This window comes from Oncorhynchus nerka, linkage group LG21 (genome assembly GCF_034236695.1).
Source record: "Oncorhynchus nerka isolate Pitt River linkage group LG21, Oner_Uvic_2.0, whole genome shotgun sequence".
Classification (NCBI taxonomy): Eukaryota; Metazoa; Chordata; class Actinopteri; order Salmoniformes; family Salmonidae; genus Oncorhynchus; species Oncorhynchus nerka.
In genome coordinates this window covers 14649806-14721894 of record NC_088416.1, presented here as the reverse complement: position 1 = coordinate 14721894, position 72089 = coordinate 14649806, and the positions used below count along the sequence as shown (strand labels likewise).

The 72089-nt window shown below is 41.4% G+C and overlaps 1 protein-coding gene across 1 annotated transcript; it reads left to right on the top strand.

Annotated features, from left to right (window-relative positions):
- The first annotated feature begins 21948 nt into the window (after positions 1–21948).
- Positions 21949–60635, top strand: LOC135563552 (zinc finger protein 883-like). Its single transcript, XM_065006343.1, has 2 exons — positions 21949–22538; positions 55151–60635. The coding sequence occupies exons 1-2, from the start codon at positions 22181–22183 to the stop codon at positions 56707–56709; spliced, it is 1917 nt and encodes a 638-aa protein (XP_064862415.1). The 5' UTR covers positions 21949–22180; the 3' UTR covers positions 56710–60635.
- The last annotated feature ends 11454 nt before the right edge of the window (positions 60636–72089 follow it).

Sequence of the window (72089 nt, the reverse complement as noted above, 5' to 3'; positions counted from 1 at the left end):
TGAGATCTGGGCCTCCATCACGTCTCTAATGTCCTCTGGCAACCGCCGGGACAAGTGTTCTAAAAAACACGTTTCCCTGCTCTACATCTATTTCCCTTTCCTTAAATAAACCTTGGAAATGATCAGTTGTCACCCTGACCATTTCCTCTGGTTTACTTACTATACTACCATTTTCTTCCCTAACTCCATGCATTACCTTCCTACTCTGCCTGGCCCTAACAGACTTAAAGAACATAGCGGAACAAGTCTCATTATGTTCTAGAAAGCCACTATGCGCACGCTCCAGGAAAGCTCGAGCCTTCTGCTCCTGCAGCTCCCTGAGCTGCGCCTTTAGGGCTGCGAATCTCTCCCAGTCAATCGACCCGCCGAGGTTGCCTGCCTCGTACTCGAGTTCAATTAACCTTTGGATACGATCCACCTCCCTCCTTTCATCCCTTTTTTTCTTCCTACAATATCCTATTATAAAAGCCCTAATCCTCACCTTAACTAAATCCCACCACTCTAACACCCCCTCGCACATGGACCGGAGGCCGTCAAGCCTCCGAAAGAAACAAAAAAATGCGTCAACGAAAGCCTGCTCCTCCAGTATATCCCGATCTAACTTCCAGTACCCTCTACCGAAGAGGCAGACTGGCGACCCCACCTGCAGGAACACCCCGTCGTGATCCGTGAAGAAAACAGGCAACAGCCGCCCAGACAACTGACCCAAAGACCTGGATACAAAAATGTAGTCGAGCCTCCGCGCAACCCCCCTGGAGTTGCGCCATGTAGGACCGACCATTGCCGGAGTAGTGTGCAGGCCACCATCAACCAGACCATGGCAAGCCATTAGCCCAGAGATGGCACCTGCACTGCTATCATCGCCTACCCCTAAATCTATATTAAAGTCTCCTCCTATCACCAAGTGCCTGTTTGTAACACACAGGGGCGCCAGACAGTCCACCATCTCCCTCCTGTCTGCCGCCACCTGTGGCCCATACACCCCAATTAACCTATATCTAGCTTCTCTAAACTTAACATCTATCCCCAAAACTCTACCCTGCATTATTACAAAAGTGTTCTCTATTTTAACCGCTCTATGCCCACACAAAATCCCTACTCCTGTTGAGTGCACCCCTCCTATGCCCCAAAAAGATTCCCCCTTATCCCACTCCCTCTTAAATCTACACACATCCCCACCATCCCTCAGGTGAACCTCCTGTAAAAAACAGAAATCAAACCCCACACCCTCTAAATAACAAAAAACCGCCCTCCTTTTAACATTATTCCTTAACCCCCTAACATTTAGACTAAAAAAAGAAACAGAACTATTCATTTAATTATTAACAACAAATAAAACCCCAAAAACCAAAGAAAAAACAGGAGACTCACCCGATGCTCCCCTGGTCCATCTCCACCGGCGGGGACGTCCTCTCCTCTCCTGACGCCCCCCCGTCCTCCATCCCAACCCATGACCCAGGCAGTGTGTTGGGTCCTCCCTCCCCACCCACCATCCCCCCCTCCCTGTTTGCCTCGGGGCTGCATGTAAGGGGACCCCATCTCCCCATCAGGAGTTGGGATCCCTCTAGCAAACAGCCCACCGACCCCTCACTGGAGTCATCCACTAAAATGCAAGGGGCTGAGGCAAACAGGGCGGACAAATTACCCTCCCCTCCCCCGCCACTCTCTTAGCCCCCCTCCCCCTCCACACCCCCTCCCTCTCACTACCTGCCAAACTTCCCTCTTCTTCCCCTTCTTCTGTGGTGTAGGAGGTAGCGGGGAGATACAACGTCCCATCCCCGCTAACCCCCACCAATTCCCTTGTCTCGTCCTCGAGGAAGCTTGGCAGGCTGTCCCCCACTCCTTCCCCCCATCTCCCCCTCCCACCCCCTCCCCTCCCACCTCCACACCTCCCTCCGTCCCCGTCACTGTCACCGTTCCCTCTTCCACTCCTTCTCGCACCACTGTCCCCTTCTCCCTCTTCTCTGCTCCTTCCCGTTCTTCCGCCTTCTTTTTCTTCTCTCCTTCTTTTTCCTTCGGTCCATCTTCTCTCCTCTTTCTTTTCGCCTCTTCGTTCTTCCCTTCTTCGTCCTTCTCCGTCCTTTCCCCTGTGCCATCCGTACAATCCGCATCGTCCTCTCTTTCCTCCCCCATCCCCCGCTCCCCCCCCAGCTGCAGACGCGTATGACCTGTGACGAGCCGGGCAATCACGCCACAGGTGTGCTCTTGAGCCACACCCGTGGCAAGCCTTGGGCTCGTCACATTCCTTGGCCTCGTGCTCTTCCGACCCACAAAATCGACACCTCTTGGCGCTGCACGAGGCCAGGATATGGCCGTAGGCCATACAACGCCTGCAGAACGGGGCTGACGTGCGTAGTAGAGTGTTCCCCTGTCAGCCCCCAGGAGAACATCGCCGGAGGATGGAGGTAGCCATCCACACTCTTCGGGGACTCCTGAGTAACGCCTGGAAACCTCTCTTTCCGTTCCAGAAACCCAGGGAGTCCCTGAGGTACCTCGCTGAGGAGACATTGTCCATATATCTCCCCAGAAAGGCCCTCACCTCTTCATCCTTCACATGCGGATTGTACATGGTTACGGTGACCACCCTGAAGTTGTTCTTCGCCAGGCTGGTCACCGCATAATGGCACAGGGGTCCCGTTTTCTCCGCTTCCTTTGCCATCTTCATTACTTCGTCATGTTTTTCTTCTTTGTGAAACGTCACATCGAAAGCCTTCTCATTCAGGTTCCCTTGAAGGCAGAGCACTTCCTTCACCTCTATCCTGAGGCATCCCATCAAAATGGTCCTTCCAAATGTCTCTCTACTCCACGGCTCCATCTCCTTTTCAGTCCAGGCAAATCGTAAGGTATTTGCCATACCAATCCCCGGAACCGATCTTGTTTGCTTGTATTGATTCATTTAAAAAAATAGGCTCTCTTCAGAAAGAAGCTTCAACCTGAAATGAAAACATCTTTATCCAAAAAGGTGGAGCCACTAAAGGTGTTGCCTCTCCACACCTATCAAGACAACTGGAGCACTGGGCCAGACACTCTTAAATAGAACCTGGACCAGCTCAGGTGAAACACCTTCCCACTAATGAGATTGACAAGCCAGCACAGGTGTTACACATACTGACTAATGAGGTGACACCAATCAGTGCGTCCTACGTGCTAAGGAGCTAGACGTGCTAAGGAGCTAGACGTGCTAAGGAGCTAGACGTGCTAAGGAGCTAGACGTGCTTAAGTCCAACCTCAGAGCATAAATGGAAAAATCAAAGACTAACTCCTTCCCCTAGGGCAACAAATATATTTATGACTGAATTTTTAGGATTGTTTATCAAATTGATTATAGACCAATTTATTATACTTCGTCCATGTGTATAAGCTGCAAGTACGTTGAAATTAAATAGTTTTATTTTCAACTTTCAACTAAAACCAAAAACTTATATTGTATGTCGGGCATAGTCTTATTTTTAACAACATTTTGCTTGGTGGGATATCCCCAATGTCACAGTTTAAACGTGTCCAAATCAATAGTCCAAATGCAGAAACAGTTTGTGTAAAATGTACTATCTACACAAACATCTGCCACAATAATCATATTACTTGTATTTATTTAAACAAGCTCCTTATAAACTGCACAAGCACCAGAAACACTTGTTTTGACAAATAGCAATTCATCACTGATATTGATTAGGGGGGAAATCAGATTGTACGTGCTGTTGAAACTAACACAACTAAAAAATACACATGGAAATGGGAGATATCTTTTACCTCACTGGTTAGAGGACAACCTGCAGAAGACAGTCAGCTACATTTTGGAGTGATGCATTTAAATGTAGGGGTCGCTAAACAAAGGAACATAACACTTATTTGTTATCACTCATCGATATCATGTTGAAATCAATTGTGCGAGAGGATGGATGAGGTTGCACGTCCTGTTAAAACTAACAGCTCAAAAACCACACAGAATCTGGGAATAATGTGTACATCACTGGTTAGAGGACAATTAGGAGAAAATGGCCAGAAACATTTTGAAGTGTTCCATTTTGATTCAAGTGGGTCACCAACATGGTAAGTGTAAGACAGCTGTTTTTGTGTGAGTTACTTTTGGTTAAATCTCATAAATAGTACTCTTTCAATTCAGAGCATGGATTTTTCCACTGAGGCTAATATCCATATCACGCTGAAATCAATTGAATGGGGCATTTGCATTGGCTTCTCCATTGTGAAATTCCTTAAAATCCCCCTACTACAATGTTAAAACATTCTACATTGTGACATAATTTCATTGATATCACGAAATAACTCCTTCATGTATGTATTTTCTGATGTTTGATCAGATATCTTTTATCAGAGTATCTCTTGTCACACTGAACACAGCTATAAGATTTCTCTCCTGTGTGTGTTCTTTGGTGTGATATCTGGATGGTTGACTGAGAAAAACTCTTCCCATATTGAAAACTCTTCCCACATTGAACACAGCTATAAGGTCTCTCTCCTGTGTGTATTCTCTGGTGTAATGTCAGCTGGCCAGGTTGACCAAAACTCTTCCCACATTGACCACAGCTATAAGGTTTCTCTCCTGTGTGGATTCTCTGATGAATTTGAATGCCTGCTGAGGAGGTGAATCTCTTCCCACAGTCAGAGCAGCAGTGAGTTCGCTTCCCCGTGGATCTCTGCAGGTGTTTATTGAGGTGTCGTGTCAGATTGCTAGACTTAGTAAAACTCTTCCCACATTGATCACAGCTATAAGGTTTCTCTCCTGTATGTATTCTCTGATGAAGTATAATGCCTGATGAGGTGAATCTCTTCCCACAGTCAGAGCAGCAGTGAGATTTCTTCCCTGTGGATCTCTGCGGGTGTTTCTTGAGGTGTTCTGATCTGGAGAGACTCTTCTCTGTCTCTTCAGCATCATGGGGTTGTTGAGGCTCCCCAGAGGATCCACGATAGTCCCGTATGTCTCCTGTGTGAACAACAAAGTCAGACAGATGATTAAAGGCCCACAACAGCAGTAATCAATCCAGTGTAAAAGGTGATGCCAAAAGCATAGCCATAATGTTGTACAACAATTGATGTCTGTAATGAATGTTAAAATTATTTGACAATAGTCTTAAAATGAGCAAGAAGTCATATTTTGTCTTGTTTTCACATTGGTAGTAACATCTAAGATTGTAGACTAGAAATACGTTATTCATGTTGTTGAAACTCTAAGCAGTGTGCCAGAAGACTTTTGGTCCCCAATACAGGCCCCTTTCTGTGTTTAATAAAATTGCGGCACGAGGGCAATTTGATTGCAGAAACTCCTCCATGCTAATGAAGAAACCACTAGTTATGGATGTAGTATATCTGGTAATGAGGAAACCACTAGTTATGGGTGTAGTATATCTGCTAATGAGGAAACCACTAGTTATGGATGTTGTATATCTGGTAACGAGGAAACCACTAGTTATGGATGTAGTATATCTGGTAATGAGGAAACCACTAGTTATGGATGTAGTATATCTGGTAATGATGTTCTTTCACACCTCCATCATTTGACATGTTTCTACAAACTTTTATCGTACTTAAAAAAAAAATTGTCTGATGTTGAGAGCGCGCATTGTGACTTTTGATTACTGAACTAAACGCACCAACAAAACTGAGGTTTTTGGACATAAAGAGGGACATTATCGAACAAAACAAACATTTGTCTAACATGAAGACCTGGGAGTGCCACCAGATGAAGATCATCAAAGGTAAGTGACTAATTTTAACGCCATTTCTGACACCTCTCCTTGGTTGTAAAATGGCTGTATGGTTCTCTGTGGCTAGGCGCTGCCCTAACATAATCGCATGGTGTGCTTTTGTCGTAAAGCCTTTTTGAAATCTGAGACAGCGGCTGGATTAACAAGACGTTTATCTTTAATCCTATGTATAAAACTTGTATTTTTCCTCAATGTTTATGATGAGTATTTCTGTAATTTGATTTGGCTCTCTGAAATTTCACAGGATGTTTGTTTTAAACAATGATTACTGTACATAACGCGCCAATTTACACTGGGGTTTTTCGACATAAAGAGGGACATTATCGAACAAAAAACACATTTATTTTGTAACATGAAGTCCTGTGAGTGCCATCTGATGAAGATCAAAGGTTAGTGATTAGTGCTATTTCTGACTTTTGTGAGCCCTCTCCTTGGCTGGAAAATGGCTGCATGGTATTCTGTGACAAGGCACTGACCCAACATAATCAGATGGTGTGCTTTCGCCGTAAAGCCTTTTTGAAATCGGACACTGTGGTTGGATTTACAAGAAGTTTATCTTTAAATGGTGTATAATACTTGTTTGAGGAATTTTATGGGATTTCTGTTGCTTTGAATTTGGCACCCTGCAATTTCACTTGCTGTTGTCGAGGTGGTACGCTACCGTCCCACTAGTGCCAGACAGGTTAAAGCATCAGACAAGTTCAGTACGTATATTTGATTTTATAAAAACACATGGGGCGATTGGTAGAAAGAACAGATAACTCTTAGTTGACCAAGATATATTTTAGTTGGGGACAACACTAGAACATGATTTTGGGGAACCCAGGTGGCGCAGCAGACACTGCATCTCAGGGCTTGGCCCAGAGTCGTCCGGGGTAGGCAGTCATTGTAAATAAGAATTTGTTCTCGACTGACTTGCCTAGTTAAATAAAAGTCACATTTAAAGACATTTTAAAAAATTGTGTTTCATGACAAACCATTTTGTACAAATCCGCCAAGGCACCAACTTTGAGAAGGGTTTAAAGCAAAGGTTTTAAACCAATTCATGAATGTAATTGAATCTAGGTATGTCTTGCCTTTAATGTAGGGCATGAAAAATATTATAGGGCATGAATATTATACAATGACTTATCAACAGCTCTAATAATTTGACCCCACAGGAATTCTACACGGGCAATTATAGAATATACTATATATCCTAGAAACCTGGTTAAACTTTCATTATGACATCATGGATGAATTCTAGAATATACTATATAGCTAGAAACCTGGTTAAACTATCATTATGATATCATGGATGGCCAGTCCTTGTATTCATAGTGTAGTGAATTCAGGGGGTAGCCCTGAGCTGAAGTCAACCTCTTATAACTGTTACGTCAAGATGTCTGAACTTCCTGATGAGGTCGCTAGGTGTTGGGTTATGGTTTCTACAATATCATTTTCTATGAATTTGAGAGTGGTTACACTACTCCTTCCCCCATCCCTCAGCTGTTTACCAAACCAAGTCTCTGGGCAGCCATTTTGTTGCTGTTTAACTCTTGGAACTCTAGGGGCAGTATTATCATTTTTGAAATAAAAAAAACGTTCCCGTTTTAAACAGGATATTTTGTCAGGAAAAGATGCTAGAATTGACAGCTTTGGATAGAAAACACTCTAACGTTTCCAAAACTGTAAAGATATTGTCTGTGAGTATAACAGAACTGATGTTGCAGGCGAAAGCCTGAGAAAAATCCTATCCGGAAGTGCCCCAGGTTTTGAAAGCGCTGCGTTCCAATGACTCCCTATTTGGCTGTGAATGTACCATCAACGAGCTTACGCTTTCTACGTATTCCCCAAGGTGTCTACAGCATTGTGACGTAGTTTTACGCATTTCTGTTGAAGAATAGCCGTAGGCGGCCACATTGCGTAAGTGGTCACATGGTGTCTCCGAGAGAGATTCTCGCGTAAAATACAGAGGTAGCCATTACTCCAATCGGTCTTAGAGAAAAAGGAATTGTCCCGACGGATATATTATTGAATAGATATTAGAAAAACACCTTGAGGATGGAATCTAAACAACGTTTGCCATGTTTCTGTTGATATTATGGAGCTAATTTGGAATATTTTTCGGCATTGTGGTGACCGCAATTTCCGGGCGATTTCTCAGCCAAACGTGAAGAACAAATGGAGCTGTTTCTCCTACAAAAATAATATTTTGGGAAAAAATTTACTTTGGCTATCTACCTGGGAGTCTCGTGAGTGAAAACATCCGAAATTCATCAAAGGTAAATGATTCAATTAGATTGCTTTTCTGATTTCCGTGACAAGGTTGCCTGCTGCTATCAAGGCATAATGCTATGCTAGGCTATCGATAAACTTACACAAATGCTTGTCTAGCGTTGGCTGTAAAGCATATTTTGAAAATCTGAGATGACAGGGTGATTAACAAAAGGCTAAGCTGTGTCTCAATATATTTCATTTGTGATTTTCATGAATAGGAATATTTTTTAGGGATATTTATGTCCGTTGCGTTATGCTAATTAGTTTCAGGCGATAATTACGCTCCCGCATGCGGGTTTGGGAGTCACAAAAGGTTAGCCTCTTAAGCCTATAGCTTACTTTTTCGAACATTCTGTTAAAAATCGTGCAACATTTCAACGTCCTGCTACTCATGCCAGGAATATAGTATATGCATATGATTAGTATGTGTGGATAGAAAACTCTGACGTTTCTAAAACTGGTTAAATCACGGCTGTGACTATAACAGAACGTGTGTTTCGTCGAAAAGCCCAAGGAAAACTGATCACCAAAAAGTGGAAAAAATATCAATGCGCCAGTTGCATGTATTGTCTATGGCACAGCAAAATAGATGGCTCCCAGCTTACAAGTCCTACAGCTTCCACACGATGTCGCCAGTCTTGGCAATTGCCTGGAGGTTGTTCCTTGGTCAAACGAAGAAGAGACACTTGATTTCATCCGGTCCATGACAGGAAGTTTTGGAAGAGAGATTTTCGGCCATGATTTGAAGACGTGGAGCTATTGAATACACATCGCCCCGTGATATATTTGATAGATTATTAACGTTTACTAATACCTAAAGTTGGATTACAAAAGTATTTTGAAGTGTTTTGTTAAAGTTTATAGCAACTTTTTTAATGAAAAAAAATGACGTTGCGTTTTGAAACAGTGTTTTTTTCTGGATCACAGTTTTCATAGATGGATATTTTGGGTATATATGGACCGATTTAATCGAAAAAAAAGACCCAATAGTGATGTTTATGGGACATATAGGAGTGCCAACAAAGAAGCTCGTCAAAGGTAATGAATGTTTTATATTTTATTTCTGCGTTTTGTGTAGCGCCGGCTACGCTAATTCTTTTGTTTACGTCCCCTTCAGGTATTTCGGGGTGTTGCATGCTATCAGATAATAGCTTCTCATGCTTTCGCCGAAAAGCATTTTAAAAATCTGACTTGTTGGCTAGATTCACAACGAGTGTAGCTTTAATTCAGTACCCTGCATGTGTGTTTTAATGAACGTTTGAGTTTTAACGAGTGCTATTAGCATTTGGCGTGGCGCATTTGCATTTCCTGATGGCTGGGTGGGACGCAGACGTCTCAGGTGGCGCTAAAAAAAACTCTAAAGTTTCCAAAACTGTCAAAATATTGTCTTTGAGTATAACAGAACTGATATTCCAGGCGAAAACCTGAGGAAAATCAAACCAGGAAGTGGCTTCTATTTTGAAAGCTCCATGTTCCATATCCCTTTAAATGGAGCGAAGGCAGGCTATCAACCAGATTCCTTTTCCTATCGCTTCCTCAAGGTGTCAACAGTCTTTAGACATAGTTTCAGGCTTTTATTTTGAAAAATTAGCGAGAAAGATAAATATCGCGTCAGTGGATAGCTGGGTGTTCGCATGAGTTTTACTTGCGCAACAGAGTGGAGCAGCCATCGTCTCTACCTCTCCTTCTGAAAAAGAGACAGTCGCGGTTGATATATTATCGATTATTTATTTTAAAAACAACCTGAGGATTGATTATAAAAAACGTTTGACATATTTCTGTGGACATTACGGATACTATTTGTCTGCGTTGTCGTGACCGCTCGAGCCTGTGGATTTCTGAACATAACGCGTCAAACAAATGGAGGTATTTTGGATATAAAAATAATCTTTATGGAACAAAAGGAACATTTGTGTAACTGGGAGTCTCGTGAGTGAAAACATCTGAAGATCATCAAAGGTAAGCGATTAATTTGATTGCTTTTCTGATTTTTGTGACCAAGCTACTTTGATGCTAGGTGTTCATAATGTTTTATCTAGTGATCGATAAACTCACAAACGCTTGGATTGCTTTCGCTATAAAGCATATTTTCAAAATCTGACATGACACGTGGATTAACAAAAAGCTAAGCTGTGTTTTGCTATATTGCACTTGTGATTTCATGAATATAAATAGTTTTAGTAATTTATTTTGAATGTGGCGCTCTGCAATTCAGCGGTTGTTGATGAAAATGATCCCGCTAACGGGATTGGTTGCGTCAAGAAGTTAACTTGGGTCAAACGTTTCGGGTAGCCTTCCACAAGCTTCCCACAATAAATTGGGTGAATTTGTGCCCATTCCTCCTGACAGAGCTGGTGTAACTGAGTCAAGTTTGTAGGCCTCCTTGCTCTCACACGCTTTTTCAGTTCTGCCCACAAATTTTCTATAGGATTGAGGTCAGGGCTTTGTGATGGCCACTCCAATACCTTGACTTTGTTGTCCTTAAACCCTTATGCTTGGGGTCATTGTCCATTTGGAAGACCCATTTGTGACCAAGCTTCAACTTCCTGACTGATGTCTTGAGATGTTGCTTCAATATATCCACAATTTCCCTCCTCGTGATGCCTTCTATTTTGTGAAGTGCACCAGTCCCTCCTGCAGCAAAGAACCCCTACAACATGATGCTGCCACTCCCGTGCTTCACCGTTGGGATGGTGCAATTCGGCTTGCAAGCCTACCCCTTTCCCCTCCAAACAAAACAATGGTCAATATGGCCAAACAGTTTTATTTTTGTTTCATCAGACCAGAGGACATTACCATTTTTGTCGCCATGTGCGGTTGCAAACCGTAGTCTGACTTTTTTTTGGCGGTTTTAGAGCAGTGGCTTCTTGCTTGCTGAGCGGCCTTTCTGGTTATGTCGATATAGGACTCATTTTACTGTGGATATCGATACTTTTGTGAAGATGCTGGAGGAAACAGGTACAAGGTCCTTTGCTGTTGTTCTGGGATTAATTTGCACATCTCTAAGAGACAGAACGCGTCTCCTTCCTGAGCGGTATGACGGCTGCATGGTCCCATGGTGTTTATACTTGCATGTTTGTACAGATGAACGTGGTACCTTCTGGCGTTTGGAAATTGCTCCCAAGGATGAACTAGACTTGTGGAGATCTACAATTTTCTATCTGAGGTCTTGGCTGATTTCTTTTGATTTTCCCCATAATGACAAGCAAAGAGACACTGAGTTTGAAGGTAGGCCTTGAAATACATCCACAGGTACACTTCCAATTGACTCAAATTATGTCAATTTGCCTATCAGAAGCTTCAAAAGCCATGACATAATTTTCTGGAAATTTCCAACCTGTTTAAAGGCACAGTCAAATTAGTGTAACTTCTGACCGTGAATTGTGTGTGAAGTGAAATAATCTGTCTGTAAACAATTGTTGGAAAAATGACTTGTGTCATGCACAAAGAACCTGTCCTAACCGATTTGCCAAAACTATAGTTTGTTAACAAGAAATTTGTGGAGTGGTTGAAAAACGAGTTTTAATGACTCCAATCTAAGTGTATGTAAACTTCCGACATGAACTGTATGAACCAGGGAAGCCGTTAGGTAGTCATTACTATGCTAGCCGGGAGGTGCACCTGACTCAAGGCTAACTGGTGCTAGCTTCGGGACAAGGGTGTCACCGACGTCCTGCAAAGGCCGGTTGAGGGCACATCAGACGGAATTACGTCGGCAGACCAGTCGCGATGGATCGGCGGGACTCCGTGTTGACAAAGGGTCCAGGCCATTTGGCAAAATAGGTATTGTAGCTGGAGTAATTTTGTTTGCTAGCCGGGAGGCGCACCTGACTCGAGGCTAACTGGTGCTAGCATCGGGACAAGGGCGTTAGCCACTATAGCCACTCCGGTGTATCCGGTGCAAAGGTCCAGAGCTTAAGGCAGAAATCCGGTGATGTCGTGGCTTCTAGACAAGTTAGTGAAGAGTCCGGGAAGCATCAGCTGTGTAGCCGAGTCCACTGAGCAGGCCGGGAGATGGGCCTGGCTCAAGGCTAGTTTCGGGGTTGGGCCACTCGGTAGCAGCTAGCTAGCTGCGATTATCTGGTGTAATGGTCAGGAGCTTGCGGCAGGAATACGGTGATGTAGTGGAGAAAAACAGACCGATATGTTCAGGGTTGATATCGCGCTGTGCAGACTGGCAGATATTATCGGGGCTAAAAGAAGCTGGTGTCTGAGCTAAAAAGGTAAAGGCTGCTAGCAGTGGCTAACAATGACTAATAGCTAGTAGCTAATTCGCTAGTTAGCTTCTGATGGAGGTTCTAGCTATAAGGTCTAAAAAATAGCAGATCCGTATCACATTGGGTGAGGCGTGTTGCCAGATGCTATATTTAATTTAAAAATGGATAAAGAGATTGAAATATATTGCAATATATACAAAAAAAGACAAAAAAATGTACAACAACAAACACGTCTTACTGCTACGCCATCTAGGATTACAAGATGACTCAGTTAAAAAACATTGAATGTAGCAAACTCTGAACTGATTTTGTATTTCTGTGCCCCAAAAAACTGTTTTCACAGCGTAATAATACATAGGCCGAGTACATTTCAGAATACAAAAAAAACTGTCCAACAGCAAGATCCAGTATTTAAGTTGAAGTTCATCATATGACAAGCGTAATGTTATGACTCTAACTACTGTTCCCTGAAGGAAGGATACTAGGTACAACATTGCTGTCCCCAGTCCACCTGGCTGTGCTGCTGCTCCAGTTTCAACTGTTCTGCCTGCGGCTATGGAATCCTGACCTGTTCACCGGACATGCTACCTGTCCCAGACCTGCTGTTTTCAACTCTCTAGAGACAGCAGGAGTGGTAGAGATACTCTTAATGATCGGCTATGAAAAGCCAACTGACATTTACTCCTGAGGTGCTGACTTTCTGCAGCCTTGAGAACTACAGTGATTTTTATTATTTGACCATGCTGGTCATTTAACATATGCACAGCCAGAAGAGGTCTGGCCACCCCTCATAGCCTGGTTCCTCTCTAGGTTTCTTCCTAGGTTTTGGCCTTTCCAGGGAGTTTTTCCTAGCCACCGTGCTTCTACACCTGCATTGCTTGCGGTTTGGGGTTTTACGCTGGGTTTCTGTACAGCACTTTGAGATATCAGCTGATGTACGAAGGGCTACAGTATATCACAAAAGTGAGTACACTCCTCACATTTGTGTAAATATTTGAGTATATCTTTTCATGTGACAACACTGAAAAAATGACACTTTGCTACAATGTAAAGTAGTGAGTGTACAGCTTGTATAACAGTGTAAATTTGCTGTCCCCTCAAAATAACTCAACACATAGCCATTAATGTCTAAACCGCTGGCAACAAAAGTGAGTACACCCCTAAGTGAAAATGTCCAAATTGGGTCCAATTAGCCATTTTCCCTCCCCGGTGTCATGTGACTCGTTAGTGTTACAAGGTCTCAGGTGTGAATGGGGAGCAGGTGTGTTAAATTTGGTGTCATCGCTCTCACATTCCTTCATACTGACTGGTCACTGGAAGTTCAACATGGCACCTCATGGCAAAGGACTCTGAGGATCCGAAAAAAAGACTTGTTGCTCTACATAAAGATGGCCTGGGCTATAAGAAGATTGCCAAGACCCTGAAACTGAGCTGCAGCACGGTGGCCAAGACTATACAGCGGTTTAACTGAACAGGGTCCACTCAGAACAGGCCTCGCCATGGTCGACCAAAGAAGTTGAGTGCACGTGCTCAGCGTCATATCCAGAGGTTGTCTTTGGGAAATAGACGTATGAGTGCTGCCAGCATTGCTGCAGAGGTTGAAGGGGTGGGGGGTCAGCCTGTCAGTGCTCAGACCATACGCCGTACACTGCATCAAATTGGTCTGCATGGCTGTCGTCCCAGAAGGAAGCCTCTTCTAAAGATGATGCACAAGAAAGCCCGCAAACAGTTTACTGAAGACAAGCAGACTAAGTTACTAAGTTATTACTGGAACCATGTCCTGTGGTCTGACGAGACCAAGATAAACTTATTTGGTTCAGATGGTGTCAAGCGTGTGTGGCGGCAACCAGGTGAGGAGTACAAAGACAAGTGTGTCTTGCCTACAGTCAAGCATGGTGGTGGGAGTGTCATGGTCTGGGGCTGCATGAGTGCTGCCGGCACTTGGAAGCTACAGTTCATTGAGGGAACCATGAATGCCAAAATGTACTGTGACATACTGAAGCAGAGCATGATCCCCTCCCTTCGGAGACTGGGCCGCAGGGCAGTATTCCAACATGATAACCACCCCAAATACACCTCCAAGACGACAACTGCCTTGCTAAATAAGCTGAGGGTAAAGGTGATGGATTGGCCAAGCATGTCTCCAGACCTAAACCCTATTGAGCATCTGTGGGGCATCCTCAAACGGAAGGTGGAGGAGTGCAAGGTCTCTAACATCCACCAGTGGAAGAGGACTCCAGTGGCAATCTGTGAAACTCTGGTGAACTCTATGCCCAAGAGGGTTAAGGCAGTGCTGGAAAATGATGGTGGCCACACAAAATATTGACACTAGGGGGGCAATTTGGACATTTTCACTTAGGGGTGTACTCACTTTTGTTGCCAGCGGTTTAGACATTAACGGCTGTGTGTCGAGTTATTTTGAGGGGACAGCAAATTTACACTGTTATACAAGCTGTATACTCACTACTTTACATTGTAGCTAAGTGTCATTTCTTCAGTGTTGTCACATGAAAAGATATACTCAAATATTTACAAAAATGTGAGGGGTGTACTCACTTTTGTGATATACTGTATATAAATAAATTTGATTTGAACATGATATTAAATTCACGCCTCGTGATGATCCACAGGTGATGAGCGTGAGGCTCGGGTTTCTTACTTAAATGTAATACCACTCTTCACCGACCCAGGAAGGAACTCTTATAACTCCCTTCAGGGGATCTGACCTGACCTCAACCCCTCCTTTGCCTAATCCACAGATGTCCATCCGCTTCCCCAATAGCAATCCTGTGATCTCCTCCCGTCCACCCAGCACATTCCACAGCCACTCTGTCTTTCTACAGATCTCACTCCTTTATATACTCTGCGTCTGACCTATCATGTCTTTAATATCTCAATGTTCAAAGTTTAGCCCGATTCCAACAATAGTCATAAAGTTACACTCCCTTTCAGTCGGTCAACTTCGGTAAAACATACTATGGGAAAATACAATCATTCCCCATGCCGACCTAAACGAATACTAAATGAAACGGCCCCTGGCAGACCACCCAGACCTGACCCCGCAAGATGCGTCAGTTTTGTCAATTTATTAATTGTGTTTTGTTTGAAACACTCCTGTCAATGTTAGGACGCACACCTAATTACGCATTTAGTAGTAGGACTAGTCTACCTGGCCTGAGCGCAAATGTAGGCCTATAAATGTGCCCATTTGGGGATGTCTGATAGTATTTCTGATTGTCTTAACGCACCACCACTAATGAGTTCTGGAGCTTCTTAAAGTAATGCTTTATTCACCTCAAACAGCAAATAAACAAAGTCTAATCAGAATCAATTGCAAATGAGAATAGTTCCTCAAAGTATTTGAAAAATATTTCCAGCTCTCGCCCATTCGATAACCACTTGGCACGAAAGGGAAAAACGTAATGCGCTGATCCAGTGGAAATGTTAAAATACCTGATTACTTCTTATCCCTTTCACAAATTGCCTACAGCTGTGTCGGTTGAGAACTAAGCATGTTCCAGTTTAGGTTGCCTAGCAGCACGAGCTCTGAAGATAGATGGGGGGCAATCAGTTCACATATGGTGTCCAGAGCACAGCTGGGGGCAGAGGGTGGTCTATAGCAGGCGGCAACGGTGAGAGACTTGTTTTTAGAGAGGTGGATTTTTAAATGTAGAAGTTCAAATTGTTTGGGTACAGACCTGGATAGTAGGACAGAACTCTGCAGGCTATCTTTGCAGTAGATTGCAACACCACCCCCTTTGGCAGTTCTATCTTGTCTGAAAATGTTGTAGTTTGGAATTAAAATTTCTGAATTTTTGGTGGTCTTCCTAAGCCAGGATTCAGACACAGCTAGAACATCCGGGTTGGCAGAGTGTGAATAGAACAAACTTAGGGAGGAGGCTTCTAAATGTTAACATGCATGAAACCAAGGCTATTACGGTTACAGAAGTCGTCAAAAGAGAGCGCCTGGGGAATAGGAGTGGAGCCAGGCACTGCAGGGCCTGGATTCACCTCTACATCGCCAGAGGAACATAGGAGGAGTAGAATAAGGGTGCGGCTAAAAGCAATAAAAATTGGTCGTCTAGAACGTCTGGAACAGAGAGTAAAAGGAGGTTTCTGGGGGCGATAAAATAGCATCAAGGTATAATGTACAGACAAAGGTATGGTAGGATGTGAATACAGTGGAGGTAAACCTAGGTATTGAGTGATGAAGAGAGAGATATTGTCTCTAGAAACATCATTGAAACCAGGAGATGTCATTGCATGTGTGGGTGGTGGAACTAATAGGTTGGATAAGGTATAGTGAGCAGGACTAGAGGCTCTACAGTGAAATAAGCCAATAAACACTAACCAGAACAGCAATGGACAAGACATATTGACATTAAGGAGAGGCATGCTTAGTCGAGTGATCAAAAGGGTCCAGTGAGTGGAGAGGTTGGTTGGGGGTCACGGCGATTTAGACAGCTAGCCAGGCCATCGGTAGCAAGCTAGCATAGGATGGAGGTCTGTTGTTAGCCACCTCTTGCGTTCCGTCAGTAGATTAGTGGGGTTCCGTGTGGAAGAGGAGATTAATCCAAATCACACAACAACAACAAAAATAAAAACAATAGATATAGTTATAGAGGCCCAAGAAGAAAACATAATAATAATAAAAATAAATAAATTGTCCGATTGTCTATTCAGATAGCAGCCGGTAAGACAGCTAACGGTTAGCAGGCCGCAGATGGGCGTTCAGGTAACGTCGCGACGGAGGAGCCAGCCGGATCTCCTTCGGGTAGATAACGTCGGCAGTCCAGTTGTGAAGGCCCGGTGGGGCTCCGCGTAGGCAGTAAAACGGGTCCGCATAGCTGACTGCAGCCCAGGAGTGATTGATGGAGCTAGCTAGCTCCGGAATAATTGATGTTTGCTCCGGAATCGACGAAAGCCGATAGTCACACGGATAGCAGCTAGCTAGCTGTGAGATCCGGGTATGAATGTCCAGAGAGCAGTTGAAATCCAGGGACATGGAGAGAAAAATTGGTCCAGTATGTTCCGTTCCGAGCTGCGCTGTACAAAACTGGCGATAGATTTTCGAGCTAAAGGATAGCTTATGACCACAAACCGTGGTTAGCTGAATACTAACGATTTGCCAGTAAAGAAGCTAACTAGCTTCTGAACTAGCTTCTGATTAGCTTCTGGATTAGCTTCTGGGCTAGCTTCTGGGCTAGCTTCTGGCTAGCTCCTGGCTAGCTTCTGGCTAGCTTCTTGGAGTTTCTGGCTAGCTTCTTGGAGGATTACAGATTTGAGGTAAATAATACTTTTTTATAAATATAAATTGGTGAGACGGGTTGCAGGAGAGTGTTTTGAAGATGAGTTGATGGAAAATAAAAATAAAATGTATGTGAAAAAAGTTGTAAATATATATATATATACAGGACACGACAAGACGAGTACAAAAGACGTCTGAACTGCTATGCCATTTTAGCATGACCTAAATAGAGGAAGGACTAAGAACAAACAAGAGAGAACTATTGTAAAGTAGACAGACTGTGTCTGTAGAGTGTGTATAAGATGTATGGATTGAAGGTAGAAGCAAAAGTGTTGATTAGTTTACTCCAATTGGGGGATCGGCGGAAGGGTTTGCGGGGAATTATAATAAAGGTATATTCTTTAAAAAAGTATGTATGTCTATACAGGTATGTGTATATATATGCATGCGTGTATGGATAAATATATTTACCCCAAAAATATGGGGGATTGGAAATGATGCAGACAATTACATTGGAAGGAACATTCTTTCCGCAATATTAAGCTGATCCACCCTCCAGAAAAAAAAGAAGAAAAAAAAGGCCAGCAACAGCGGGAGGAGTAGGCTAAGGAAGAGGTTTTTCTGATGGTTAGGCTATCTTGTTTCAGAGGGGTGTCATCAATAGCCCATAATGACAACAGATAATAAACAGAAATACCTTATTTACATAAGTATTCAGACCCTTTGCTATGAGACTCGAAATTGCTTTCAGGTGCATCTTGTTTCCATTAATCATCCTTGAGATGTATCTACAACTTGTTCAGAGTCCACCTGTGGTAAATTCAGTTGATTGGATATGATTTGGAAGGCACACTCCTGTCAATATAACGTCCAACAGTTGACAGTGCATGTCAAGAGAAAAAAACAAGAAATGAGGTCGAAGAAATTGTCCGTAGAGCTCGAAGACAGGATTATGTCGAGGCACAGATCTGGGGAAGGGTACCAAAAGAATTCTGCAGCATTGAAGGTCCCCAAGAACACAGTGACCTCCATCATTTTTAAATGGAATACGCTTCCTAGAGCTGGTCACCCAGCCAAACTGAGGGATTGGAGGAGAAGGGCCTTGGTCAGGGAGGTGACCAAAAACCTGATGGTCACTCTGACAGAGCTCCAGAGTTCCTCTGTGGAAACTTTTCAGAAGGATAACCATCTCTGCAGCACTCCAACAATCAGGCCTTTATGGTAGAGTGGCCAGACGGAAGCCACTCTTCAGAAAAAGACACATGACAGCCTGCTTGGAGTTTGCCAAAAGGAACCCAAAGGATGGATGGAATGGAAAAGGTTAACGACTGCTGGTGTAGTCTATTACCAGAAACATTAGAAGCATAACATCAGAATTTACGAAGGCCAGCAGCAGCGGGAGGAGGAAGAGTTTTTTCCTGATGGTAGGCTATCTTGATCTCTGGCTCCCGAGTCATTTGTGTGCCTTAATTATTTAATCAAACAGTGTGCTTAAAGCATCAGACCAGTTCAGTACATACAGTTGATTTAATTAAAACACATGGGGTGTGTCTATATATGGAAAAATACACGTTATAACATTTCTACCAATCGGTTGGTAGAAAGAAAAGACGATTCTTGGTTGACCCATGATTGTTTTTAGTTGGGGCCCTAGTGCATTCATTAAGTTCAGACCGCTTCCCTTTTTATACATTTTGTTACGTTACTTATTCTAAATTAGATTTTTTTATAAGAATTAAATGAAAATGTTTTAGAAATTCTTGAGACTAAATTAAATAAATTAATCATGTTGAGGATATACAGTGTTTATTTACATTTACTGATAAAGATTGGAGTAAAAAAAGCTTATATTTTGGGTTCTGATGGGGTACGACAGTTGACCTAAGCTCATGAGGCATTTATAAGTGATTTCTTCAAGAATCAATGGGTACATTTCATTAATGTAGAAGTCCCTAAATGGATGTACCAACTGCTGATGGCCCCTCTAACACTACATCTTGGGCTAATCTAATAGCAGATATTGAGGACTACAGTATTACAGGCATTGTCATTGGATGCATTTGATCAATTGTTAACATTTTGTTGATGGTCCACTCTTGATGTTCTACATGTTACAGTGTAGCTTCAGCCATTCCTACAGAACAACATTAAAGTGTAGAACCCCTTTCCTGCATATTGGTTCAACGACTGCAGAGACGGTACTTACTGGTGTTACAGATCTCCAACCTCCTATTCTTCCTCAAATGTGACAGTAATCTCCCCCTCCTCCTCTTTCACACCAAAAACTGCATCCTCCTCTCCTTTTATTGTAACATCCTCCTCCTTCACTCTGAAAGCGTTTTCCTCTTCTTTCACTGAAATGTCTTTCTCTTCTTTCACTGTAACAGCCTCACCTTCTACTTGTTTTACTGTAACATACTCCTCCTCCTCTTTCAGAACAATGTTCTGCCACAGACACTTTCTCCGTCCAGCAGACCTCCTCTTCTTTAACAGGAGGGGAGTAGTGAACTCATGGTCGGGGATGTTAGCTAGCTATCATTAGCGACTAGGCTAGTGCTAACTAAACCAGCCAGATACTATAGCTGACTTTTTTATTTTATTTTATTTTAATTTATTTTTTAACAACAAATCAATACATAAAGCACATGAGGGAACACAAGCATACATAGATTACAAACAATGGACAATCGAGCTAGGGGGTACAATATCACATTACAATTACACAAGGACCTTAAGGGACATGCATATACTTACAATTCTAACAGCTTTTTTGTTAGTAGAGCATTTAACCGTCTTAAAATACAGTTCAATTTATTTTTGTAGGATACGAAAATGTGGTTTTCTGTTTGTAAATTTACATTTGTGTATATGAAATTTGGCCAAAAGAATAATGAAATTAATTACATAAAAATGATTCCGCTTATTTCTATTGTATGTAAAGAATCCAAACAGTACATCTCTCCACAAATAGTGTAAAATCTTCATAAATGTGTTCAATTATAAACCTACTGATGTCTTGCCACAGTTTTCTTACATGCATACAATGCCAAAAAAGATGCACAACTGTTTCTGGGTGGTCATTACAAAAGGAGCAATTTGAGTTGATGTTTTCCTTAAACTTCTTCATATAGTGGTTGGCAGGATAGTATTTATGAATAATTTTAAAGGAAACTTCCTTAATTTAGTTAACAAGTAGGTATGTTTGTGGCAACATCCAAACTTTTTTCCAACAGATATTATCAATAAATCCATTCCAGTAAGGCATGACATAAGGTATAGATACAACATCCTGCTGAAACAAGGATCGTATCGCTCTGTTGTTGAATGGACCAAAAGAGAAACAAATCTTTCCTACTGATGAGTCAACAGGGTCAATAGAAGGTAGGCTCTGAGGGTCAGGTCTTGACATGTTCCTGAATAACATAGCAACACCTGAGGGAATGGCATCTAAAACAATTGCAAAATCTTTAGGTGTTACAGGGACCTTGTAAAGTGATAAGAATTCTTTATAACTGAGTAAAAGACCCTCTGCATTTACCAGTTGGCTCACCAATAGGATATTATTTCTGAACCAATATTCTAAAAACAGAGAGGTATTTTTATACAATATATCCCGATTATTCCATATATAATATCTGTGTGGAGAAAAATTGTGTTTATAAATTAAGGACCATGACAAGAAAACCTGCCGATGAAAAGCAGAAAGTTTCACTGGAACTTTGTCAATATTATAATTGCAAAACAACATGAAGTTAAGGCCACCAAAAGTAGAGAAGACATGATGAGGAATACAATTCCAGATAGAAGTGGGTCTTCTTAGGAATTGTTTTATCCAATTGATCTTGAAAGTATTATTTAAAGTAGTAAAATCCAGAAAATTCAGTCCACCATTCTCATAAGTGTTCATTACAACAGTTTTCCTAATGTAATGGGTACGGTTTCTCCAAAGAAAGTTGAAAAGCATCTGGTCTATCTCCTTGCTTATTTTACGGTCAAGATATAAAGATAGAGCACGATACTATAGCTGACTATCACAGAACCGTCCACTAGATTATACGTCACGCTGGAAGCGTTGCCTGAAAGACGCACATCGCCGTCTGCTGACTGGAGGGGAAACGCTGTTGATGATCATATTTTATTTTCAGACAAATATTATTTTAAAACGAAACGAAACGAACCAGCCCAAAACCAGACCAATCAGGTGGTTATTCGATGCAATGAAGCTTCAGACGTCATTGATGACGTGCTGCTGATACAGTGATACAGGCATCATCACACTGCTTTGAAGTATACTGCTTAGCGATTTGGACGCATGCCTCGTAGTCCCGGAATCAAACGTCCCTACGTAACATCCCTACACGCTTCCTACACTTTAGCGTGTTGTATGAAAATTAAATATACTTTTTACTCAACTGCGTTACCCACTCCAGTCAACAGAGGGCGGACTGGCAATTTAAGGCAATGCTGCCACTGTGACGTTTAATCTAGTAGACTGAACGCTTCTTTCAACAGCAACAACAGTTAGTCAGACACCTCGGTACCTTGCCAGACAAAATAGCTGAACCAATAAAGCTCTTTAGACGCTTTAGTGCATATTAGCCACTGTGTTTTAAACCCACTTCTGTCGTCTAGTTAGTTATCCGATTTAATTTCATATTTACGGTGTTATTGTTATTAGTCATCTAGCGGTCTGGTTAAGTTAGCATTAGCCTAGCTAGCTAACGTCCCCGACCATGCGGTCACTAAGCTTCTCTCCTCCTGCTATAGAAGATGGGGTCTGCTGGATGGAGGAAGAGGAGGATATCACAGTAAAACAAGAAGTAGAGAGTGAGGCTGTTACTGTGAAAGAAGAAAAATACGCGTTCAGAGTGAAAGAGGAGGAGGATGTTACAGTAAAAGGAGAGGAGGATGCAGTTTATGGATTGAAAGAGGAGGATGGAGAGATGACTGTTATATCGAAAAAAGAGGAAGAAGAGGAGGAAACTGGATATCTGGGCCCGGTTTCCCAAACGCATCTTAAGGCATCCAATGGTTCTAATGATGAATTTAGCCATAAGATGGTTTTGAGAAACCGTTCCCTGATTAACACTCGTAAGTACTGTCTTACAAACAGAGGCACAAACTCTGCAGTTGTAGAACTGATGTTTGGTGTTAAAGTGGAAATCTGTATTTGCTTCATCTATATTGTGACTTTTAAATTATTTATTTATAGCCATTGATTCTTGAAGAATATAACACATGATTCATGAGCTTAGTTCAACTGTTGTACCCCATCAGAACCCAGAATAAGTGTTTTTTTGCTCTGTTTAGAAACAATGTAAATCAACACTGTATCGCCTCAACTTGGTAAAAACATGGTTAAAACTATAATGTTGATATCATGGATGGTCAGTCCTTGCATCCATAGGTCTGTCTGTCTGTAGTTACATTTCTCCAACCCCATAATAATTTTATTACCAAGACAGTGGTGGAATGACAGATTTGTTATTGTTTGAACTGCAGATTGCTGGGTTGTGCTTTTTTTAAAAACAGAAACAAAATGGCTGCCCAGAGACTTGGTTTGGTAAACAGCTAAGAGATTGGGGAAGGAGAAGTGTAACCACTCTCAAATTCATAAAGAACGATATTGTAGAAACCTTAGCCCGACACCTAGGGACCTCGTCAAGAAGTATAGACGTAACAGTTATAAGGTGCTGGCTTGACAGTCGCTGGACCCAGGTTTGAGTTCAGCTCAGGGCTACCCCCTGAATTCAATACACGATGAATACAACGACTGGCCATCCATGAGGTCATAATGATAATTTAACCAGGTTTCTAGGCTATATAGTATATTCTAGAATTGCCAGTGTAGATTTCCTGTGTGGGTCAAATTATTAGAGCTGTTGATAAGTCATCGTATAATATTCAGCCAATTTTTTTTCATGCCCTTACATTAAAGGCAAGACATACCTAGATTCAATTACATTCATGAATTGGTTTGAAACCTTTGTTTTAAACCTTTCTCAAAGTTGGTGCCTTGGCGGATTTGTAAAAAATGGTTTGTCATTAATCACAATCACTACAACACAACCTGACCAGAGGGAGCCGGTCGTCAACACACAACCTGACCAGAGGGAGCCGGTCGTCAACACACAACCTGACCAGAGGGAGCCGGTCGTCAACACACAACCTGACCAGAGGGAGCCGGTCGTCAACACACAACCTGACCAGAGGGAGCCGGTCGTCAACACACAACCTGACCAGAGGAGCCGGTCGTCAACACACAACCTGACCAGAGGGAGCCGGTCGTCAACACACAACCTGACCAGAGGGAGCCGGTCGTCAACACACAACCTGACCAGAGGGAGCCGGTCGTCAACACACAACCTGACCAGAGGGAGCCGGTCGTCAACAAACAGCGTGACCAGAGGGAGCCGGTCGTCAACACACAACGTGACCAGAGGGAGCCGGTCGTCAACACACAACGTGACCAGAGGGAGCCGGTCGTCAACACACAACCTGACCAGAGGGAGCCGGTCGTCAACACACAACCTGACCAGAGGAGCGGTCGTCAACACACAACCTGACCAGAGGGAGCCGGTCGTCAACACACAACCTGACCAGAGGGAGCCGGTCGTCAACACACAACGTGACCAGAGGGAGCCGGTCGTCAACACACAACCTGACCAGAGGGAGCCGGTCGTCAACACACAACCTGACCAGAGGGAGCCGGTCGTCAACACACAACCTGACCAGAGGGAGCCGGTCGTCAACACACAACGTGACCAGAGGGAGCCGGTCGTCAACACACAACGTGACCAGAGGGAGCCGGTAGTCAACAAACAGCGTGACCAGAGGGAGCCGGTCGTCAACACACAACGAGACCAGAGGGAGCCGGTCGTCAACACACAACCTGACCAGAGGGAGCCGGTCGTCAACACACAACCTGACCAGAGGGAGCCGGTCGTCAACACACAACCTGACCAGAGGGAGCCGGTCGTCAACACACAACCTGACCAGAGGGAGCCGGTCGTCAACACACAACCTGACCAGAGGGAGCCGGTCGTCAACAAACAGCGTGACCAGAGGGAGCCGGTCGTCAACACACAACGTGACCAGAGGGAGCCGGTCGTCAACACACAACGTGACCAGAGGGAGCCGGTCGTCAACACACAACCTGACCAGAGGGAGCCGGTCGTCAACACACAACACACAACCTGGCCAGAGGGAGCCGGTCGTCAACACACAACCTGGCCAGAGGGAGCCGGTCGTCAACCCACAACCTGGCCAGAGGGAGCCCCCCCCTCTCTGCTGATGGACTTCGTCTGCCGCTTTGCTCCTGAAATTTTCAGTGATCGACTACACCAGAAGTCTGCAACCTTTTCCAGTTGGAGTGCCAATTTATCTGACCATTTCTACCAATCTATGTGCCAGTAATGATTTTCAAATGCACATTTTCATGGAACAGTTTCATTTAAATTATAATAGTATCTCAAAATCATTGTCTGTGATTAATCTACGTTCTATCTAAGTCTAAATGAAAATTATAGATATCTATGTGTAGTCAGGTCGACTAGTCCGACTATTATATGTGTAGTCAGGTCGACTACACTGACTAGTAGTCCTACTACTATATGTGTAACCAGGTAGACTAGTCATTTACATTTAAGTCATTTAGCAGACGCTCTTATCCAGAGCGACTTACAAATTGGTGCGTTCACCTTAAGACATCCAGTGGAACAGCCACTTTACAATAGTGCATCTAAATCTTTTAAGGGGGGGGGGTGAGAAGGATTACTTTATCCTATCCTAGGTATTCCTGAAAGAGGTGGGGTTTTAGGTGTCTCCGGAAGGTGGTGATTGACTCCGCTGTCCTGGCGTCGTGAGTAGTCCTTCTACTATATGTGTTGTAAGGTCGACTAGTCCTTCTGCTATATGTGTAACCAGGTAGACTAGTCAGTCTACTATATGTGTAATTAGGTTGACTACTCCTACTACTATATGTGTAATCAGGTAGACTAGTCCTCCTTCTACATGTGTTGTAAGGTAGACTAGTCCAACTACTATATGTGTTGTCAGGTAGACTAGTCCAACTACTATATGTGTTGTCAGGTAGACTAGTCCTACTACAAAATGTGTTGTCAGGTAGACTAGTCCTACTACTATATGTGTTGTCAGGTAGACTAGTACTACTACTATATATGTTGTCAGGTACACTAGTCCTACTACTATATGTGTAACCAGGTAGACTAGTCCTTCTACTATATGTGTTGTAAGGTCGACTAGTCCTACTACTATATGTGTAATTAGGTAGACTAGTCCTTCTTCTACATGTGTTGTAAGGCAGACTAGTCCAACTCTATATGTGTAATCAGGTAGACTAGTCCTACTACAAAATGTGTTGTCAGGTAGACTAGTCCTACTACAATATGTGTAATCAGGTAGACTAGTCCTACTACTATATGTGTAGTCAGGTAGACTACTCCTACTACTATATGTGTAGTCAGGTAGACTAGTCCTACTACTATATGTGTAGTCAGGTAGACTAGTCCTACTACTATATGTGTAGTCAGGTAGACTAGTCCTACTGCTATATGTGTAGTCAGGTAGACTAGTCCTTCTATATGTGTTGTAAGGTTGACTAGTCCTTCTTCTACATGTGTTGTAAGGTAGACTAGTCCGACTACTATATGTGTAGTCAGGTGGACTAGCCCTACTACTATATGTGTAGTCAGGTAGACTAGTTCTACTACTATATGTGTTGTCAGGTAGACTAGTACTACTACTATATATGTTGTCATGTAGACTAGTACTACTACTATATATGTTGTCAGGTAGACTAGTCCTACTACTATATATGTTGTCAGGTAGACTAGTCCTACTACTATATGTGTTACTATGTGTAATCAGGTAGACTAGTCCTCCTTCTACATGTGTTGTAAGGTAGACTAGTCCTACTACAAAATGTGTTTTCAGGTAGACTAGTCCTACTACTATATGTGTTGTCAGGTAGACTAGTCCTACTACTATATGTGTTGTCAGGTAGACTAGTCCTACTACTATATGTGTAAATGTAAATATGTGTAGTCAGGTAGACTAGTCCTACTACTATATGTGTAGTCAGGTAGACTAGTCCTACTACTATATGTGTAACCAGGTAGACTAGTCCTTCTTCTACATGTGTTGTAAGGTAGACTAGTCCTACTACTATATGTGTAGTCAGGTAGACTAGTCCTACTACTATATGTGTAGTCAGGTAGACTAGTCCTACTGCTATATGTGTAGTCAGGTAGACTAGTCCTACTACTATATGTGTAACCAGGTAGACTAGTCCTTCTATATGTGTTGTAAGGTTGACTAGTCCTTCTTCTACATGTGTTGTAAGGTAGACTAGTCCTACTACTATATGTGTTGTCAGGTGGACTAGTCCGACTACTATATGTGTAGTCAGGTCGACTAGTCCTACTACTATATGTGTAGTCAGGTAGACTAGTCCTACTACTATATGTGTTACTATGTGTAATCAGGTAGACTAGTCCTCCTTCTACATGTGTTGTAAGGTAGACTAGTCCTACTACAAAATGTGTTTTCAGGTAGACTAGTCCTACTACTATATGTGTAGTCAGGTAGACTAGTCCAACTACTATATGTGTTGTCAGGTAGACTAGTCCTACTACTATATGTGTAACCAGGTAGACTAGTCCTTCTATATGTGTTGTAAGGTTGACTAGTCCTACTACTATATGTGTTGTCAGGTAGACCAGTCCTACTACTATATGTGTTACTATGTGTAATCAGGTAGACTAGTCCGACTACTATATGTGTAGTCAGGTAGACTAGTCCTTCTTCTACATGTGTTGTAAGGTAGACTAGTCCTACTACTATATGTGTAATCAGGTAGACTAGTCCTACTACTATATGTGTAATCAGGTAGACTACTACTACTATTATATGTGTTGTCAGGTAGACTAGTCCTACTACCATATGTGTAGGCAGGTAGACTAGTCCTACTACTATATGTGTAGACTAGTACTACTACTATATATGTTGTCAGGTACACTAGTCCTACTACTATATGTGTTGTCAGGTAGACTAGTCCTACTACTATATGTGTTGTCAGGTAGACTAGTCCTACTACTATATGTGTAGTCAGGTAGACTAGTTCTACTACTATATGTGTTGTCAGGTAGACTAGTCCTACTACTATATGTGTTGTCAGGTAGACTAGTACTACTACTATATATGTTGTCAGGTAGACTAGTACTACTACTATATATGTTGTCAGGTAGACTAGTACTACTACTATATATGTTGTCAGGTAGACTAGTACTACTACTATATATGTTGTCAGGTAGACTAGTCCTACTACTATATGTATAGTCAGGTAGACTAGTCCTACTACTATATGTGTTACTATGTGTAATCAGGTAGACTAGTCCTCCTTCTACATGTGTTGTAAGGTAGACTAGTCCTACTACAAAATGTGTTTTCAGGTAGACTAGTCCTACTACTATATGTGTTGTCAGGTAGACTAGTCCTACTACTATATGTGTAGTCAGGTAGACTAGTCCTACTACTATATGTGTAGTCAGGTAGACTAGTCCTACTGCTATATGTGTAGTCAGGTAGACTAGTCCTTCTTCTACATGTGTTGTAAGGTAGACTAGTCCAACTACTATATGTGTTGTCAGGTGGACTAGTCCGACTACTATATGTGTAGTCAGGTCGACTAGTCCGACTACTATATGTGTAGTCAGGTCGACTAGTCCGACTACTATATGTGTAGTCAGGTCGACTAGTCCGACTACTATATGTGTAGTCAGGTCGACTAGTCCTACTACTATATGTGTAATCAGGTAGACTAGTCCTACTACTATTTGTGTAGTCAGGTAGACTAGTCCTACTACTATATGTGTTGTCAGGTAGACTAGTCCTACTACTATATGTGTTGTCAGGTAGACTAGTCCTACTACTATATGTTGTCAGGTAGACTAGTCCTACTACCATATGTGTAGTCAGGTAGACTAGTCCTACTACGATATGTGTAGTCAGGTACACTAGTCTTACTTCTATATGTGTTACTATGTGTAATCAGGTAGACTAGTCCTCCTTCTACATGTGTTGTAAGGTAGACTAGTCCTACTACAAAATGTGTTTTCAGGTAGACTAGTCCTACTACTATATGTGTTGTCAGGTAGACTAGTCCTACTACTATATGTGTAAATGTAAATATGTGTAGTCAGGTAGACTAGTCCTACTACTATATGTGTAGTCAGGTAGACTAGTCCTACTACTATATGTGTAACCAGGTAGACTAGTCCTTCTTCTACATGTGTTGTAAGGTAGACTAGTCCTACTACTATATGTGTAGTCAGGTAGACTAGTCCTACTACTATATGTGTAGTCAGGTAGACTAGTCCTACTACTATATGTGTAGTCAGGTAGACTAGTCCTACTACTATATGTGTAACCAGGTAGACTAGTCCTTCTATATGTGTTGTAAGGTTGACTAGTCCTACTACTATATGTGTTGTCAGGTAGACTAGTCCTACTACTATATGTGTTGTCAGGTAGACTAGTCCCTACTATATGTGTAGTCAGGTCGACTAGTCCTACTACTATATGTGTAGTCAGGTAGACTAGTCCTACTACTATATGTGTTGTAATCAGGTAGACTAGTCCTCCTACTATATGTGTTGTAAGGTAGACTAGTCCTACTACAAATATGTGTTTTCAGGTAGACTAGTCCTACTAGTCCTATATGTGTAGTCAGGTAGACTAGTCCTACTACTATATGTGTTGTCAGGTAGACTAGTCCTACTACTATATGTGTGTCAGGTAGACTAGTCCTTCTATATGTGTTGTATCAGGTAGACTAGTCCTACTACTATATGTGTTGTCAGGTAGACTAGTCCTACTACTATATGTGTTATATGTGTAATCAGGTAGACTAGTCCTCCTTCTACATGTGTTGTAAGGTAGACTAGTCCTACTACTATGTGTGTCAGGTAGACTAGTCCTACTACTATATGTGTTGTCAGGTAGACTAGTCCTACTACTATATGTGTTGTCAGGTAGACTAGTCCTACTACTATATGTGTAGTCAGGTAGACTAGTCCTACTACTATATGTGTAGTCAGGTAGACTAGTCCGACTACTATATGTGTAGTCAGGTAGACTAGTCCTTCTTCTACATGTGTTGTAAGGTAGACTAGTCCAACTACTATATGTGTTGTCAGGTGGACTAGTCCGACTACTATATGTGTTGTCAGGTGGACTAGTCCGACTACTATATGTGTAGTCAGGTCGACTAGTCCGACTACTATATGTGTAGTCAGGTCGACTAGTCCGACTACTATATGTGTAGTCAGGTCGACTAGTCCTACTACTATATGTGTAATCAGGTAGACTAGTCCTACTACTATTTGTGTAGTCAGGTAGACTAGTTCTACTACTATATGTGTTGTCAGGTAGACTAGTCCTACTACTATATGTGTTGTCAGGTAGACTAGTACTACTACTATATATGTTGTCAGGTAGACTAGTCCTACTACCATATGTGTAGTCAGGTAGACTAGTCCTACTACTATATGTGTAGTCAGGTAGACTAGTCCTACTACTATATGTGTAATCAGGTAGACTAGTCCTCCTTCTACATGTGTTGTAAGGTAGACTAGTCCTACTACAAAATGTGTTTTCAGGTAGACTAGTCCTACTACTATATGTGTTGTCAGGTAGACTAGTCCTACTACTATATGTGTTGTCAGGTAGACTAGTCCTACTACTATATGTGTAGTCAGGTAGACTAGTCCTACTACTATATGTGTAGTCAGGTAGACTAGTCCTACTGCTATATGTGTAGTCAGGTAGACTAGTCCGACTACTATATGTGTAGTCAGGTAGACTAGTCCTTCTTCTACATGTGTTGTAAGGTAGACTAGTCCTACTACTATATGTGTAATCAGGTAGACTAGTCCTACTACTATATGTGTAATCAGGTAGACTACTACTACTATTATATGTGTTGTCAGGTAGACTAGTCCTACTACCATATGTGTAGGCAGGTAGACTAGTCCTACCTCTATATGTGTAACCAGGTAGACTAGTCCTTCTACTATATGTGTAGTCAGGTCGACTAGTCCTACTACTATATGTGTAGACTAGTACTACTACTATATATGTTGTCAGGTACACTAGTCCTACTACTATATGTGTTGTCAGGTAGACTAGTCCTACTACTATATGTGTAACCAGGTAGACTAGTCCGTCTACTATATGTGTAATCAGGTTGACTACTCCTACTACTATATGTGTAGTCAGGTAGACTAGTCCTACTACTATATGTGTAGTCAGGTAGACTAGTCCTACTACTATATGTGTAGTCAGGTAGACTAGTCCTACTACTATATGTGTAGTCAGGTAGACTAGTCCTACTACTATATGTGTAGTCAGGTAGACTAGTCCTACTGCTATATGTGTAGTCAGGTAGACTAGTCCTACTACTATGTGTTGTCAGGTAGACTAGTCCTACTACTATATGTGTAGTCAGGTAGACTAGTTCTACTACTATATGTGTTGTCAGGTAGACTAGTCCTACTACTATATGTGTTGTCAGGTAGACTAGTCCTACTACTATATGTGTTGTCAGGTAGACTAGTCCTACTACTATATATGTTGTCAGGTAGACTAGTCCTACTACTATATGTGTTGTCAGGTAGACTAGTCCTACTACTATATGTGTTGTCAGGTAGACTAGTCCTACTACTATATGTGTAGTCAGGTAGACTAGTCCTACTACTATATGTGTTACTATATGTGTAATCAGGTAGACTAGTCCTACTTCTACATGTGTTGTCAGGTAGACTAGTCCTACTACTATATGTGTTGTCAGGTAGACTAGTCCTACTACTATATGTGTAGTCAGGTAGACTAGTCCTACTACTATATGTGTAGTCAGGTAGACTAGTCCTACTACTATATGTGTAGTCAGGTAGACTAGTCCTACTGCTATATGTGTAGTCAGGTAGACTAGTCCGACTACTATATGTGTAGTCAGGTAGACTAGTCCTTCTTCTACATGTGTTGTAAGGTAGACTAGTCCAACTACTATATGTGTTGTCAGGTGGACTAGTCCGACTACTATATGTGTAGTCAGGTCGACTAGTCCGACTACTATATGTGTAGTCAGGTAGACTAGTCCTACTACTATATGTGTAGTCAGGTAGACTAGTCCTACTACTATATAGTCCAACTACTATATGTGTAATCAGGTAGACTAGTCCTACTACTATTTGTGTAGTCAGGTAGACTAGTCCTACTACTATATGTGTTGTCAGGTAGACTAGTCCTACTACTATATGTGTTGTCAGGTAGACTAGTCCTACTACTATATATGTTGTCAGGTAGACTAGTCCTACTACTATATGTGTAGTCAGGTAGACTAGTCCTACTACTATATGTGTAGTCAGGTAGACTAGTCTTACTTCTATATGTGTTACTATGTGTAATCAGGTAGACTAGTCCTACTCCTCAGGTAGACTAGTCCTCTACATGTGTTGTCAGGTAGACTAGTCCTACTACTAAATGTGTTTTCAGGTAGACTAGTCCTACTACTATATGTGTTGTCAGGTAGACTAGTCCTACTACTATATAGTCAGGTAGACTAGTGTAAATATGTGTAGTCAGGTAGACTAGTCCTACTACTATATGTGTAGTCAGGTAGACTAGTCCTACTACTATATGTGTAACCAGGTAGACTAGTCCTTCTTCTACATGTGTTGTAAGGTAGACTAGTCCTACTACTATATGTGTAGTCAGGTAGACTAGTCCTACTAGTCAGGTAGACTAGTCCTACTGCTATATGTGTAGTCAGGTAGACTAGTCCTACTACTATATGTGTAACCAGGTAGACTAGTCCTTCTATATGTGTTGTAAGGTTGACTAGTCCTTCTTCTACATGTGTTGTAAGGTAGACTAGTCCTACTACTATATGTGTTGTCAGGTGGACTAGTCCGTCTACTATATGTGTAGTCAGGTCGACTAGTCCTACTACTATATGTGTAGTCAGGTAGACTAGTCCTACTACTATATGTGTTACTATGTGTAATCAGGTAGACTAGTCCTCCTTCTACATGTGTTGTAAGGTAGACTAGTCCTACTACAAAATGTGTTTTCAGGTAGACTAGTCCTACTACTATATGTGTAGTCAGGTAGACTAGTCCAACTACTATATGTGTTGTCAGGTAGACTAGTCCTACTACTATATGTCAGGTAGACTAGTCTATATGTGGTCAGGTTGACTAGTCCTACTACTATATGTGTTGTCAGGTAGACTAGTCTACTACTATGTGTATGTGTTACTATGTGTAGTCAGGTAGACTAGTCCTCCTTCTACATGTGTTGTAAGGTAGACTAGTCCTACTACAAAATGTGTTTTCAGGTAGACTAGTCCTACTACTATATGTGTTGTCAGGTAGACTAGTCCTACTACTATATGTGTTGTCAGGTAGACTAGTCCTACTAGGTCAGGTAGACTAGTCCTACTACTATATGTGTAGTCAGGTAGACTAGTCCTACTACTATATGTGTAGTCAGGTAGACTAGTCCTACTACTATATGTGTTGTCAGGTAGACTAGTCCTTCTTCTATATGTGTTGTCAGGTAGACTAGTCCTACTACTATATGTGTGTCAGGTAGACTAGTCCTACTACTATATGTGTAGTCAGGTAGACTAGTCCTACTACTATATGTGTTGTCAGGTAGACTAGTCCTACTACTATATGTGTAGTCAGGTAGACTAGTCCTACTACTATATGTGTTGTCAGGTAGACTAGTCCTACTACTATATGTGTAGTCAGGTAGACTAGTCCTACTACTATATGTGTAGTCAGGTAGACTAGTCCTACTACTATATGTGTTGTCAGGTAGACTAGTCCTACTACTATATGTGTTGTCAGGTAGACTAGTCCTACTACTATATGTGTAGTCAGGTAGACTAGTCCGTCTACTATATGTGTAATCAGGTTGACTACTCCTACTACTATATGTGTAGTCAGGTAGACTAGTCCTACTACTATATGTGTAGTCAGGTAGACTAGTCCTACTACTATATGTGTAGTCAGGTAGACTAGTCCTACTACTATATGTGTAGTCAGGTAGACTAGTCCTACTGCTATATGTGTAGTCAGGTAGACTAGTCCTACTACTATATGTGTAACCAGGTAGACTAGTCCTTCTATATGTGTTGTAAGGTTGACTAGTCCTACTACTATATGTGTAGTCAGGTAGACTAGTTCTACTACTATATGTGTTGTCAGGTAGACTAGTCCTACTACTATATGTGTTGTCAGGTAGACTAGTACTACTACTATATGTGTTGTCAGGTAGACTAGTACTACTACTATATATGTTGTCAGGTAGACTAGTACTACTACTATATATGTTGTCAGGTAGACTAGTCCTACTACTATATGTATAGTCAGGTAGACTAGTCCTACTACTATATGTGTTACTATGTGTAATCAGGTAGACTAGTCCTCCTTCTACATGTGTTGTAAGGTGGACTAGTCCTACTACAACATGTGTTTTCAGGTAGACTAGTCCTACTACTATATGTGTTGTCAGGTAGACTAGTCCTACTACTATATGTGTAGTCAGGTAGACTAGTCCTACTACTATATGTGTAGTCAGGTAGACTAGTCCTACTGCTATATGTGTAGTCAGGTAGACTAGTCCGACTACTATATGTGTGGTCAGGTAGACTAGTCCTTCTTCTACATGTGTTGTAAGGTAGACTAGTCCAACTACTATATGTGTTGTCAGGTGGACTAGTCCGACTACTATATGTGTAGTCAGGTCGACTAGTCCGACTACTATATGTGTAGTCAGGTCGACTAGTCCTACTACTATATGTGTAGTCAGGTAGACTAGTCCTACTACTATATGTGTAGTCAGGTAGACTAGTTCTACTACTATATGTGTTGTCAGGTAGACTAGTCCTACTACTATATGTGTTGTCAGGTAGACTAGTACTACTACTATATGTGTTGTCAGGTAGACTAGTCCTACTACCATATGTGTAGTCAGGTAGACTAGTCCTACTACGATATGTGTAGTCAGGTACACTAGTCTTACTTCTATATGTGTTACTATGTGTAATCAGGTAGACTAGTCCTCCTTCTACATGTGTTGTAAGGTAGACTAGTCCTACTACAAAATGTGTTTTCAGGTAGACTAGTCCTACTACTATATGTGTTGTCAGGTAGACTAGTCCTACTACTATATGTGTAAATGTAAATATGTGTAGTCAGGTAGACTAGTCCTACTACTATATGTGTAGTCAGGTAGACTAGTCCTACTGCTATATGTGTAGTCAGGTAGACTAGTCCTACTACTATATGTGTAGTCAGGTAGACTAGTCCTACTGCTATATGTGTAGTCAGGTAGACTAGTCCTACTACTATATGTGTAACCAGGTAGACTAGTCCTTCTATATGTGTTGTAAGGTTGACTAGTCCTTCTTCTACATGTGTTGTAAGGTAGACTAGTCCTACTACTATATGTGTTGTCAGGTAGACTAGTCCTACTACTATATGTGTAGTCAGGTAGACTAGTCCTACTACTATATGTGTAGTCAGGTAGACTAGTCCTACTACTATATGTGTTACTATGTGTAATCAGGTAGACTAGTCCTCCTTCTACATGTGTTGTAAGGTAGACTAGTCCTACTACAAAATGTGTTTTCAGGTAGACTAGTCCTACTACTATATGTGTTGTCAGGTAGACTAGTCCTACTACTATATGTGTTGTCAGGTAGACTAGTCCTACTACTATATGTGTTGTCAGGTAGACTAGTCCTACTACTATATGTGTCAGGTAGACTAGTCCTACTACTATATGTGTTGTCAGGTAGACTAGTCCTACTACTATATGTGTTGTCAGGTAGACTAGTCCTACTACTATATGTGTAGTCAGGTAGACTAGTCCTACTACAAAATGTGTTTTCAGGTAGACTAGTCCTACTACTATATGTGTTGTCAGGTAGACTAGTCCTACTACTATATGTGTTGTCAGGTAGACTAGTCCGACTACTATATGTGTGTCAGGTAGACTAGTCCTACTACTATATGTGTCAGGTAGACTAGTACTACTACTATATGTTGTCAGGTAGACTAGTACTATGTTGTCAGGTAGACTAGTACTACTACTATATGTGTTGTCAGGTAGACTAGTCCTACTACTATATGTGTAGTCAGGTAGACTAGTCCTACTACTATATTGTCAGGTAGACTAGTCCTACTACTACATGTGTTGTCAGGTAGACTAGTCCTACTACAAAATGTGTTTTCAGGTAGACTAGTCCTACTACTATATGTGTTGTCAGGTAGACTAGTCCTACTACTATATGTGTAGTCAGGTAGACTAGTCCTACTACTATATGTGTAGTCAGGTAGACTAGTCCTACTACTATATGTGTAGTCAGGTAGACTAGTCCTACTACTATATGTGTAGTCAGGTAGACTAGTCCTTCTTCTACATGTGTTGTAAGGTAGACTAGTCCAACTACTATATGTGTTGTCAGGTGGACTAGTCCGACTACTATATGTGTATGTGACTAGTCACTAGACTAGTCCGACTACTATATGTGTAGTCAGGTCGACTAGTCCGACTACTATATGTGTAGTCAGGTCGACTAGTCCTACTACTATATGTGTAATCAGGTAGACTAGTCCTACTACTATTTGTGTAGTCAGGTAGACTAGTTCTACTACTATATGTGTTGTCAGGTAGACTAGTCCTACTACTATATGTGTTGTCAGGTAGACTAGTCCTACTACTATATGTGTTGTCAGGTAGACTAGTACTACTACTATATATGTTGTCAGGTAGACTAGTCCTACTACCATATGTGTAGTCAGGTAGACTAGTCTTACTTCTATATGTGTTACTATGTGTAATCAGGTAGACTAGTCCTCCTTCTACATGTGTTGTAAGGTAGACTAGTCCTACTACAAAATGTGTTTTCAGGTAGACTAGTCCTACTACTATATGTGTTGTCAGGTAGACTAGTCCTACTACTATATGTGTAAATAGTCCTACTACTATATGTGTAGTCAGGTAGACTAGTAAACTACTATATGTGTAGTCAGGTAGACTAGTCCTACTACTATATGTGTAGTCAGGTAGACTAGTCCTACTACTATATGTGTAGTCAGGTAGACTAGTCCTTCTTCTACATGTGTGTCAGGTAGACTAGTCCTACTACTATATGTGTAGTCAGGTAGACTAGTCCTACTGCTATATGTGTAGTCAGGTAGACTAGTCCTACTACTATATGTGTAACCAGGTAGACTAGTCCTTCTTATGTACAGGTTGACTAGTCCTACTTCTACATTGTAAGGTAGACTAGTCCTACTACTATATGTGTAGTCAGGTAGACTAGTCCTACTACTATATATGTGTATAGTCTATAGGTCAGGTAGACTAGTCCTACTACTATATGTGTAGTCAGGTAGACTAGTCCTACTACTATATGTGTTGTCAGGTAGACTAGTCCTACTACTATATGTGTTGTAAGGTAGACTAGTCCTACTACTATATGTGTTGTCAGGTAGACTAGTCCTACTACTATATGTGTGTCAGGTAGACTAGTCCTACTACTATATGTGTTGTCAGGTAGACTAGTCCTACTACTATATGTGTAACCAGGTAGACTAGTCCTTCTATATGTGTTGTAAGGTTGACTAGTCCTACTACTATATGTGTTGTCAGGTAGACCAGTCCTACTACTATATGTGTTACTATGTGTAATCAGGTAGACTAGTCCTCCTTCTATATGTGTTGTCAGGTAGACTAGTCCTACTGTAGTCAAGACTAGTCCTACTACTATATGTGTTGTCAGGTAGACTAGTCCTACTACTATATGTGTTGTCAGGTACTAGTCCTACTACTATATGTGTTGTCAGGTAGACTAGTCCTACTACTATATGTGTAGTCAGGTAGACTAGTCCTACTACTATATGTGTAGTCAGGTAGACTAGTCCTACTACTATATGTGTAGTCAGGTAGACTAGTCCTACTACTATATGTGTAGTCAGGTAGACTAGTCCTACTACTATATGTGTTGTCAGGTAGACTAGTCCTACTACTATATGTGTAGTCAGGTAGACTAGTCCTACTACTATATGTGTTGTCAGGTAGACTAGTCCTACTACTATTATATGTGTTGTCAGGTAGACTAGTCCTACTACTATATGTGTTGTCAGGTAGACTAGTCCTACTACTATATGTGTAGTCAGGTAGACTAGTCCTACTACTATATGTGTAGTCAGGTATGTGTAGTCAGGTAGACTAGTATGTGTTGTCAGGTAGACTAGTCCTACTACTATATATGTTGTCAGGTAGACTAGTCCTACTACTATATGTGTTGTCAGGTAGACTAGTCCTACTACTATATGTGTAGTCAGGTAGACTAGTCCTACTACTATATGTGTAATCAGGTTGACTAGTCCTACTACTATATGTGTAGTCAGGTAGACTAGTCCTACTATATATGTTAGTCAGGTAGACTAGTCCTACTACTATATGTGTAGTCAGGTAGACTAGTCCTACTACTATATGTGTAGTCAGGTAGACTAGTCCTACTACTATATGTGTTGTCAGGTATCACTAGTCCTACTACTATATGTGTTGTCAGGTAGACTAGTCCTACTACTATATGTGTAGTCAGGTAGACTAGTCCTACTACTATATGTGTAGTCAGGTAGACTAGTTCTACTACTATATGTGTTGTCAGGTAGACTAGTCCTACTACTATATGTGTTGTCAGGTAGACTAGTCCTACTACTATATATGTTGTCAGGTAGACTAGTACTACTACTATATATGTTGTCAGGTAGACTAGTACTACTACTATATATGTTGTCAGGTAGACTAGTCCTACTACTATATGTATAGTCAGGTAGACTAGTCCTACTACTATATGTGTAATCAGGTAGACTAGTCCTCCTTCTACATGTGTTGTAAGGTAGACTAGTCCTACTACAAAATGTGTTTTCAGGTAGACTAGTCCTACTACTATATGTGTTGTCAGGTAGACTAGTCCTACTACTATATGTGTAGTCAGGTAGACTAGTCCTACTACTATATGTGTAGTCAGGTAGACTAGTCCTACTACTATATGTGTAGTCAGGTAGACTAGTCCTACTACTATATGTGTAGTCAGGTAGACTAGTCCTATATGTCTTCTACATGTGTTGTAAGGTAGACTAGTCCTACTACTATATGTGTTGTCAGGTAGACTAGTCCTACTACTATATGTGTGTCAGGTAGACTAGTCCGACTACTATATGTGTAGTCAGGTAGACTAGTCCTACTACTATATGTGTAATCAGGTAGACTAGTCCTACTACTAGTCAGGTAGACTAGTCTACTACTATATGTGTTGTCAGGTAGACTAGTCCTACTACTATATGTGTTGTCAGGTAGACTAGTCCTACTACTATATGTGTTGTCAGGTAGACTAGTCCTACTACTATATGTGTAGTCAGGTAGACTAGTCCTACTACTATATATGTGTAGTCAGGTAGACTAGTCCTACTACTATATGTGTTACTATGTGTAGTCAGGTAGACTAGTCCTACTACTATATGTGTTGTCAGGTAGACTAGTCCTACTACAAAATGTGTTTTCAGGTAGACTAGTCCTACTACTATATGTGTTGTCAGGTAGACTAGTCCTACTACTATATGTGTCAAATGTAAATATGTGGTCAGGTAGACTAGTCCTACTACTATATGTGTAGTCAGGTAGACTAGTCCTACTACTATATGTGTAGTCAGGTAGACTAGTCCTACTTCTATATGTGTTGTCAGGTAGACTAGTCCTACTACTATATGTGTAGTCAGGTAGACTAGTCCTACTACTATATGTGTAGTCAGGTAGACTAGTCCTACTACTATATGTGTAGTCAGGTAGACTAGTCCTACTACTATATGTGTAACCAGGTAGACTAGTCCTTCTATATGTGTTGTAAGGTTGACTAGTCCTTCTTCTACATGTGTTGTAAGGTAGACTAGTCCTACTACTATATGTGTTGTCAGGTGGACTAGTCCGACTACTATATGTGTAGTCAGGTCGACTAGTCCTACTACTATATGTGTAGTCAGGTAGACTAGTCCTACTACTATATGTGTTACTATGTGTAATCAGGTAGACTAGTCCTCCTTCTACATGTGTTGTCAGGTAGACTAGTCCTACTACAAAATGTGTTTTCAGGTAGACTAGTCCTACTACTATATGTGTTGTCAGGTAGACTAGTCCTACTACTATATGTGTTGTCAGGTAGACTAGTCCTACTACTATATGTGTAGTCAGGTAGACTAGTCCTACTACAAAATGTGTTTTCAGGTAGACTAGTCCTACTACTATATGTGTTGTCAGGTAGACTAGTCCTTGTCTAGACTAGTCCTACTACTATATGTGTTGTCAGGTAGACTAGTCCGACTACTATATGTGTAGTCAGGTAGACTAGTCCTTCTTCTACATGTGTTGTAAGGTAGACTAGTCCAACTACTATATGTGTTGTCAGGTGGACTAGTCCTACTACTATATAGTCAGGTAGACTAGTCCGACTACTATATGTGTAGTCAGGTAGACTAGTCCTACTACTATATGTGTAGTCAGGTAGACTAGTCCTACTACTATATGTGTAGTCAGGTAGACTAGTCTCATGTGTTGTAAGGTAGACTAGTCCTACTACTATATGACTAGTTCTACTACTATATGTTGTCAGGTAGACTAGTCCTACTACTATATGTGTTGTCAGGTAGACTAGTACTACTACTATATATGTTGTCAGGTAGACTAGTCCTACTACCATATGTGTAGTCAGGTAGACTAGTCCTACTACCATATGTGTAGTCAGGTAGACTAGTCCTACTACCATATGTGTAGTCAGGTAGACTAGTCTTACTTCTATATGTGTTACTATGTGTAATCAGGTAGACTAGTCCTCCTTCTACATGTGTTGTAAGGTAGACTAGTCCTACTACAAAATGTGTTTTCAGGTAGACTAGTCCTACTACTATATGTGTTGTCAGGTAGACTAGTCCTACTACTATATGTGTGTCAAGATAGTATATGTGTAGTCATATGTGTAGTCAGGACTAGACTAGTCAGGTAGACTAGTCCTACTATATGTGTAGTCAGGTAGACTAGTCCTACTACTATATGTGTAGTCAGGTAGACTAGTCCTACTGCTATATGTGTAGTCAGGTAGACTAGTCCTACTACTATATGTGTAACCAGGTAGACTAGTCCTTCTTCTACATGTGTTGTAAGGTAGACTAGTCCTACTACTATATGTGTAGTCAGGTAGACTAGTCCTACTACTATATGTGTAGTCAGGTAGACTAGTCCTACTGCTATATGTGTTGTAAGGTTGACTAGTCCTTCTTCTACATGTGTTGGAAGGTAGACTAGTCCTACTACTATATGTGTTGTCAGGTGGACTAGTCCGACTACTATATGTGTAGTCAGGTCGACTAGTCCTACTACTATATGTGTAGTCAGGTAGACTAGTCCTACTACTATATGTGTTACTATGTGTAATCAGGTAGACTAGTCCTCCTTCTACATGTGTTGTAAGGTAGACTAGTCCTACTACAAAATGTGTTTTCAGGTAGACTAGTCCTACTACTATATGTGTTGTCAGGTAGACTAGTCCTACTACTATATGTGTAGTCAGGTAGACTAGTCCAACTACTATATGTGTTGTCAGGTAGACTAGTCCTACTACTATATGTGTAACCAGGTAGACTAGTCCTTCTATATGTGTTGTAAGGTTGACTAGTCCTTCTTCTACATGTGTTGTAAGGTAGACTAGTCCGACTACTATATGTGTAGTCAGGTAGACTAGTCCTACTGCTATATGTGTAGTCAGGTAGACTAGTCCTACTGCTATATGTGTAGTCAGGTAGACTAGTCCTACTACTATATGTGTAACCAGGTAGACTAGTCCTTCTATATGTGTTGTCAGGTAGACTAGTCCTTCTTCTACATGTGTTGTCAGGTAGACTAGTCCTACTACTATATGTGTAGTCAGGTAGACTAGTCCTACTACTATATGTGTAGTCAGGTAGACTAGTCCTACTACTATATGTGTAGTCAGGTAGACTAGTCCTACTACTATATGTGTTACTATGTGTAATCAGGTAGACTAGTCCTCCTTCTACATGTGTTGTAAGGTAGACTAGTCCTACTACAAAATGTGTTTTCAGGTAGACTAGTCCTACTACAAAATGTGTTTTCAGGTAGACTAGTCCTACTACTATATGTGTTGTCAGGTAGACTAGTCCTACTACTATATGTGTTGTCAGGTAGACTAGTCCTACTACTATATGTGTAGTCAGGTAGACTAGTCCTACTACTATATGTGTTGTCAGGTAGACTAGTCCTACTACTATATGTGTTGTCAGGTAGACTAGTCCTACTACTATATGTGTTGTCAGGTAGACTAGTCCGACTACTATATGTGTAGTCAGGTAGACTAGTCCTTCTTCTACATGTGTTGTAAGGTAGACTAGTCCTACTACTATATGTGTAATCAGGTAGACTAGTCCTACTACTATATGTGTAGTCAGGTAGACTAGTCCGACTACTATATGTGTAGTCAGGTAGACTAGTCCTACTACTATATGTGTAGTCAGGTAGACTAGTCCTACTACTATATGTGTAGTCAGGTAGACTAGTCCTACTACTATTATGTGTAGTCAGGTAGACTAGTTCTACTACTATATGTGTTGTCAGGTAGACTAGTCCTACTACTATATGTGTTGTCAGGTAGACTAGTATGTTGTCAGGTAGACTAGTCCTACTACTATATATGTTGTCAGGTAGACTAGTCCTACTACCATATGTGTAGTCAGGTAGACTAGTCCTACTACTATATGTGTAGTCAGGTAGACTAGTCTTACTACTATATGTGTTACTATGTGTAATCAGGTAGACTAGTCCTCCTACTACATGTATAAGGTAGACTAGTCCTACTACAAAATGTGTTTTCAGGTAGACTAGTCCTACTACTATATGTGTTGTCAGGTAGACTAGTCCTACTACTATATGTAGTCAAACTAGTACTACTATATGTGTAGTCAGGTAGACTAGTCCTACTACTATATGTGTAGTCAGGTAGACTAGTCCTACTACTATATGTGTAGTCAGGTAGACTAGTCCTACTACTATATGTGTAGTCAGGTAGACTAGTCCTACTACTATATGTGTAGTCAGGTAGACTAGTCCTACTACTATATGTGTAACCAGGTAGACTAGTCCTTCTTCTACATGTGTTGTAAGGTAGACTAGTCCTACTACTATATGTGTAGTCAGGTAGACTAGTCCTACTGCTATATGTGTAGTCAGGTAGACTAGTCCTACTACTATATGTGTTGTAGTCAGGTAGACTAGTCCTTCTTCTACATGTGTTGTAAGGTAGACTAGTCCTACTACTATATGTGTTGTCAGGTGGACTAGTCCGACTACTATATGTGTAGTCAGGTCGACTAGTCCTACTACTATATGTGTAGTCAGGTAGACTAGTCCTACTACTATATGTGTTACTATGTGTAATCAGGTAGACTAGTCCTCCTTCTACATGTGTTGTAAGGTAGACTAGTCCTACTACAAAATGTGTTTTCAGGTAGACTAGTCCTACTACTATATGTGTTGTCAGGTAGACTAGTCCTACTACTATATGTGTAGTCAGGTAGACTAGTCCAACTACTATATGTGTTGTCAGGTAGACTAGTCCTACTACTATATGTGTAACCAGGTAGACTAGTCCTTCTATATGTGTTGTAAGGTTGACTAGTCCTTCTTCTACATGTGTTGTAAGGTAGACTAGTCCGACTACTATATGTGTAGTCAGGTGGACTAGTCCTACTACTATATGTGTTGTCAGGTAGACTAGTCCTACTGCTATATGTGTAGTCAGGTGGACTAGTCCGACTACTATATGTGTAGTCAGGTGGACTAGTCCTACTACTATATATGTTGTCAGGTACACTAGTCTTACTTCTATATGTGTTGTCAGGTACAATAGTCCTACTACTATATGTGTTGTCAGGTAGACTAGTCCTACTACTATATGTGTAACCAGGTAGACTAGTCCGTCTACTATATGTGTAATCAGGTTGACTACTCCTACTACTATATGTGTAGTCAGGTAGACTAGTCCTACTACTATATGTGTAACCAGGTAGACTAGTCCTCCTTCTACATGTGTTGTAAGGTAGACTAGTCCAACTACTATATGTGTTGTCAGGTGGACTAGTCCGACTACTATATGTGTAGTCAGGTCGACTAGTCCTACTACTATATGTGTAGTCAGGTAGACTAGTCCTACTACTATATGTGTTACTATGTGTAATCAGGTAGACTAGTCCTCCTTCTACATGTGTTGTAAGGTAGACTAGTCCTACTACAAAATGTGTTTTCAGGTAGACTAGTCCTACTACTATATGTGTTGTCAGGTAGACTAGTCCTACTGCTATATGTGTAGTCAGGTGGACTAGTCCGACTACTATATGTGTAGTCAGGTGGACTAGTCCTACTACTATATGTGTAGTCAGGTGGACTAGTCCTACTACTATATGTGTAGTCAGGTAGACTAGTCCTACTACTATATGTGTTGTCAGGTAGACTAGTCCTACTACTATATATGTTGTCAGGTACACTAGTCCGACTACTATATGTGTAGTCAGGTAGACTAGTCCTACTACTATATGTGTAGTCAGGTAGACTAGTCCTACTACTATATGTGTAGTCTAGAGACTAGTCCTACTACTATATGTGTAGTCAGGTAGACTAGTACTACTACTATATGTTGTCAGGTAGACTAGTCCTACTACTATATGTGTAGTCAGGTAGACTAGTCCTACTACTATATGTGTAGTCAGGTAGACTAGTCTTACTACTATATGTGTTGTCAGGACAATAGTCCTACTACTATATGTGTTGTCAGGTAGACTAGTCCTACTACTATATGTGTGTAGACTAGTCCGTCTACTATATGTGTAATCAGGTTGACTAGTCCGTCTACTATATGTGTAATCAGGTTGACTAGTCCTACTACTATATGTGTAGTCAGGTAGACTAGTCCTACTACTATATGTGTAGTCAGGTAGACTAGTCCTACTACTATATGTGTAGTCAGGTAGACTAGTCCTACTACTATATGTGTAGTCAGGTAGACTAGTCCTACTACTATATGTGTAGTCAGGTAGACTAGTCCTACTACTATATGTGTAGTCAGGTAGACTAGTCCTACTATATGTGTAACCAGGTAGATAGTCCTTCTTGTACATGTCAGGTAGACTAGTCCTACTACTATATGTGTAGTCAGGTAGACTAGTCCTACTACTATATGTGTAGTCAGGTAGACTAGTCCTACTGCTATATGTGTTGTCAGGTAGACTAGTCCTCTTCTACATGTGTTGTAAGGTAGACTAGTCCTACTACTATATGTGTTGTCAGGTAGACTAGTCCTACTACTATATGTGTAGTCAGGTAGACTAGTCCTACTACTATATGTGTAGTCAGGTAGACTAGTCCTACTACTATATGTGTGTGTAATCAGGTAGACTAGTCCTCCTTCTACATGTGTTGTAAGGTAGACTAGTCCTACTACAATATGTGTTGTCAGGTAGACTAGTCCTACTACTATATGTGTTGTCAGGTAGACTAGTCCTACTACTATATGTGTAGTCAGGTAGACTAGTCCAACTACTATATGTGTTGTCAGGTAGACTAGTCCTACTACTATATGTGTAACCAGGTAGACTAGTCCCTACTACTACATGTGTTGTAAGGTAGACTAGTCCTACTTCTATATGTGTTGTCAGGTAGACTAGTCCTACTACAATATGTGTTGTCAGGTAGACTAGTCCTACTACTATATGTGTAGTCAGGTGGACTAGTGACTCTATATGTGTAGTCAGGTAGACTAGATATATGTTGTCAGTACACTAGTCTTACTACTATATGTGTTAGTCAGGTAGACTAGTCCTACTACTATATGTGTTGTCAGGTAGACTAGTCCTACTACTATATGTGTAGTCAGGTAGACTAGTCCTACTACTATATGTGTTGTCAGGTAGACTAGTCCTACTACTATATGTGTAGTCAGGTAGACTAGTCCTACTACTATATGTGTAGTCAGGTAGACTAGTCCTTCTTCTACATGTGTTGTAAGGTAGACTAGTCCAACTACTATATGTGTTGTCAGGTGGACTAGTCCGACTACTATATGTGTAGTCAGGTCGACTAGTCCTACTACTATATGTGTAGTCAGGTAGACTAGTCCTACTACTATATGTGTTACTATGTGTAATCAGGTAGACTAGTCCTTCTACATGTGTTGTAGTCAGGTAGACTAGTACTACTATATGTGTAGTCAGGTAGACTAGTCCTACTACTATATGTGTTGTCAGGTAGACTAGTCCTACTGCTATATGTGTAGTCAGGTGGACTAGTACTACTATATGTGTAGTCAGGTAGACTAGTCCTACTACTATATGTGTAGTCAGGTGGACTAGTCCTACTACTATATGTGTAGTCAGGTAGACTAGTCCTACTACTATATGTGTTGTCAGGTAGACTAGTCTACTACTATATATGTTGTCAGGTAGACTAGTCCAACTACTATATGTGTAGTCAGGTAGACTAGTCCTACTACTATATGTGTAGTCAGGTCGACTAGTCCTACTACTATATGTGTAGTCAAGTAGACTAGTCCTACTACTATATGTGTAGTCAGGTAGACTAGTACTACTACTATATATGTTGTCAGGTAGACTAGTCCTACTACTATATGTGTAGTCAGGTAGACTAGTCCTACTACGATATGTGTAGTCAGGTACACTAGTCTTACTTCTATATGTGTTGTCAGGTACAATAGTCCTACTACTATATGTGTTGTCAGGTAGACTAGTCCTACTACTACTACTATATGTGTAATCAGGTTGACTAGTCTACTATATGTGTAGTCAGGTTGACTAGTCCTACTACTATATGTGTAGTCAGGTAGACTAGTCCTACTACTATGTGTAGTCAGGTAGACTAGTCCTACTACTATATGTGTAGTCAGGTAGTCAGGTAGACTAGTCCTACTACTATATGTGTAACCAGGTAGACTAGTCCTTCTTCTACATGTGTTGTAAGGTAGACTAGTCCTACTACTATATGTGTAGTCAGGTAGACTAGTCCTACTGCTATATGTGTAGTCAGGTAGACTAGTCCTTCTATATGTGTTGTAAGGTTGACTAGTCCTTCTTCTACATGTGTTGTAAGGTAGACTAGTCCTACTACTATATGTGTTGTCAGGTGGACTAGTCCGACTACTATATGTGTAGTCAGGTAGACTAGTCCTACTACTATATGTGTAGTCAGGTAGACTAGTCCTACTACTATATGTGTTACTATGTGTAATCAGGTAGACTAGTCCTCCTTCTACATGTGTTGTAAGGTAGACTAGTCCTACTACAAAATGTGTTTTCAGGTAGACTAGTCCTACTACTATATGTGTTGTCAGGTAGACTAGTCCTACTACTATATGTGTAGTCAGGTAGACTAGTCCAACTACTATATGTGTTGTCAGGTAGACTAGTCCTACTACTATATGTGTAGTCAGGTAGACTAGTCCTTCTATATGTGTTGTAAGGTTGACTAGTCCTACTTCTACATGTGTTGTAAGGTAGACTAGTCCTACTACTATATGTGTAGTCAGGTAGACTAGTCCTACTACTATATGTGTTGTCAGGTAGACTAGTCCTACTACTATATGTGTAGTCAGGTAGACTAGTCCTACTACTATATGTGTAGTCAGGTAGACTAGTCCTACTACTATATGTGTGTCAGGTAGACTAGTCCTACTACTATATGTGTTGTCAGGTAGACTAGTCCTACTACTATATGTGTAGTCAGGTAGACTAGTCCTACTACTATATGTGTCAGGTAGACTACTAGTCAGACTAGTACTACTACTATATGTGTAGTCAGGTAGACTAGTCCTACTACTATATGTGTTGTCAGGTAGACTAGTCCTACTACTATATGTGTTGTCAGGTAGACTAGTCCTCACTACTATATGTTATGTCAGGTAGACTAGTCCTACTACTATATGTGTTACTATGTGTAATCAGGTAGACTAGTCCTCCTTCTACATGTGTTGTCAAGGTAGACTAGTCCTACTACTAAATGTGTTGTCAGGTAGACTAGTCCTACTACTATATGTGTTGTCAGGGACTAGTCCTACTACTAGTCTATAGGTAGACTAGTCCTACTACTATATGTGTAGTCAGGTAGACTAGTCCTACTACTATATGTGTAGTCAGGTAGACTAGTCCTACTACTATATGTGTTGTCAGGTAGACTAGTCCTACTACTATATGTGTTGTCAGGTAGACTAGTCCTACTACTATATGTGTAGTCAGGTAGACTAGTCCTACTACTATATGTGTAGTCAGGTAGACTAGTCCTACTACTATATGTTGTCAGGTAGACTAGTCTACTACTATATGTGTAGTCAGGTAGACTAGTCCTACTACTATATGTGTTGTCAGGTAGACTAGTCCTACTACTATATGTGTTGTCAGGTAGACTAGTCCTACTACTATATGTGTAGTCAGACTAGTCCGTCTACTATATGTGATCAGGTTGACTAGTCCTACTACTATATGTGTAGTCAGGTAGACTAGTCCTACTACTATATGTGTAGTCAGGTAGACTAGTCCTACTACTATATGTGTAGTCAGGTAGACTAGTCCTACTACTATATGTGTAGTCAGGTAGACTAGTCCTACTACTATATGTGTTGTCAGGTAGACTAGTCCTACTACTATATGTGTTGTCAGGTAGACTAGTCCTACTACTATATGTGTTGTCAGGTAGACTAGTCCTACTACTATATGTGTAGTCAGGTAGACTAGTCCTACTACTATATGTGTAGTCAGGTAGACTAGTCCTACTACTATATATGTGTGTCAGGTAGACTAGTCCTACTACTATATGTGTAGTGTAGACTAGTCCTACTACTATATGTGTAGTCAGGTAGACTAGTCCTTACTACTATATGTGTTGTCAGGTAGACTAGTCCTACTACTATATGTGTTGTCAGGTAGACTAGTCCTACTACTATATGTGTGTCAGGTAGACTAGTCCTACTACTATATGTGTAGTCAGGTAGACTAGTCCTACTACTATATGTGTAGTCAGGTAGACTAGTCCTACTACTATATGTGTAGTCAGGTAGACTAGTCCTACTACTATATGTGTGTCAGGTAGACTAGTCCTACTACTATATGTGTTGTCAGGTAGACTAGTCCTTACTTCTATAGGTGACTGTACTATGTGTAGTCAGGTAGACTAGTCCTACTTCTATATGTGTTGTCAGGTAGACTAGTCCTACTACTATATGTGTTTAGTCAGGTAGACTAGTCCTACTACTATATGTGTTGTCAGGTAGACTAGTCCTACTACTATATGTGTTGTCAGGTAGACTAGTCCTACTACTATATGTGTTGTCAGGTAGACTAGTCCTACTACTATATGTGTAGTCAGGTAGACTAGTCCTACTATGCTAGTCAGGTAGACTATGTACTACTATATGTGTACTACTATATTGTCAGGTAGACTAGTCCTACTACTATATGTGTTGTCAGGTAGACTAGTCCTACTACTATATGTGTAGTCAGGTAGACTAGTCCTACTACTATATGTGTGTCAGGTAGACACTACTATATGTGACCAGGTAGACTAGTCCTTCTTCTACATGTGTTATATGTGGTCAGGTAGACTAGTCCTTCTATATGTGTTGTAAGGTTGACTAGTCCTTCTTCTACATGTGTTGTAAGGTAGACTAGTCCAACTACTATATGTGTTGTCAGGTGGACTAGTCCGACTACTATATGTGTAGTCTGGTGGACTAGTCCTACTACTATATGTGTAGTCAGGTCGACTAGGCCTACTACTATATGTGTTGTCAGGTAGACTAGTCCTACTACTATATGTGTAGTCAAGTAGACTAGTCCTACTACTATATGTGTAGTCAGGTAGACTAGTACTACTACTATATATGTTGTCAGGTAGACTAGTCCTACTACTATATGTGTAGTCAGGTAGACTAGTCCTACTACGATATGTGTAGTCAGGTACACTAGTCCTACTACTATATGTGTTGTCAGGTACAATAGTCCTACTACTATATGTGTTGTCAGGTAGACTAGTCCTACTGCTATATGTGTAGTCAGGTAGACTAGTCCTACTACTATATGTGTAACCAGGTAGACTAGTCCTTCTATATGTGTTGTAAGGTTGACTAGTCCTTCTTCTACATGTGTTGTAAGGTAGACTAGTCCGACTACTATATGTGTTGTCAGGTGGACTAGTCCTACTGCTCTATGTGTAGTCAGGTAGACTAGTCCTCCTTCTACATGTGTTGTAAGGTAGACTAGTCCTACTACTATATGTGTAGTCAGGTAGACTAGTCCTACTACTACTAGACTATGTGTAGTCAGGTAGACTAGTCCTACTACTATATGTGTAGTCAGGTAGACTAGTCCTACTACTATATGTGTAACCAGGTAGACTAGTCCTACTTCTATATGTGTTGTAAGGTAGACTAGTCCTACTACTATATGTGTTGTCAGGTAGACTAGTAGACTAGTACTACTACTATATGTGTTGTCAGGTAGACTAGTCCTACTACTATATGTGTAGTCAGGTAGACTAGTCCTACTACTATATGTGTTACTATGTGTAAGTCAGGTAGACTAGTCCTTCTATGTGTTGTAAGGTAGACTAGTCCTACTACAATAGTCAGGTAGACTAGTCCTACTACTATATGTGTTGTCAGGTAGACTAGTCCTACTGCTATAGTGTGTAGTCAGGTGGACTAGTCTATATGTGTTGTCAGGTAGACTAGTCCTACTACGATATGTGTAGTCAGGTCGACTAGTCCTACTACTATATGTGTAGTCAAGTAGACTAGTCCTACTACTATATGTATAGTCAAGTAGACTAGTCCTACTACTATATGTGTAGTCAGGTAGACTAGTACTACTACTATATATGTTGTCAGGTAGACTAGTCCTACTACTATATGTGTAGTCAGGTAGACTAGTCCTACTACGATATGTGTAGTCAGGTACACTAGTCTTACTTCTATATGTGTTGTCAGGTACAATAGTCCTACTACTATATGTGTTGTCAGGTAGACTAGTCCTACTGCTATATGTGTAGTCAGGTAGACTAGTCCTACTACTATATGTGTAACCAGGTAGACTAGTCCTTCTATATGTGTTGTAAGGTTGACTAGTCCTTCTTCTACATGTGTTGTAAGGTAGACTAGTCCGACTACTATATGTGTTGTCAGGTGGACTAGTCCTACTACTATATATGTTGTCAGGTAGACTAGTCCTACTACCATATGTGTAGTCAGGTAGACTAGTCCTACTACGATATGTGTAGTCAGGTACACTAGTCTTACTTCTATATGTGTTACTATGTGTAATCAGGTAGACTAGTCCTCCTTCTACATGTGTTGTAAGGTAGACTAGTCCTACTACTATATGTGTAGTCAGGTAGACTAGTCCTACTGCTCTATGTGTAGTCAGGTAGACTAGTCCTACTGCTATATGTGTAGTCAGGTAGACTAGTCCTACTGCTATATGTGTAACCAGGTAGACTAGTCCTTCTTCTACATGTGTTGTAAGGTAGACTAGTCCTACTACTATATGTGTAGTCAGGTAGACTAGTCCTACTACTATATGTGTAGTCAGGTAGACTAGTCCTACTACTATATGTGTTACTATGTGTAATCAGGTAGACTAGTCCTCCTTCTACATGTGTTGTAAGGTAGACTAGTCCTACTACAAAATGTGTTTTCAGGTAGACTAGTCCTACTACTATATGTGTTGTCAGGTAGACTAGTCCTACTGCTATATGTGTAGTCAGGTGGACTAGTCCGACTACTATATGTGTAGTCAGGTGGACTAGTCCTACTACTATATGTGTAGTCAGGTCGACTAGTCCTACTACTATATGTGTTGTCAGGTAGACTAGTACTACTACTATATATGTTGTCAGGTACACTAGTCCGACTACGATATGTGTAGTCAGGTAGACTAGTCCTACTACTATATGTGTAGTCTGGTAGACTAGTCCTACTACTATATGTGTAACCAGGTAGACTAGTCCTTCTATATGTGTTGTAAGGTTGACTAGTCCTTCTTCTACATGTGTTGTAAGGTAGACTAGTCCAACTACTATATGTGTAGTCAGGTGGACTAGTCCGACTACTATATGTGTAGTCAGGTGGACTAGTCCTACTACTATATGTGTTGTCAGGTAGACTAGTACTACTACTATATATGTTGTCAGGTACACTAGTCCGACTACTATATGTGTAGTCAGGTAGACTAGTCCTACTACGATATGTGTAGTCAGGTACACTAGTCTTACTTCTATATGTGTTGTCAGGTACAATAGTCCTACTACTATATGTGTTGTCAGGTAGACTAGTCCTACTGCTATATGTGTAGTCAGGTAGACTAGTCCTACTACTATATGTGTAACCAGGTAGACTAGTCCTTCTATATGTGTTGTAAGGTTGACTAGTCCTTCTTCTACATGTGTTGTAAGGTAGACTAGTCCTACTACAAAATGTGTTTTCAGGTAGACTAGTCCTACTACTATATGTGTTACTATGTGTAATCAGGTAGACTAGTCCTCCTTCTACATGTGTTGTAAGGTAGACTAGTCCTACTACAAAATGTGTTTTCAGGTAGACTAGTCCTACTACTATATGTGTTGTCAGGTAGACTAGTCCTACTACGATATGTGTAGTCAGGTCGACTAGTCCTACTACTATATGTGTAGTCAAGTAGACTAGTCCTACTACTATATGTGTAGTCAGGTAGACTAGTACTACTACTATATATGTTGTCAGGTAGACTAGTCCTACTACTATATGTGTAGTCAGGTGGACTAGTACTACTACTATATATGTTGTCAGGTACACTAGTCCGACTACGATATGTGTAGTCAGGTAGACTAGTCCTACTACGATATGTGTAGTCAGGTCGACTAGTCCTACTACTATATGTGTAGTCAAGTAGACTAGTCCTACTACTATATGTGTAGTCAGGTAGACTAGTCCTACTACTATATGTGTAACCAGGTAGACTAGTCCTACTACTATATGTGTAGTCAGGTAGACTAGTACTACTACTATATATGTTGTCAGGTAGACTAGTACTACTACTATATATGTTGTCAGGTAGACTAGTACTACTACTATATATGTTGTCAGGTAGACTAGTACTACTACTATATATGTTGTCAGGTAGACTAGTCCTACTACTATATGTATAGTCAGGTAGACTCGTCCTACTACTATACGTGTTGTCAGGTAGACTAGTCCTACTACGATATGTTATGCCAGGTAGACTAGTCCTACTACTATATGTGTTACTATGTGTAATCAGGTAGACTAGTCCTCCTTCTACATGTGTTTCAAGGTAGACTAGTCCTACTACAAAATGTGTTTTCAGGTAGACTAGTCCTACTACTATATGTGTTGTCAGGTAGACTAGTCCTACTACAAAATGTGTTGTCAGGTAGACTAGTCCTACTACTATATGTGTTGTCAGGTATACTAGTCCTACTACTATATGTGTTGTCAGGTATACTAGTCCTACTACTATATGTGTAGTCAGGTAGACTAGTCCTACTGCTATATGTGTATTCAGGTAGACTAGTCCTACTTCCATATGTAACCAGGTAACTAGTCCGTCTACTATATATGTAATCAGGTAGACTACTACTACTATATGTGGTGTCAGGTAGACTAGTCTACTACTGTATGTGTAATCAGGTATACTAGTCTACTACTGTATGTGTAATCAGGTAGACTACTGCTACTACTGTATGTGTAATCAGGTAGACTACTACTATATGTGTTGTCAGGTGGACTAGTCCGACTACTATATGTGTTGTCAGGTAGACTAGTCCTACTACTATATGTGTTGTCAGGTAGACTAGTCCTACTGCTATATGTGTAGTCAGGTAGACTTGGGGAATGTCGGCATGGGGAATGATTGAATTTCCCCATAGAATGTTGTACCGAAGTTGACCGACTGAAAGGGAGCATAACTTTTTGACTAAAATGACTGTTCCCTGAAGGAGGGAAATGAGATACAACACCTGTTTTCCCCCTCCCCTTTCTGGGTCAGTGAAGAGCAATATTAAATTTAAGGAATAAATCTATGCCTCACGCGCATCACCTGTGGAAGGCGTGGCTTCCAGCGAAGCACGAATTAAATTTTTTGTTCTACCTCGTTTCCTTCCTTCAGGGAACAGTAGTTATAGTCATAACGTGTGGATTTAATAGTATGTTGTACCTAGTTTCCCTCCTTAAGGTAACAGTAGTTATAGTCATAACGTGTGGATTTTAATTTTATGTTGTACCTCGTTTCCCTCCTTCAGAGAACAATAGTTATAGTCCTAACGTTAAGCTTCGTTAAGCTTGTCATATGATGAACTTCAACTTAAATACTGGATCTTGCTGTGGGACAGTTTTTTGTATTCAGATCTCTGAAATGCTCTCTAACTACGTATAATTTAGTGGCTCCTTATGTTAAGCTGGGAAAACAGATTATGGGCACAGAAATCCTAAATAATTTCAGAGTTTGCTAAATCCAATGGTTCTAACCGAGAGTCACCTTCACTTTATAGACAACACCTAAATGGACACTGTCATTAACATGGTTCTTCAATAAATACACATAATACTGTAGCTGTTTAGTTAGTCACATGTTAACTATCTTTAGCTGATCCAGGAAATCATTTTCTGAATGACAGTCAAATGAAAAACATCGCAACAGCAACCAAAGTGCTTCTTCATTCATTACACCGTTATGCCGTGCTCTAGTTTGTCTGTAGTTATTGTGGTTCGGTGAAGTTATGGGTCCTACAGTAGGTCTATGTCGTTGTTAGGTGAAGTTATGGGCCAATTTGTTAAATATTTAGTGTACAAAGCTAGCCAAAGAGCATTTTACTGGTTGAAGTGTTTTTAAAGTATGCTGTTAATTTGCGACGATAACACAAACATATTAAGCAGGAGATTCAAACGAGCCTTACGATTTTAATCCAAAAGTAATGTGAAATGCACTCATAAGCAACCTGTAAATGGAGGCTATTTTTGCTGTCAGCCTATGAGACCTCCCCTGAGTTTTCCCCCACGGTGGTGAATTAGTGAAAGGACACAGAGCTTAATGTGAGTTTCCTTGAGTAGCACTCCTGATCTTGCGCTGTAATATTCAGAATACATTGTGAAAAACTAATATCTTCACTCACCATTTTTGCTCCAGGCAGATATACTACATCCATAACTAGCGGTTTCTTCATTAGCATGGAGGATTTTCTGCAATCATATTGGCACACTGCTTCGGATTTCAACAACTTGAATAACTTATTTCTAGTTACCACTAATGTGAAAACAAGACAAAATATGACTTGTTGTTAACTTGACTGTCTTAATTGTCAAATTTAACAGACTTCAGTTGTACAACTTAATGGGTACGCTCTGGGCATCACCTTTTACCTCATATAAACTGGATTTCTGCTGTTGTGGGACTTTAACCATCTGTCTGACTTTGTCGTTCACACAGGTGAGAGATATGACAATCGTGGATCCTCTGTGGAGCCTCAACAACATCATGATGCTGAAGAGGCAGAGAAGAGTCCCTTCAGATCAGAACATAAGAAACACCAGCAGAGACCCACAGAGAAGAAATCTAACTGCTGCTCTGACTGTGGGAAAAGATTCAACTCTTCAGTAAAACTTCAAATACACCAGAGAACACACAAAGGACAGAAATCTTTTAGCTGTGATCAATGTGGGAAGAGTTTTACTACATCTGGCTCTCTGACTTTACACCAGAGAACACACACAGGAGAGAAACCTTATAGCTGTGATCAATGTGGGAAGAGTTTTACTACATCTGGCTCTCTGACTTTACACCAGAGAACACACACAGGAGAGAAACCTTATAGCTGTGCTCAATGTGGGAAGGGTTTTACTACATCTTGCCAGCTGACTATACACCAGAGAATACACACAGGAGAGAAACCTTATAGCTGTGATCAATGTGGGAAGAGTTTTACCACATCTGGTCATCTGACTTTACACCGGAGAACACACACAGGAGAGAAACCTTATAGCTGTGGGCAATGTGGGAAGAGTTTTGGTCAATCTAGCCAGCTGACATTACACCATAGAACACACACAGGAGAGAAACCTTTTAGCTGTGGACAGTGTGGGAAGAGTTTTGGTCAATCTATTAATCTGAAAGTGCACCAGAGAAGACACACAGGAGAGAAACTCTACAGTTGTGATCAATGTGGGAAGAGTTTTGTTACATCTGACCAGCTGACTTTACACCAGAGAATACACACAGGAGAGAAACCTTATAGCTGTGATCAATGTGGGAAGAGTTTTACTACATCTGGCTCTCTGACTTTACACTGGAGAACACACACAGGAGAGAAACCTTATAGCTGTGGGCAATGTGGGAAGAGTTTTGGTCAATCTAGCCAGCTAACATTACACCAGAGAATACACACAGGAGAGAAACCTTTTACCTGTGGTCAATGTGGGAAGAGTTTTTGTCAATCTAGCAATCTGACAGTGCACCAGAGAAGACACACAGGAGAGAAATCCTATAGTTGTGATCATTGTGGGAAGAGTTTTGTCAAATCTGACCAGCTGACAGTACACCAGAGAGTACACACAGGAGAGAAACCCTATAGCTGTGATCAATGTGGGAAGAGTTTTACTACATCTGGCTCTCTGACTGTACACCAGAGAACACACACAGGTGAGAAACCTTATAGCTGTGATCAATGTGGGAAGAGTTTTGGTCAATATAGCCAGCTGACATTACACCAGAGAACACACACAGGAGATAAACCTTATAGCTGTGGTCAATGTGGAAAGAGTTTTGGTCAATCTAGCAATCTGACAGTGCACCAGAGAAGACACACAGGAGAGAAACATTCTAGCTCTGATCAATGTGGGAAGACTTTTCCTACATCTAGCCAACTGACTGTATACCAGAGAACACACACAGGGCAAAAACCTTATAGCTGTGATCAATGTGGGAAGAGATACTCTGGTAAAAGATCTCTGATCAAACATCAGAAAATACATGAAGGAGTTGTTTCATGATATCGATGAAATAATGTCACAATGTAGATTATTTTAACAGTAGTATTTTAATGAATGTCAACGTAGAACCCTAAATGTTTGCCCCCTGTTCAATTGATTTTAGCCTAATGGAAACAATCCAGGCTCTGAATTGAAAGAGTTACTATTTATGTGATTGAACAAAAAGTGACTAACAAAAAAGAGTTTGTTACACTTACCACGTTGGTGACCCACTTCAATCAAAATGCAACACTTCAAAATGAATCACAATGTAGCTAGCAGTTTACCACGTTGGTGAACCACTGGAATCACAATGTAGCTAGCGGTATACCACGTTGGTGACCCACTGGAATCGCAATGAATAACTCCAAAATGTTTAGGTTTTCAATATATCCCAAACTGTTTCTGCATTGATTTGGACACGTTAAACAGTGTTTTGACATTGCTCTATTCCCATTTAGCAAAATGTCATTCAAACGACGTTGAAAATAAGACTATGCCCGACATCCAATATATGTTTGGTTGTAGTTGAAAGCAACTTAATTTCAACGTACTTGCAGCCTATACACCTATAATCAATTTAATAACAATCTTACATCACCCTAGAATTTCTTGACAACATTCAAGTGCTAATTGTCTTTATTCCACTACTGAAGAAGTATGACTCAAATCACCTCATATTTCAAACATCCAGCCTGACAATGGATACATGTTTTATTATTCCATGCCTCACCATTAAGTTCATTATTGCCAATAAATATAAACAAAGGGGTGTGTACATTTGGTTTTGATATTTCATATTTACAATTATGTAACATTTAGTAATCATAGTTATTCATGCAACCAACTTAACATTTTTGGGTACAATTATATTGACATTGTTACCCTGCTTTTATATCCAACAACATACAGTGGGGCAAAAATGTATTTAGTCAGCCACCAATTGTGCAAGTTCTCCCACTTAAAAAGATGAGAGGCCTGTAATTTTCATCATAGGTAGTACACTTCAACTATGACAGACAAAATGAGAAAAAAATCCAGTTAATCATATTGTAGGATTTTTTATGAATTTATTTGCAAATTATGGTGGAAAATAAGTATTTGGTCAATAACAAAAGTTTCTCAATACTTTGTTTTATACCCTTTGTTGGCAATGACAGAGGTCAAACGTTTTCTGTAAGTCATCACAAGGTTATCACACACTGTTGCTGGTATTTTGGCCCATTCCTCCATGCAGATCTCCTCTAGAGCAGTGATGTTTTGGGGCTGTTGCTGGGCAACACGGACTTTCAACTCCCTCCAAAGATTTTCTATGGGGTTGAGATCTGGAGACTGGCTAGGCCACTCCAGGACCTTGAAATGCTTCTTACGAAGCCACTCCTTCGTTGCCCGGGCGGTGTGTTTGGGATCATTGTCATGCTGAAAGACCCAGCCACGTTTCATCTTCAATGCCCTTGCTGATGGAAGGAGGTTTTCACTCAAAATCTCACGATACATGGCCCCATTCATTCTTTCCTTTACACGGATCAGTCGTCCTGGTCCCTTTGCAGAAAAACAGCCCCAAAGCATGATGTTTCCACCCCCATGCTTCACAGTAGGTATGGTGTTCTTTGTCCTCCTAACACGACGAGAGACGAGTTGAGTTTTTACCAAAAAGTTATATTTTTGTTTCATCTGACCATATGACATTCTCCCAATCTTCTCTGGATCATCCAAATGCTCTCTAGCAAACTTCAGATGGGCCTGGACATGTACTGGCTTGGACATGTACTCTGCAGGTCATTCACTAGGTCCCCCCCCCCCCCCCCCCGTGTGGTTCTGGGATTTTTGCTCACCGTTCTTGTGATCATTTTTACCCCACGGGGTGAGATCTTGCGTGGAGCCCCAAATCGAGGGAGATTATCAGTGGTCTTGTATGTCTTCCATTTCCTAATAATTGCTCCCATAGTTGATTTCTTCAAACCAAGCTGCTTACCTATTGCAGATTCAGTCTTCCCAGCCTGGTGCAGGTCTACAATTTTGTTTCTGGTGTCCTTTGACAGCTCTTTGGTCTTGGCCATAGTGGTGTTTGGAGTGTGACTGTTTGAGGTTGTGGACGGGTGTCTTTTATACTGATAACAAGTTCAAACAGGTGCCATTAATACAGGTAACGAGTGGAGGACAGAGGAGCCTCTTAAAGAAGTTACAGGTCTGTGAGAGCCAGAAATCTTGTTTGTAGGTGACCAAATACTTATTTTCCACCATAATTTGCAAATAAATTAATTAAAAATCCTACAATGTGATTTTCTGGATTTCTTTTCTTCTCATTTTAGTTGAAGTGTACCTATGATGAAAATTACAGGCCTCATCTTTTTAAGTGGGAGAACTTGCACAATTGGTGGCTGACTAAATACTTTTTTTGCCCCACTGTACCTATCGAGTGAACCCTGAAAAGAGAGAGAAGCTCCGCAGTGAGGTGAAAAGTTACTACGTATTTCGCAGGTGTTTCCTCTTGAAATCAGACGTGTGTGGTAAGGACAACTTGGTTGCTGATTATCTCAAGGTTGGTAGTCAAAAAGATATGTGTTTTGCATTTAGCCAGTGTGTTACCATGGATCACAATTTATTTCGACTCGTTTTTCCGTGTTGGAGATTAGTTTTATCTCTTATTCTTTTCTGTATTTTTTGAAACTGCACTGTTGGTGAGGGGCTCGTAGCGTAAGCCGTCCAGTGTTGTATACGGCGCATGTGACTAATATGATTTGAGTTTTGTTTTGTTTGGGCTAGAAGCTAGTGAGTTTTAGGAAGACGAGAGTTCTTGAAGCTAGTGAGTTTTAGGATTCTATGGAAAGAAAAAAAAAAAAAATTATAGATTGTATTCAGAAATACGTGTTTCTAATTGTTGACATGTATTGTAAAAATGTAACCAATTACAGAATTAAATGTATGTGAAGACACCATGTTTATATTGTAGATGATTATGTGAAATGGAAGTTGTAGAGATACTCTGAATGGTTGGCTATGAAAAGCCAACTGACATTTACTCCTGAGGTGCTGATCTGTTACACCCTCGACAACCACTGTGTTTATTATTTGACCCTGCTGGTCATCTATGAACATCTTGGCAATGTTCTGTTATAATCCCCACCCCTCAGAGCCTCGTCTTTCTAGGGAGTTTTTCCCTAGCCACCGTGCTTCTACACCTGCATTGCTTGCTGTTTGGGGTTTTAGGCTGGGTTTCTGTACAGCACTCTGTGACATCAGGTGATGTAAGAAGGGCTTTATAAATACATTTGATTGATTGATTGTACAACTGAATGCATTCAACTGAAATGTGTATTGGGTGCACATATTGGTATCAGTATGTGTTACACCTGTGCTGGCTTGTCCATCTCGTTAGTGGGAAGGTGTTTCACTGAGCTGGTCCAGGTTCTATTTAAGAGTGTCTAGCCCAGTGCTCCAGTTGTCTTGATAGATGTGGAGAGTCAACACCTTTTTGGTTTGCTTCCTGTCTTTAAGTTTGGTGTGGGTTTTTCTTTTGTTTGCCTCTTCTTGGGCAGATTTAGTGGGTGTCTTTTAGGTCCCAGTTGTTGTTACTTGTCAACTTCCAGTGGACACCCCCATAGTGTCATTCAGAACCCCTCCTAAAACCCACCTGTTTAGTTGTGGTTGTTGTCAGTGACTCTTTGTTAGTTCCCTCTTCTATTAAAGGGACATTTTTGGTTTTCTTGCTGGGGAACGTAACAACAAACAATGTAGTAAAACAAGCTTATATTTTCGGTTTTAGCATCCAGTTCTTGTTAATCAAAGGCATTTCCTTGAAATGTTCATTAGTCTTTCAGTTGTTATTCTTCTGTTTGCTGTGTATGTTTTTTTTTTTTTTCTGTGAATTGCATTGTATCCATGTCTGAAATGTGCTGTTTAATTAAAGCTTGGTTTGAACAAAATAAATTACCAACCAATCAACAGATTCTTGCTCCATCTTAGTATGAAAAACAGTATAAATTCAGTGCATTTGTTGAAGATGAAAAATGTTGAAATCAACAATATGTCAAAGGATTCAACTACTGAAAACAGAAGCAAACAAATGGATCAATCCTACTTTTCCAGCCTGCTGAAGGCGTGGTGGAGTGGTAAACACCACCCCCGGCTCTACCAGGGGCTTGAGGTGGTCTCCCACAGCTCTGCTTATGTCATGTTCTGTGGCCTTGCCGTTCCATTTCTTGACTGCCCCTGCAACACAGAATGAAATATATTTAGTCATATTATATAAAGCTCTCGAAGTAATGGATATGGAGCATCTATGGCCTCGGTTACACCTGGCACCTAAATGTGATTTCTGTCATCCGATCAATAAGCTCCATTAGGTTAAGATCTAACAGGATGGGCCTTTGACATAGTCTGGATGCAGTCAGGCCACCAAATATGCATAAGCAATGTAAAGAGATGTGGGGAAAAGTAAATTGTACACAAATTACCTTCAAAATAACAAATGTGTGTGCCTGAGGGGAAATTAACTTTCATACAGCCAAAAGGGGTGAGAAATTACACCAATATCAGTGAACAATTTGGACTACTGTAAATAAACATGGATGATGGAACATATTACCTTTTTCTTACGTGATGAACCGCTAAGGGGACATAAATATTTACCATCTGCGACCTCTCACCTCTGGCTGTAGAGGTGTTCTTCATAACCAGTCCCTCAACAGCTTTCTGACTGAGCTCCACCCTCACTGGGTCTTCAGAGGAGAGGACGGCTGAGGAGGGATGGAAGGATAAATGGATCAGTCACTCAAAGTGTAAAGCTGCTTTCTGACAAAATCACTATTTTAGTAGTTCATTAAAGTAATTAAGGCTTAATGACTGCTGAATACCAACTATCAATCACTTAGATCATGTATTTTCAGGTAGAGATACATCCTTGGGACGTCCCTAGCCCATTGAAGTTGACATTTAAAATGGTTAAGGTTTGGGGTTATTGTAGGGATTTCCCAAGGATCCTGGATAGCATTGACCATTGTGCATTCTTCTGTCTCTTTTACATAGCAGGTGATGGGTTCTGACTTCTGAACTTGAAAATATGAAATATCCTTATGTGAAATTGAATGAAACAATAATGTATGTTGATGCTGTGATCACTTGGCTACATAGCTGATGCCTGCTGGACACTGTGATCACTTGGCTACATAGCTGATGCCTGCTGGACACTGTGATCACTTGGCTACATAGCTGATGCCTGCCGGACTGTCCATTAATCACGGTACTCCATTCTGTTTGTTTATGTTTTTATCTGTCGGCCCCAGCCGCACTCAGGCTCTGTGTGTAGTTAATTCGACCCTCTGCCTAGTCAATGCCATTTTACCTGCTGTTGTTGTGCTAGCTGATTAGCTGTTGTCTCACCTGCTGTTTTAGCTAGCTCTCCCAATCAACACCTGCGATTACTGTATGCCTCGCTGTATGTCTCTCTCAAATGTCAATATACCTTGTATACTGTTGTTCAGGTTAGTTATCATTGTTTTAGTTTACAATGGAGCCCCTAGTTCCACTCTTCATACCTCTGATACCTCCTTTGACCCACCTCCCACACATGCAGTGACCTCACCCATTACAAACAGCATGTCCAGAGATACAACCTCTCTTATTGTCACCCAGTGCCTGGGCTTACCTCCGCTGTACCCGCACCCCACCATACCCCTGTCTGCGCATTATTCCCTGAATATATTCTACCATGCCCAGAAATCTGCTCCTTTTATTCTTTGTCCCCAACGCTCTAGGCGACCAGTTTTGATAGCCTTTAACCGCACCCTCATACTACTCCTCCTCTGTTCCGCGGGTGATGTGGAGGTAAACCTAGGCCCTGCATGTCCCCAGGCACCCTCATTTGTTGACTTCTGTGATCGAAAAAGCCTTGGTTTCATGCATGTCAACATCAGAAGTTTGTTTTACTCACTGCTTTAGCACACTCTGCCAACCCTGATGTCCTTGCCGTGTCTGAATCCTGGCTTAGGAAGGCCACCAAAAATTCTGAGATTTCCATACCAAACTATAACATTTTCCATCAAGATAGAACTGCCAAAGGGGGAGGAGTTGCAGTCTACTGCAGAGATAGCCGGCAAAGTAATGTCATACTTTCCAGGTTCATACCCAAACAGTTCGAACTACTCATTTTAAAAATTACTCTCTCCAGAAATAAGTCTCTTACTGTTGCCGCCTGCTACCGACACCCCTCAGCTCCCAGCTGTGCCCTGGACACCATTTGTGAATTGATCGCCCCCCATCTAGCTTCAGAGTTTGTTCTGTTAGGTGACCTAAACTGGGATATGCTTAACACCCCGGCAGTCCTACAATCTAAGCTAGATGCCCTCAATCTCACACAAATCATCAAGGAACCCACCAGGTACAACCCTAAATCTGTAAACAAGGGTACCCTCATAGACGTCATCCTGACCAACTGGTCCTCCAAATACACCTCCACTGTCTTCAACCAGGATCTCAGCGATCACTGCCTCATTGCCTGTATCCGCTACGGATCCGCAGTCAAACGACCACCCCTCATCACTGTCAAACGCTCCCTAAAACACTTCTGCGAGCAGGCCTTTCTAATCGACCTGGCCCGGGTATCCTGGAAGGATATTGACCTCATCCCGTCAGTTGAGAATGCCTGGTCATTCTTTTAACCTCTTGGAACACTAGGGGCAGTATTTCATTTTTGGATGAAAAAAGGTTCCCGTTTTAAACCAGATATTTTGTCACGAAAAGATGCTCGACTATGCATATAATTGACAGCTTTGGAAAGAAAACACTCTGACGTTTCCAAAACTTTTTTTTTGAGGCTCTGTTTTCCATTGTCTCCTTATATGGCTGTGAATGCGCCCTGAACGAGCCTACACGTTCTGCCGTTTCCCCAAGGTGTCTGCAGAACAAGAGCACCTCCTCCCAGCTGCCCACTGCACTGAGGCTAGGTAACACTGTCACCACCGATAAATCCATGATTATCGAAAACTTTAACAAGCATTTCTCAACAGCTGGCCATGCCTTCCTCCTGGCTACTCCAACCTCAGCCAACAGCCCCCCCCCTCCCCCGCAGCTACTCGCCCAAGCCTCTCCAGGTTCTCCTTTACCCAAATGCAGATAGCAGATGTTCTGAAAGAGCTGCAAAACCTGGACCCGTACAAATCAGCTGGGCTTGACAATCTGGACCCTCTATTTCTGAAACTATCTGCCGCCATTGTCGCAACCCCTATTACCAGCCTGTTCAACCTCTCTTTCATATCGTCTGAGATCCCCAAGGATTGGAAAGCTGCCACAGTCATCCCCCTCTTCAAAGGGGGAGATACCCTGGACCCAAACTGTTACAGACCTATATCCATCCTGCCCTGCCTATCTAAGGTCTTCGAAAGCCAAGTCAACAAACAGGTCACTGACCATCTCGAATCCCACCGTACCTTCTCCGCTGTGCAATCTGGTTTCTGAGCCGGTCACGGGTGCACCTCAGCCACGCTCAAGGTACTAAACGATATCATAACCGCCATCGATAAAAGACAGTACTTTGCAGCCGTCTTCATCGACTTGGCCAAGGCTTTCGACTCTGTCAATCACCATATTCTTATCGTTTTTCTAATGACTGCCTTGCCTGGTTCACAAATCGGAGGGCATGTTGTCCGGTCCTCTGGCAGTCTCTATGGGGGTGCCACAGGGTTAAATTCCCAGGCCGACTCTTTTCTCTGTAAATATCAATGATGTTGCTCTTGCTGCGGGCGATTCCCTGATCCACCTCTACGCAGGCGACACCATTCTGTATACTTCCGGCCCTTCCTTGGACACTGTGCTATCTAACCTCCAAATGAGCTTCAATGCCATACAACACTCCTTCCGTGGCCTCCAACTGCTCTTAAACACTAGTAAAACCAAATGCATGCTTTTCAACCGTTCGCAGCCTGCACCCGCACGCCCGACTAGCATCACCACCCTGGATGGTTCCGACCTAGAATATGTGGACATCTCTAAGTACCTAGGTGTCTGGCTAGACTGTAAACTCTCCTTCCAGACTCATATCAAACATCTCCAATCTAAAATCAAATCTAGAGTCGGCTTTCTATTCCGCAACAAAGCCTCCTTCACTCACGCCGCCAAACTTACCCTAGTAAAACTGACTATCCTACCGTTCCTCGACTTCGGCGATGTCATCTACAAAATAGCTTCCAATACTCTACTCAGCAAACTGGATGCAGTTTATCACAGTGCCATCCGTTTTGTTACTAAAGCACCTTATACCACCCACCACTGCGGCCTGTATGCTCTAGTCGGCTGGCCCTCGCTACATATTCGTCGCCAGACCCACTGGCTCCAGGTCATCTACAACTCCATGCTAGGTAAAGCTCCGCCTTATCTCAGTTCAATGGTCACGATGGCAACACCCACCCGTAGCACGCGTTCCAGCAGGTGTATCTCACTGATCATCCCTTTAGCCAACACCTCATTTGGCCGCCTTTCGTTCCAGTTCTCTGCTGCCTGTGACTGGAACGAATTGCAAAAATCGCTGAAGTTGGAGACTTTTATCTCCCTCACCAACTTCAAACATCTGCTATCTGAGAAGCTAACCGATCGCTGCAGCTGTACATAGTCTATCGGTAAATAGCCCACCCAATTTTACCTACCTCATCCCCATACTGTTGATATTTATTTACTTTTCTGCTCTTTTGTACACCAGTATCTCTACCTGTACATGACCATCTGATCATTTATCACTCCAGTGTTAATCTGCAAAATTGTAATTATTCGCCTACCTCCTCATGCCTTTTGCACACAATGTATATAGACTCTTTTTTTTCTACTGTGTTATTGATTTGTTAATTGTTTACTCCATGTGTAACTCTGTGTTGTCTGTTCACACTGCTATGCTTTATCTTGGCCAGGTCGCAGTTGTAAATGAGAACTTGTTCTCAACTAGCCTACCTGGTTAAATAAAGGTGAATTTTTTTTATTTTTAATAATATGATGTACAATTATTCCATGATGTTTCTATATGATAACAATAGCCTAATATATTTAATATGCTAACAGTTTCACTAATTAATTAATTTTAATTAACTTAATTATTATGATTCAACGTCAGTTCACCGTCTCACCTCATACTGTATTGGATCAGCAGCAGCTGACTTGATCGTTGATGCTAATCAGCATGTTTGAATATGAGAGTAAATGGATCCGACTACAACTCTAAAAATATAGGGTTCAACTGTAGTTGTTCTCGGTCAATGAAAAACAGCCCGAAAAATTTCTTCAAAGAACTTGTTAGATGGTGGGTTCATCGAGGAACCTCCGTTGTTGCTGGACTTTTTCCGAGAACTTCGCAATTACAACTGAAAACGATGGTGACAAGTTTGGATGCAACAACAAGTTAAAAAGGTTAAGTTGGGTTGATGTTTGGCTCTGAATATGTCTCGAAATAATTGAATAATAATAATATAACATACTAACAATGAATAACGAAGACAATGATGGTTTTCTGTGAATATCTTCCATAACGTTACTATATTTAATTAACGTAAATATTAGAAAGCCGGGTTTGACCGTCGGGGTTGTATGAGCTACAGTACAGTACCGTTATCTAGCTAGATAACGTTATGTCCTAACTAGGCACAACTAGGTTTGGATTATTTCCCTCAACTATATTCTTTCCTATATATTGTATATCGTTTCCATAAAGCCAACTTGGCTTTATTGAAAATTGTACACTATAATAAATGTAATTTATAATTCACAGCAGACAGTATCTCATGTAAAAACAGTACTCTTTGTGTAGAGACCAGGTTCTGGCCCTGGGGTCATCTCTCTCTGGTATCATATAGAACATTAACTCATGCTCTGGAATGTGGTCTCTTTAGGTTTTATCACCCAAAAGACATTGTAATTCTCCTGTCAGTATTATCTCCCAGAGGCCCATCCTCAGTAGAACACACAGATGGTTCTAAGAACCCTCTATTCTGTTGCAAAAAACAACCATTTTAAAAGTATTATAACAATGTTGCAGTTTTGCTCTGTGTCCACTGAAAGTTGACTCGTAACAACTGGGACCTAAAAGACACCCACCATGAGACCCACTAAATCTGCCCAAGAAGAGGCAAACAAAAGAAAAACCCACACCAAACTTAGACCGGAAGTTAACCAAAAAATTTGATCAACTAAAGGTGTTGACATTCCACATCTATCAAGACAACTGGAGCACTGGGCCAGACACTCTTAAATAGAACCCGGACCAGCTCAGGTGAAACACCTTCCCACTAACGAGATGGACAAGCCAGCACAGGTGTTACACATACTAACGAGGTGACACCAATCAGTGCGTCCTACGTGCTAATGTCCAACCTATAACATAAATGGAAAAACCAAAGACTGTAACACCTTAAGAGAATGCGCACCACCAACAGAAAACAACTTCCATTTCACATTATAATCAACTACAATATAAACATGGTGTCTACTGGCTGTCAACAATTAAAAACAATACATTTTAAATCGGTTCTCCCTACATGTCGTCTTCCCAAACCTCACTAGCTTCTAGAACTCTCGTCCCCTTGGAACGAGCCCAAACAAAACTCCTCTCCAAAATGGAAAGTCAAAATAATTTGTGATCCATAGAACGCACTCGCTAAACACAAAACACAAATATTTTTGACTGCCCTACCTTGAGACAATCAGAAACCAAATGGTCCTCACCACGGACACAAGCACCAAAAATGCTGTTGTTTTAACAAGTAGCAATAAATCACTGATATCGATTAGGGGGGAAATCAGGTTGTACGTGCTGTTGAAATTAACACAACTAAACAAAACACATGGAAATGGGAGATATCTATTACCTCACTGGTTAGAGGACAACCTGCAGAAGACAGTCAGCTACATTTTGGAGTGATGCATTTAAATGTAGGGGTCGTTAAACAAAGGAACACAACACTTATTTGTCATCACTCATCAATATCATGTTGAAATCAATTGTGCCGAAAGTAGGGAGATGAGGTTGCACGTCCTGTTAAAACTAACAGCTCAAAAACCACACGGAATCTGGGAATAATGTGTACATTCCTGGTTAGAGGACAACTCTTTTTTTGTTAGTCACTTTTTGATAAATCACATAAATAGTACTCTTCCATTTCAGAGCCTGGATTTACCACTAGTTATGGATGAAGTATATCTGCTAATGAGGAACCAATAGTTATGGATGTAGTATATCTGGTAATGGGGAAACCACTAGTTATGGATGTAGTATATCTTGTTGTAGAAACTCCTCCCTGCTAATGAGGAAACTGATAGTTAAGGATGTATTATATCTGATTAGAGCAAAAATGGTGAGCAAAGATTTTGATTTTCACAAACTATTCTGAATGTGAATGGGGGAACACTCAGGGGAGTAACCTCCATTTCCAGGTTACTTATGACTGCATTTCACACTACTTTGGATTATAATTGTAAGGCTAACTTGAATGTCCTGCTTGATATAATGTTTGCTACAGTATTAAGAACTGCGTTAATGACAGTATCCATTTGGGTGTTGTCAATAAAGTTATGATTTTTTAAAACTGACAGTAGGGCAGTATTGAGTAGCTTGGATTAATAGGGTGCCCAGAGTAAACTGCCTGCTACTCTGTCCCAGATGCTAATATATGCATATTAGTAGTAGTATTGGATAGAAAACACTCTGAAGTTTCTAAAACTGTTTGAATGGGGTCTCTGAGTATAACAGAACTCATATGGCAGGCGAAAATCGGAGAAAAAATCCAAACAGGAAGTGGGAAATCTGAGGCTTGTATTTTTTTTTTTTTTTAGCTCAGCGCCTATTGGAGACACAGTGGGATATTGGTTATGTTGCACTTCCTAAGGCTTCCACTAGAGGTCAACCGTCTTTAGAAACTGGTTTGAGGCTTCAACTGTGAAGTGGGACTGAATGAGCGTTGAATGAGTCAGGTGTCTGGCAGAGAGTCACGCGCTGGTCACGCGCATTTCACATGAGAGCGACCTAAGTTCCATTGCTTTTCTTCAGACAAAGGAATTCTCCAGTTGGAATGTTATTGAAGAATTATGATAAAAACATCCTAAAGATTGATTCTATACTTAGTTTGAAATGTTTCTACGACCTGTAATACAACTTTTTGAACTTTTTGTCCGACGTTCGGCTGGACCTGAACGCGCATTTGGATTTGTGTACTAAACGCCCTAACAAAAGAAGTTATTTGGACATAAATGGACATTATCAAACAAATCAAACATTTATGGTGGAAACTGTGGCTGGATTAACGAGAATTTTATCTTTAAAATGGTGTTTAATACTTGTATGTTTGAGGAATTTTAATTATGGGATTTCTGTTGTTTTGAATTTGGCGCCCTGCACTTTCACTTGCTGTTGACGAGGTGGGACGCTACTGTCCCACTGGTGCCATACAGGTTAAAGCATCAGACAAGTTCAGTACGTATATTTGATTTCATAAAAACACATGGGGCGATTGGTAGAAAGAACAGATGACTCTTGGTTGACCAAGATGTATTTTAGTTGGGGACAGCACTGGAACATGATTTTGGGGCTCCCAGGTGGCGCAGAGGACACTGCATCTCAGGGCTTGAGGCGTCACTACAGACACAAATCCAGGCTGTATCACAACCGACCCTGATTGGGAGTCCCATAAAGAACTTCCGGCGCCGACTGAGATGGCCGCCTCGCTTCGCGTTCCTAGGAAACTATGCAGTTTTTTGTTTTTTTACGTTTTATTTCTTACATTAGTACCCCAGGTCATCTTAGGTTTCATTACATACAGTCGAGAAGAACTACTGAATATAAGATCAGCGCCAACTCACCATCAGTACGACCAAGAATATGTTTTCCGCGACGCGGATCCGGTGTTCTGCCTTACAAACAGGACAACGAAATGGATCGCATGCAGCGACCCAAGGAAACGACTCCGAAAAAGAGGGAAACGAGGCGGTGTTCTAGTCAGACTCCGAAAAAGGGCACATCGCGCACCACTCCCCAGCATTCTTCTTGCCAATGTCCAGTCTCTTGACAACAAGGTTGATGAAATCCGAGCAAGGGTAGCATTCCAGAGGGACATCAGAGACTGCAACGTTCTCTGCTTCACAGAAACATGGCTTACTGGGAAGACGCTATCCGATGCGGTGCAGCCAACGGGTTTCTCCACGCATCGCGCCGACAGAAACAAACATCTTTCTGGTAAGAAGAGTGGCGGGGGCGTATGCCTCATGACTAACGAGACATGGTGTGATGAAGGAAACATACAGGAACTCAAATCCTTCTGTTCACCTGATTTAGAATTCCTCACAATCAAATGTAGACCGCATTATCTTCCAAGAGAATTCTCCTCGATTATAATCACAGCCGTATATATCCCCCAAGCAGACACATCGATGGCTCTGAACGAACTTTATTTAACTCTTTGCAAACTGGAAACCATTTATCCGGAGGCTGCATTCATTGTAGCTGGGGATTTTAACAAAGCTAATCTGAAAACAAGACTCCCTAAATTTTACCAGCATATCGATTGCGCAACCAGGGGTGGTAAAACCTTGGATCATTGTTACTCTAACTTCCGCGACGCATATAAGGCCCTGCCCCGTCCCCTTTCGGAAAAGCTGACCACGACTCCATTTTGCTGATCCCTGCCTACAGGCAGAAACTAAAACAAGAGGCTCCCACGCTGAGGTCTGTCCAACGCTGGTCAGACCAAGCTGACTCCACACTCCAAGACTGCTTCCATCACGTGGACTGGGACATGTTTCGTATTGCGTCAGATGAAAATATTGACGAATACGCTGATTCGGTGTGCGAGTTCATTAGAACGTGCGTCAAGATGTCGTTCCCATAGCAACGATAAAAACATTCCCTAACCAGAAACCGTGGATTGATGGCAGCATTCGCGTGAAACTGAAAGCGCGAACCACTGCTTTTAATCAGGGCAAGGTGTCTGGTAATATGTCCGAATATAAACAATGCAGCTATTCCCTCCGCAAGGCTATTAAACAAGCTAAGCGTCAGTACAGAGACAAAGTGGAATCTCAATTCAATGGCTCAGACACAAGAGGCATGTGGCAGGGTCTACAGTCAATCACGGACTACAAGAAGAAACCCAGCCCAGTCACGGACCAGGATGTCTTGCTCCCAGGCAGACTAAATAACTTTTTTGCCCGCTTTGAGGACAATACAGTGCCACTGACACGGCCTGCAACGAAAACATGCGGTCTCTCCTTCACTGCAGCCGAGGTGAGTAAGACATTTAAACGTGTTAACCCTCGCAAGGCTGCAGGCCCAGACGGCATCCCCAGCCGCGCCCTCAGAGCATGCACAGACCAGCTGGCCGGTGTGTTTACGGACATATTCAATCAATCCCTATACCAGTCTGCTGTTCCCACATGCTTCAAGAGGGCCACCATTGTTCCTGTTCCCAAGAAAGCTAAGGTAACTGAGCTAAACGACTACCGCCCCGTAGCACTCACTTCCGTCATCATGAAGTGCTTTGAGAGACTAGTCAAGGACCATATCACCTCCACCCTACCTGACACCCTAGACCCACTCCAATTTGCTTACCGCCCAAATAGGTCCACAGACGATGCAATCTCAACCACACTGCACACTGCCCTAACCCACCTGGACAGGAGGAATACCTATGTGAGAGTGCTGTTCATCGACTACAGCTCGGCATTCAACACCATAGTACCCTCCAAGCTCGTCATCAAGCTCGAGACCCTGGGTCTCGACCCCGCCCTGTGCAACTGGGTACTGGACTTCCTGACGGGCCGCCCCCAGGTGGTGAGGGTAGGCAACAACATCTCCTCCCCGCTGATCCTCAACACGGGGGCCCCACAAGGGTGCGTTCTGAGCCCTCTCCTGTACTCCTGTAGCCACTTTAAACAATGCTACCTTATATAATGTTACTTACCCTACATTATTCATCTCATATGCATATGTACATACTGTACTCTAGATCATCGACTGCATTCTTATGTCACTAGCCACTTTAACTATGCCACTTTGTTTACTTTGTCTACATACTCATCTCATATGTATATACTGTACTCGATACCATCTACTGTATGCTGCTCTGTACCATCACTCATTCATATATCCTTATGTACATATTCCTTATCCCCTTACACTGTGTATAAGACAGTAGTTTTGGAATTGTTAGTTAGATTACTTGTTGGTTATCACTGCATTGTCGGAACTAGAAGCACAAGCATTTCGCTACACTCGCATTAACATCTGCTAACCATGTGTATGTGACAAATAAAATTTGATTTGATTTGACATAGGGCGGCGCACAATTGGCCCAGCGTCGTCCAGGGTAGGCAGTCATTGTAAATAACAATTTGTTCTTAACTGACTTGCCTAGTTAAATAAAGGTTACATTTAA

Coding starts and splice junctions, on each gene's coding strand:
- LOC135563552 (XM_065006343.1), top strand. CDS start 22,181: ATGCGGTCACTAAGCTTCTCTCCTCCTGCTATAGAAGATGGGGTCTGC. Junction 22,539..55,150: donor CCGTTCCCTGATTAACACTC/GTAAGTACTGTC, acceptor TCGTTCACACAG/GTGAGAGATATGACAATCGT.